Raw genomic sequence first — 71,670 nt, 5'->3', positions numbered from 1 at the left:
GGGACACCATCCCTGCCCATCCTGACTAATAGCCATTGATGGACCTGTCCTCCATGAACTTACCTTGTTCTTTTTTCAACCCTGTTATAGTCTTGGCCTTCACAGCATCCTCTGGCAAGGAGTTCCACAGGTTGACTGTGCAGTTCTGTGTTTAAAAAGCCCCTACAGAAAACGTCCCTTTTCCAAGACGTCCCTCATTCTTATCACTGCAAACCCAGCCCAGAACCTGAGTCTTCTTCTCAAGGTCTGGTTCCCTCCCCTTTCCCCCAAGTGCTTGTCAGTCCATGCTCCTAAAACTGGCCTTCGCTCCCCATTAGATACCCCTAGGAGAGTCTCAGCGTCGGGGCATCCTTTCTCCTTATTGTCTCTGCCCACCGCAGTTTTAAGTATCCACTGCTGCGAAGTTTATTTTACAATCCTAGATAGGAAGCGGGGGTCTTACTGTCCCATCCCCCACACAGCGCTCCAGCCTCCTGGAAAATTTATCCACAGTCGGAGATACCCACATGCCTTGGAATGGTAGGGGTGATGCTCACAATTCCCTTGTGCCCTGTCCCGTCATTTCCAGGTTTCCTGGGGAGTTAAAGGGACTTTTAATTGTGAGCTCTGGGCAAAGAGGGCAAAGCCCTCCTTGCTATAACAAACCCTCTGTCATTGCCTTGATTGAAGCTCAAAGGAACCCCACTTTATACTCGCGAACACACAGTACCAAGATGCCACGGTGTTGGGCGCCAGTCTCAGCACCCGGACAGATGGAACCAGAGGAGTGATTATGAGGCGCCAACAATCAACACCAACAGCCTGGGAGAGACACCCAAAAAAAGGAGGCACTGGAAATCATATTTATCCTGGAACAAAATCCCATCTGCCTAGGAACTGCAGCAACCCAGAGCGAGCTGTGCAGGGGCCGAATTCATGATTCCTGGTGCGGGAGGGCATTTATCCTTAATAAAAAACCACTCCTGATGGAACAGTCTTGGGGTTTCTTTTCCCTCTCCAGGCTGCCTTTAGGTGAGAATTTAGAGGAGACCCAGACAGAGAGATGGAAATTATGTATTTTAGGTGTTAAGTGACAGAGATTAGGGGTATGTTTTCGGTTAGGTCAAAGAATAATTGAGGACTGGAGTTAGGGGATAAATATCGGGTTCTGTTTGGGGCAAGGGTTCAATAGGCAAATTAAAATTAGGATCGGGACCAGAGCTGGAGATAGAGGACAGAGTTAGGATTAGGGGTAAGGTTAGAAATCAATGTGTGATTATGGTTATGATTAAATTTAGGGGAAGGGTAAAATGAAAAAAATTAAAAGAGGGTGTTGAATAGCAGAGTTAAAGTGATTCTTTATCTTGATAGGAATAAAGTCCACAAAACAGAATCAAAATAAGGAGAACACTAATCCCCTTCGGACCAGATTTTTAATCTTATCTAATTGCCTAACGCGCACTGAAATCAAGGGGAGGGAGGAGCTTCAACCCCTTTACAAACCCTCTGGCCAATTCAAATTTAGAAACCTCCTTGCCCATGCTCCCATATCGCCCACCCCCTTCCCCAGCCACGCAGGATGTTCCCTGGTACCCACAGGGACACACACATAGAAATTCTCTCCAGGTAGATGGCGTTGGGGTGAACTCGGGACATTTTATGACACTTTCCATGAGTCAATCGGTTCAAAGGCTTCCTCAGAGCGCGAACCCACCGGTAACTCAGGGGTAACTCAGGGGGAAACTTCCCCTCTCCGCGGGATATTCCACAATATCCCACTAGGGGGCAGCCTGGCGCCACCCGCCGCAGCTTCTATCCCTGGCCGCGGACACAGACAGCCAGACTCCGGGTCAGCCCAGCCCCGGCAATTCCCCGTCTCCTTCCGTGCGGGGAGGGGAAATACGCAGAGATCCGGGGGAGAGGGGAGATGGGCTCCCGCCCTGCTTTATACTCCGGGGCGCTGTGACTCCCAACCAAGTTTTCACTCTAGAAGAGAAGCATTTAGGGCCAGCTCCGAACCCCCTGGCAGTGAAGGCAGCGATGGTCTCTGGTGAGGCCCTGGGAGCCCTGCCCGGTCTCACTGACTCTCCCCGGGGGAACGTGCAGCGAGCTGGAGGCTCCCTCTCGCCCTGGCAAATGCAGCCACGGCCCCTTTCCATCCAACCAGAGCCCGTCCCGCCGGCCCCTTTCATTTCCATCCCTGCTGGGTGAAACCCACATGCAAATCCCTGCCCCGGGGGGCGGGGGGGCACCTGTTTAAATACAGACCCCTGGTTATAGCAGCCTCAGTCTCTCCCCAGACACCAAGCCGCTCGCTTCTGCCTGTTGGGAAGTTTCCCTCATTGCATGAAAACGAGAATGAAATCTCTGTTACTTTTCCTTGTCCTGCTCTCTGCCCCCACCAGTGAGTGTCTATGGGGCAGTGGGGGGTATTGGTGACAGATCTGTGGGGTGTCTCTGTGACTAATGCCTTTCTTGCTTTCTTTCCCTTTCCCCAGGTGTCCTCTCCCAGGTGCAGCTGGTCCAGTCCGGCCCGGAAACGGTGAAGCCCGGAGAGACCCTCACCCTGACCTGCGCTGTCTCCGGGTTCTCCATCTCTACTCAGTATTACACCTGGAACTGGATCCGGCAGCCCCCCGGGAAAGGGCTGGAGTGGATGGGGATGTTTACCCGTATAGTAGCGGGAGCACAGGCTACGCCCCGTCTCTCCAAGGCCGAGTCACCATCTCTGGAGACACCGCCAAGAACCAGGTCTCCCTGCAGCTCCGCTCGCTGACAGCCGCGGACACCGCCACCTATTACTGCGCCCGGAGAGACACGGTGACACGGGGCAGAGCGGGGCTGGTACAAGAAGGGGAAGCGGTTTCTACACAGCCCGGGGAGGCCAGAGTTACAGAGTGGAGCCCCGCAGAGAAAGAGGCACACAGGGTGAACTCACTGTGAAAAACATCCAAATAGCCGGGGGCGGGGTTGGTTGGTTGGTTGGTTTAAACCATGAAGAAAGTACCCAGTTCCTCCGGACACGCCTCGCCTTTGAGCTGCCAGCGAAATCATGGCAAACGCACGGACAAAACACAGGTGTTCCCTCCCTTTCCAACGGCTGTCGGAGCGGGCAGGGAAAGACTCACGGAATTCAGAGCCACAAAATAATCGCACCGCGTGTCCGTTCCCCGTGTGTGTGTCACGGTGCGTGTTAGGTGTGCACCGGGAAGGCCACGGTCTTTGCCTTGGGAAGAGAGTGAGGGGCGCGCGCACAGACACACACAGGGAGGGAGGGAAGGAGGGAGGGAGAAAAAGTCCGATTTTCTCCAGTAGGTGGCAGCAGTCCGACACACCCACACAGGGGGCGACAGAGAGAGCGCAAATCCCAGGCTGCCCAGTAGGCGGCAGCAGTCCGACACACCCACACAGGGGGCGACAGAGAGAGCGCAAATCCCAGGCTGCCCAGTAGGTGGCAGCGGTCCGACACACCCACACAGGGGGCGACAGAGAGCGCAAATCCCAGGCTGCCCAGTAGGCGGCAGCAGTCCGACCCCCTCCCCCCCGGCGGGGCTGCCCCGTGTGAAAGGCGCCGCAGACGAAGGTGCAGCGTCCTCCCCAGCGTGGGCAGCAGCCGCTGCCCCGAGTCCCGCCAACACCGCCCTTGGTGTGCACAGCCCGGAAGCTGCTCCGGCTCCCCACACCCCATTCCCTCCACTTCCCTGCAGCCGTCGGTCAGTCTCCGGGGCGGAACCAGCCTTCCTCTCCCTGCAGCGGCGGTTCCGTCCTCATCCGGCCCTCCCGGGAGAGACCCACAGCTCGGGACAGCTCCTGGGCATGGTCTGGATCCATGGCAGGTGCCCGGCGCGTGCTGCAGTAGCCCGTGTTCCAAGGGAGAGACACGCAGTGATTTCCCGGGGCTTTCACCCTCACACGTCGCGGGGGAGAGTCTGACTCTCCGATCCATCACACAGCGCTCCCTGCCTAGCATCCCTCCCCCTGGTAGTTTATCTCCGTCGGAATAACCCGCATTCAAATCCCTGTCCTGGAGGGATCCTGTTAAATACAAACTGTGAGGGGTTGGATCACAGAAGCCCCTTTGGGTCGGCCAACTGACCTGCCAAGGCTACTTCTGCTTTCCTACCCTGGCAGCTTGAGACTTCAGCGCCCTGCCTGGTTTGAGCCAGACCCGCTAGCCAGCTGCAAACCCAGACCAGGTCCAAGTCCCCTGGCAGCTGTAGGCTCAATTGACAGTAGTTTAAGAAGTGTTCCTGTCTTTAACAGTTGCCCAACTCCCAATGGGGTCCAAATAAATCTGTTTTACCCAGTATAAAGCTTATACAGGGTAAACTCATAAATTGTTCTCCCTCTACAACACTGATAGAGAGATATACACAGCTGTCCCCCCCTCCCCGTTTTAATGCTTATTCTGCATTAAATAATCAGTAAAAAGTGATTTTATTAAATACAGAAAGTAGGATTTAAGTGGTTCCAAGTAGTAACAGACAGAACAAAGTGAATTACCAAGTAAAATAAAATAAAACCTGCAAGTCTATGCCTAATACAGTAAGAAAACTGAATACAGATAGAACCTCACCCTCAGAGGAGTTCCAGTAAGCTTCCTTTTACAGACTAAGCTCCTTCTGGTCTGGGCCCAGCAATCACTCACACCCCCTGTAGTTACTGTCCTTTCTTCCAGTTTCCTTCAGGTATCCTTGGGGGTGGAGAGGATATCACTTGAGCCAGCTGAAGACCAAATGGAGGGGTCTCCCAGGGGTTTAAATAGACTTTCTCTTGTGGGTGGAGACCCCTCCCTTCCCCTGTGTAGAATTCCAGCTACAAGATGGAGTTTTGGAGTCATATGGGCAAGTCACATGCCCATGCATAACTCAGAACTTACAGGTAGCAGCCATGGTTCACATGCTACCTTGAACATCCTCATATAGACTTCTTATGTGGATTGGAGCCTTCCAAGATCCATTGTCCATTAAGTGCTTCTTGACTGGGCACTTAACTTGCAAATTCCTTTCTAAAGAAGCTGACCAAATGCCTTATTAAGGTTATTTAAAATCAAACAAGTATAGAGCCAATATTCATAACTTCGAATACAACAATGACACGTGCATATAAATAGGATGAATATATTCAGTAAACCATAATCTTTACATAGATATGTTGCATGGCATATGTAGCATAAAACATGTTCCAGTTAAGTCATATATACATTCATAAGCATATTTCCATAAAGCCTTACGGGGTGCACCGTCACACAAACCTCTGGTTCTAGGAGCCACAGTCTCTCCCCAGACACAGAACTACCGGGTCCTGTCCACTGGTGAGTTTCCCTCCTTGAATAAAAACGAGAATGAAATCTCTACTGCTTTTCCTTTCCCTGTTCTTCTCCCCCAGGAGTGAGTGTCTATGGGGCAGTGGGGGAATTAGGGGGACACACACACATGGAGACACACCAGTATTCAGTGGCTAATTCTCTCCTTGCTTTATTTTTTTCCCCCAGGTGTCCTGTGTCAAGTGCAGTGGGTCCACTCCAGCCTGGGAGCGGCGAAGCCCGGAGAGACCCTCATCCTGACCTGCGCTGACTCTGGGGTCTCCATCACTGACAGCAGTTACATCTGAGACTGGGTCTGGCAGCCTCTCAGGAAAGGGCTGGGGCGGACGGGATGGGTGTATCCATATATCAGCAGCAACACACACCGCACCCCGTCTCTCCAGGGCCGAATCACCATCCCTGGAGACACCACCAAGAACCAGGTCTCCCTGCAGCTCCACCCACTGACACTGTGCCAGGAGAGCACCACAGTGACACGGAGCAGAGCAGGGACTGGTACAAAAAGAGGAAGCAGTTTCCATGCAGGGCGTTTAACATCTCACAACTTCCATTACCTGTAGGCTTGGACGGATTGGATTTTTACTGATAAAAGCTGGTAAACGTAAATTTCAGCAAATACACACACAGCCCCTGCCCTGCCTCCAAAGACCTATTTCCATCCATCATCACTGAAATCTACAAATTTTCAAAGTAAAGAAAAGCTTAAAACTCATAATTTGGTGCAACTATGTAACCCTTAAAAATGTTTTCAAATAAACCTCAATATTGGCTGTCACAACAATGATTTTTAAGAACCCAAATTCTGCCATCCCAAATTTTCTCCCATTTCGCTAGGCTACAGGCCAGTAATTTTCACAGGATCCAGAATATTACTTCCAGCCCAGACACATGTCAGAGACAGTCCTTCCATCAACTCGCTGTGGGTGGAGCTGATCTGGCTGTTAACCCAAGGGGAGAGTCTCAATGAGAAACGTGGGACTGGAATTATCAAAGAGCTCAAAGCACCAACAACCTCGGTGAGACACCCACAAAAACGGAGGCACTGGAAGTCATATTTATCTTCCTGGCACAAAATCGCACAGGTCTCGGAATTGCAGCAACCCAGTGAGTTGTGCAGGGGCCGAACTGGTGATTCCTGGGTGCCAGGGGCCATTTGTCCCTAATAAACAAACACTTGGGATGGAATAGACTTGGGGTTTCTCTTCCCTCTCCTGGCTGTCTGTTAGCTGAGAATTTAGAGAAGACCCAGAGAGAGGGCAATAATATATTTTAGGTCTTAAGTGAAAGGGATTATGAGTACAGTTAAAGTTAGTTTAAAGAAAAATGTCGGTCTGGGGTTAGGGGATAAATACAGGCTTATGGTTAGGGTGAGGGCTCAGGATTCCAATTTGAATTAGAACAGGGAGTAGAGTTTGAGATAGAGGACAGAGTTAGGATTAGAAGGTTAGAAATAAATGTAGGCTTAGGTTATGGTTAGAGGAAGGGTATGATGACAATATGGAGTCAAAATAAGTAGAACTCTAAAGCAACAAGGACGAGATTTTCAACGTTATTCAATGGCCTAACACACTAAATCAACCAGAGGTGGGAGCTTCAACAACTTTAAATGCAAACAAACATGGCTGTGGCATCATACTTTCTATTTAAGCAAGAGATCATAGAACATCAGGGTTGGAAGGGACCTCAGGAGGTCATCTAGTCCAACCCCCTGCTCAAAGCAGGACCAATCCCCAATTTTTGCCCCAGATCCCTAAATGGCCCCCTCAAGGATTGAACTCACAACCCTGGGTTTAGCAAGCCAATGCTCAAACCACCGAGCTATCCCTCCCCCCATGCCATACATTGCAAACTGGAGGCCAATGTTAAGTGCATTGTCACTTGTTCATCCTGAAGTTGAACACTGGTTCTGAACAAGACCAGCAAATGCTCACTGACTTTCTGCAAGAAACTCAACTGACTGGCTAGAAGCATGCGGTGCAACAGTGAAAGACTCAACAGTTGAAAAAGTGAAGAAATCTCTCTGTACATTCAAAAAAATTGCATACATGGCTGATGAATGCACCGATGCAAATAGGAATCAAGTATTAAGTCACTGTGTACGTTATCTTGATGTCAGTAGTAGACCAGTAGATGCATTTCTAGATGTTCAAGTTATAGAAGACACATCGGCTGCATCTGTGACAACCCACATCTTAGAAGAGTTAAATGCTTGTCAATTGGACCCCAGAGAGATGGCTGCTTGTGCATTTGATGGAGTTGCAAACTTTTCTGGAAGACATGGTGGAGCACAAACTTTGCTCAAAGAAAAGTGTAACCCTAATCTCTCCCATACACACTGCAGATCCCATCTACTCCAGCTAGCATTAGTACGAGCTGCAGACTCTTTAAAAGACATTAAAAAAGCTATAAATTTAATGTCTTCTTTATATTCTTTTTTCAGCAAGTGTCCAAAAAGACTGAATATCTTGGAAAATATAGAAGATACACTGGGACTGAAGTTCATATTCGTCCAACCTGGGAAAACCCGTTGGCTTTCTCATGAGCGATCCTTGGCTGTTGTCTTAAAATTACTCCAGCCATTATTACTGGCCATAAACCAGTCGGAGAACACTTCAATCTCTCTGGTCACGCGATCACAGACATGAAGGTCGCTATCTTAAAACAAAAAAACTTCAAATCCAGACTCCAGCGAGAAACTGCTGAATTGGAATTCATTTGCAAATTGGATACTATTAATTTAGGCTTAAATAGAGACTTGGAGTGGCTAAGTCATTATGCAAGGTAGCCTGTTTCCTCTTGTTTTTTCCTACCCCCCCCCCCCAGATGTTCTGGTTTAACTTGGATTTTAACTTGAAGAGTGGTCAGTTTGGATGAGCTATTACCAGCAGGAGAGTGAGTTTCTGTGTGTATGGGGGTGGGGGGATGTGAGAACCTGGATTTATGCAGGAAATAGCCCAGCTTGATTGTCATGCACATTGTGTAAAGAGTTGTCACTTTGGATGGGCTATCACCAGCAGGAGAGTGAATTTGTGTGGGGGGGTGGAGGGTGAGAAAACCTGGATTTGTGCTGGAAATCACTTTAGATAAGCTATTACCAGCAGGACAGTGGGGTGGGAATAGGTATTGTTTCATATTCTCTGTGTATATATAAAGCCTGCTGCAGTTTCCACGATATGCATCTGAGGAAGTGAGCTGTAGCTCACGAAAGCTTATGCTCTAATAAATTGGTTAGTCTCTAAGGTGCCACAAGTCCTCCTTTTCTTTTTGCGAATACAGACTAACACGGCTGCTACTCTGAAACCTACCAAGATGGGGTGGATCTAAGTAGTGAGGCTGGTGGATACTTTTGCTACTATGTTCAGAGAAGACTATTGCCATTCTCTCTCTTGTAAGTCTACTGTTGAAACCACTTGGGTCATTAAACAATGCCATCCAGGCATATGCTAGGACAGTATTAGATCTTTCTCCAGCAGTAGAAGCTACATTTGGATCAATCAGAGAGTTATCCATTGAAAAAGTACTGGAAGAAGAAAAGACTTCAGTCCAGAAGTTGACTAATGAAGGCATTTATATTGAATCCTTAAGTGAAGAGGACAAGAAGTGTTTGTTAAGACAACTGAAAAAGTACACAGACTTGATTCTTAAAAATCTACAACAGCGACTTCTGGATTCTACTGAACCTCTACTTAGCTTTTACAGATCCCTGTCCTATAAAACACTGATGGTTGAGTGGAGTGAGGCACGACCAGCAATGGGGCTACCCTGTGCTCAGGACAGAATAGGGAATTTGAACACAGAATACCATACGACGAATGAATTAAGATTTGACCTCATTTTCTTTTTTATCATCGCTAGTGGTTCGACCAGTTCTTTGTGCTCCGTTTCCTGGGCTGAAAGAAGTAGGAATTCATCTCTTGCCACTCCCAGTCACAACAGCTATGGGTGAGCGTTGTTTTTCATCACTGAATAGAATCTTGTGTTCTGAAAGAAGTCGACTTCTGCCTGATCATGTGAATGAACTAATGAGCATATCCATGGAAGGAATGGAAATACCGGACACACAAGAAGCCACCAAAGATGAACACATGGCATTCAAGAAGTTCATTAACAGAGTTGTGGAAAATTATAACAAGAAACCAAGAAGGATGTAGACGTAGTGCTTCATAGAAGGCTTGAGTAGCCAACTCTAATTTGTGTGATGATTTTAAAACATGAGTTAAATCTAATAAAATGGTCATGAAACATTTTTCAGTTTTTACTATGGTGCCATAGAGCCACCTTCACCCTCATGGTCTCACCCCCATCGGCCCTGACCCCTCCCTCCCGTAAATTCGAACCCCACTCCCCCATTTCAATTCCCAGGGGGGAAACTGTGAGTCACCATCTCTGCGGAGTCCTCCAAGAACCAGGTCTCCCTGCATCTCCGCTCACTGAAATCCGCAGGCACCACCGCGTGTTACTGTGCCTGGAGACACAGGGCACAGAGCAAAGCGGGGACTGGTAGAAATACCCATCCTGTGGTTCAGATTCTGCCCTGTGTCCTCCATCGCAGCCTGTGTTCTGGCAAAGCCCAGGAGCTGCATCTTCTCTCCATTCCCTTTTCCTTCCCTCTCAGCAGAGCTGATTTTCAGGCTCTGCGGCCTAAACCAGCCCTTCCCCCGCATTCAGCTGCTGCTCCTTCCCCATCTGGCATTCCCACGAGAGTGTCATTTCCCCGAGGACACTGTTTATACCTATTTCATATGCCCAACACATTTTCCGAATAGCCACCGCTCCAATACAGGGACACCTTTTCCTCAAATGTGGAGAAAGAAAGAAAGAAAGAAAGAAAGAAAGAAAGAAAGAAAGAAAGAAAGAAAGAAAGAAAGAAGGGGTCAGATCACCCAGCATTCGCTAATAGCTGGCTCATTGCCTTGCCCTGTTACACAGCTCTGAGAGAGCCACTGAACAAAGGAGCTCTGGTGGTTTCAGCTCCTTTTCAACCGTGATGCCGGAGTGTCCGATCTTTATGCAAATCTCCCAGCCAGGTTCCTCATTTAAATAACAGCTCCCGGGTTCTCAGGGGACCCGCCTGCTCAGGGGCTGAAGTGAATTTCATTATTTATCTTTTTTTTCCATCTTTTCAAGAAGATGGAAAAGGCGTTGTCACTTCTGGTTTTACTCGCTCTCTCGCCCTGTAAGTCAGGAGGAGAAATCCGGGGGGAAATGATTAAACCCTGAGGAAGAGCGGTCAGGATTTAACTGTAACATTTCCTGTCTTTGCAGGTGCCCGGTCCCAAATCCAGCTGGTCCAGTCCGGGCCGGGCGTGGTGAAGCCTGGAGAGCCCCTCACACTGACCTGAGCCGTGTCTGGTTACAACATTTCTTCTGGCTACTGCTGGGCTTGGATCAGGCAGGTTCCTGGGAAAGGCTTGGAATACATGGGGTATGTATATGCAGCTAGTGAGAGCACAAACTACGCACCGTCTCTCCAAGGCCGAGTCACCATCTCTGCAGACACCGCCAAGAACCAGGTCCCCCTGAAGCTCCGCCCGCTGACAGCCACAGACAGCGGCACCTGTTACTGCGCCAGGAGAGACACTATGAAATTAGGTTGAATTTACAGAAGTCGGTTTTGTAGAAAATGGTTTTATACAGTTGATTGTGTGTGTCCCCACACAAGTGCTCTAAGTGCATGTAGTCGGCGGAGTGTGTCCACAGTACCAAGGAAACCGTCGACTTCCGGAGTGTTGCACTGTGGGTGGCTATCCCACAGTTCCCGCAGTCTCCGCCACCCATCTGAATTCTGGGTAGAAATCCCAGTGCCTGATGGGGCTAAAACATTATTGCGGGTGGTTCTGGGTACATATCATCAGGCCCCCGTTCCCTCCCTCCCTCCGTGAAAGCCAGGGCAGACAATCGTTTTGCGCCTCTTTTCTTGAGTTACCTGTGCAGACGCCATACCATGGCAAGCATGGAGCCCACTCAGCTCACTGTCACTGTATGTCTCCTGGGTGCTGGCAGACGTGGTACTGCATTGCTACACAGCAGCAGTTTATTGCCTTTTGGCAGCAGACAGTGCAGTGTGACTGGTAGCCATCATCAACGTAATCCTGGGTGCTCTTTTAATCGGGCGCCTGGGCAAACATGGGAGTGACTCAGCCAGGTCATTTCCCTTGTTTCGTCTTGTGGCGATTCAGTCCTACCAACAGTGCACTGTCTTTTAACCTCCAGCCAGCAGAAGATGATGGCTAGTCGTCATACTGCACCGTCTTCTGCCGAGCACCCAGGAGATGCGATGGCTAGCGTTCGTACTGCACAGTCTGCTGCCAGCAAGATGTATAAAGATAGATGAAGTGGCTCAAAACAAGAAATAGACCAGATTTGTTTTGTATTCATTTTCTCCTCTCTCCCTCCTTCCCTCTGTGAAATCAACGGCCTGCCAAACCCAGTTTTGAGTTCTATCCTTGAGGTTTTGAGTTCTATCCTTGAGGGGGCCATTCAGTTTCTCGCAAAGCCACCCACTTTGTTGATTTTAATTCCCTGTAAGCAAACCCTGTAAGCCATGTTGTCAGTCACCCCTCCCTCCATCAGGGCAATGGCAGACAATCATTCTGCGCCTTTTTTCTGTGCAGAAGCCATACCACGGCAAGCATGGAGCCCGCTCAGATCACTTTGGCAATTAGGAGCACACTAAACACCACGCGCATTATCCAGCAGTATATGCAGCACCAGAACCTGGCAAAGCGATACCGGGCGAGTAGGCAACATCAGTGCGGTAACATGAGTGATGAGGACATGGACATAGACTTCTCTCAAAGCAGAGGCCCTGGCAATGTGGGCATTATGGTGCTAATGGGCCAGGTTCATGTGGTGGAACGCCGATTCTGGGCTCGGGAAACAAGCACAGACTGGTGGGACCGCATAGTGTTGCAGGTTTGGGACGATTCCCAGTCGTTGCGAAACTTTTGCATGCGTAAGGGCACTTTTATGGAACTTTGTGACTTGCTTTCCCCTGCCCTGAGGCGCAAGAATTCCAAGATGAGAGCAGCCCTCACAGCTGAGAAGTGAATGGCAATAGCCCTGTGGAAGCTTGCAATGCCAGACAGCTTCTGGTCAGTTGGGAATCAATTTGCAGTGGGCAAATCTACTGTGGGGGCTGCTGTGATGCAAGTAGCCAATGCAATCAAAGATCTGCTGATATCAAGGGTAGTGACCCTGAGAAATGTGCAGGTCATAGTGGATGGCTTTGCTGCAATGGGATTCCCTAACTGTGGTGGGGCTATAGACGGAACCCATATCCCTACCTTGGCACCGGAGCACCAAGCCGGAGAGTACATAAACCGCAAGGGGTACTTTTCGATAGTGCTGCAAGCTCTGGTGGATCACAAGGGATGTTTCACCAACATCAGCGTGGGATGGCCGGGAAAGGTACATGATGCTCGAATCTTCAGGAACTCTGGTCTGTTTCAAAAGCTGCAAGAAGGGACTTTATTCCCAGACCAGAAAATAACCGTTGGGGACATTGAAATGCCTGTATGTATCCTTGGGGACCCAGCCTACCCCTTAATGCCATGGCTCATGAAGCCGTACACAGGCAGCCTGGACAGTAGTCAGGAGCTGTTCAACTACAGGCTGAGCAAGTGCAGAATGGTGGTAGAATGTGCATTTGGACGTTTAAAAGCGTGCTGGCGCAGTTTACTGACTCGCTTAACCTCAGCGAAACCAATATTCCCACTGTTATTACTGCTTGCTGTGTGCTCCACAATATCTGTGAGAGTAAGGGGGAGACGTTTATGGCGGGGTGGGAGGTTGAGGCAAATTTCCCGGCTGCTGGTTTCGCACAGCCAGACACCAGGACGGTTAGAAGAGCACAGGAGGGCGCGGTACGCATCAGAGAAGCTTTGAAAACCAGTTTCATGACTGGACAGGCTACGGTGTGAAAGTTCTGTTTGTTTCTCCATGATGAAACCCACCGCCCCTTGGTTCACTCTACTTTCCTGTAAGCTAACCACCCTCCCCTCCTCCCTTCAATCACCGCTGTCAGAGGCAATAAAGTCATTGTTGCTTCACATTCATGCATTCTTTATTCATTCATCACACAAATAGGGGGATAACTACCAAGGTAGCCCAGGAGGGGTGGTGGAGGAGGGAATGACAAGGCCATACAGCACTTTAAAAGTTTAAAACTTTAAAACTTATTGAATGCCAGCCTTCTGTTGCTTGGGCAATCCTCTGGGGTGGAGTGGCCGGGTGGCCGGAGGCCCCCCCAATGCGTTCTTGGGCATCTGGGTGAGGAGGCTATGGAACCTGGGGAGGAGGGTGGTTGGTTACACAGGGGCTTTAGCAGTGGTCTGTGCTCCTGCTGCCTTTCCTGCAGCTCAACCATACGCTGGAGCATATTGGTTTGATCCTCCAGCAGCCTCAGCATTGAATCCTGCCTTCTCTCATCATGCTGCCGCCACATTTGAGCTTCAGCCCTCTCTTCAGCCTCCCGCTTACTCTCTTCAGCCCGCCACCTCTCCTCCCAGTCATATTGTGCTTTCCTGCACTCTGACATTGTCTGCCTCCACGCAGTCGTCTGTGCTATGTCAGTGTGGGAGGACACCATGAGCTCAGAGAACATTTTCATCACGACTGCATTTTTTTCGCCTTCTAATCTTCACTAGCCTCTGGGAAAGAAAAGATCCTGTGATCATTGAAACACATGCAACTGGTGGAGAAAAAAAAAGAGACAGAGGTATTTAAAAAGACACATTTTCTAGAACAATGGCTACACTCTTTCACGGTAAATCTTGCTGTTAACATTACATACACAGCACATGTGCTTTCGTTCCAAAGTCGCATTTTGCCTCCCGCCAGCACTTGGCTAGCCCCTCACCCCCGCCCCCGGCTAACAGCGGGGAACATTTCTGTTCAGCCACAGGCAAACAGCCCAGCAGGAACGGGCACCTCTGCATGTCCCCTTAAGAAAAGCACCCTATTTCAACCAGGTGACCATGAATGATATCACTCTCCTGAGAATAACACAGAGAGATAAAGAACGGATGTTGTTTGAACGCCAGCAAACATACACTGCAATGCTTTGTTATACAATGATTCCCGAGTACGTGCTACTGGCCTGGTGTGGTAAAGTGTCCTACCATGAAGGACGCAATAAGGCTGCCCTCCCCAGAAACCTTTTGCAAAGGCTTTGGGAGTACATCTGGGAGAGCTGCAAATGCCAGGGCAAATTAATCATTAAACATACTTGCTTTTAAACCATGTATAGTATTTTAAAAGGTACACTCACCAGAGGTCCCTTCTCCGCCTGGCGGGTCCGGGAGGCAGCCTTGGGTGGGTGCGGGGGGTACTGCCTCCAGGTCCAGGGTGAGAAACAGTTCCAGGCTGTCAGGAAAACTGGTTTCTCCACTTGCTTGCTGTGAGCTATCTACAACTCCATCATCATCATCTTCCTCGTCCCCAAAACCTGCTTCTGTGTTGCCTCCATCTCATTTGAAGGAGTCAAACAACACGGCTGGGGTAGTGGTGGCAGAACCCCCTAAAATGGCATGCAGCTCATCATAGAAGCGGCATGTTTGGGGCTCTGACCCAGAGCGGCCGTTTGCCTCTCTGGTTTTCTGGTAGGCTTGCCTCAGCTCCTTAAGTTTCACGCGGTACTGCTTCAGGTCCCTGTTATGGCCTCTGTCCTTCATGCCCTGGGAGATTTTGACAAATGTTTTGGCATTTTGAAAACTGGAATGGAGTTCTGATAGCACGGATTCCTCTCCCCATACAGCGATCAGATCCCATACCTCCCGTTCGGTCCATGCTGGAGCTCTTTTGCGATTCTGGGACTCCATCGTGGTCACCTCTGCTGATGAGCTCTGGCCAGCGTGGCAAGCTGCAGGTGACCATGCAAACAGGAAATTGAAATTCAAAAGTTCGCGGGCCTTTTCTTGTCTACCTGGCTAGTGCATCTAAGTTGAGAGTGCTGTCCAGAGCGGTCACAATAGAGCACTCTGGGATAGCTCCCGGAGGCCAATACCGTCTAGTTGCATCCACAGTACCCCAAATTCGACCCGGCAAGGCCGATTTAAGCGCTAATCCACTTGTCAGAGGTGGATTAAGGAAATTGATTTTAAGAGCCCTTTAAGTCGGAAAAAAGGGCTTCATCATGTGGACAGGTGCAGGTTTACATTGATTTAATGCTGCTAAATTCAACCTAAACTCCTAGTGTAGACCAGGGCTAAGGGTTAAACAAGGAAATCACACACAGGCAAACCCCAACTCTCACCATGTTCTCTCATCCCCAGCTGCTTCCCTCCTACTCACCTGCCATTTACACCTGAGGATTCACTGCTGAGCCTCGATCTTGCTTAGGCATAGCAGAAAGCCATTATCTAGAAAGCCATTATCTGTAGATAGGCATCTCTCATGGGCTGTCCTGAGTTCAGTGTCCTTTTGAGTGGCAACCAATTTGAATGGTCCCTCCAAGATATGCTGGCTAACTACCTTGTGGGCGTTACTCCAGGAGCAAACATTTGAAATCCAGACATAAAGCCAATATTCATAACTTTGAAAACAAAAATGATACATGCATGCGGAGAGTATAATCATAACCAGCAGATCATAACCTTTCCATAGACATCTTACATGCCACATTTTGTACAAGATTTGTTGCAAATATATAACAGTGGTTGCAAGAATGATCTATATGGCCATATTTTAATTGCATAATGTCACACCTTGTCTAGAGATTTGAGGTCAAAGAAGGCAACTGGTAATTGTTTTCCTTTCGGCAAAGGTATATTCAAGACCGCAGCACACTTTGTTAGGCGCTGCACAAACACAAAGACGGAGTCCCCTCTGAGCCTTAGTTACCATCATTCTGGTGATCAATGAAAGATGTTTGTACCACTTATAAAGGGGGAAATATGTAAATTACGGTGATAGCTTCCTGTTTAAATCTGTGTCCCTCTCTGCCCAGGCTGCACCTGGAAACACAATCCCCAGCCCCCTGTGTCGGTTTGGTTACCAGCTATTCACCCTGAGAATTTCCTCCTCCAACACCAGCGACAATTAGATTCTTGCTTTTTTTAATTTTCACTGTAGCGGCTCAGGAAGAAGTGGCAGAGCTAAACAAATAGTATATTGTGATTGGTTTTATACCAGTATTTGTAATGTGTCTTTATTCCCAGACAGAAATCCACTTTTACAGGTACACTCGGTGCCTCAGTTACACCGTCACTTCCAAACACAAGGCAGAGTTCACCCAGAGGAATTGCTCAATCCCACGCAGATGCTTAGAGATGAACAATCCGGATTCTCCCCTGCTCTGCACCTTGTGATCCGTTTTTAACCTCTGCGAAGTGGATGGGCTGTGGGCCTCTTCTGATGTACAGCCCATCCTACACTTTCAGAACAGGGGCAGTCTGTCTCAGCCTGAAGTTGTGGTTGCTTCCCCACCAGGCAACCTGTGGAACTCCTTGCCAGAGGATGTTGTGAAGGGCAAGACTACAACTGGGTTCAAAAAGGAGTTAGAAAAGTCCATGGAGGATAGGTCCATCAATGGCTATTAGCAGGGATGGTGTCCCTAGTCTCTGTTTCCCAGAAGCTGGGAATGGGTGACAGGGGATGGACCACTTAGAATCATAGAATCATAGAATATCAGGGTTGGAAGGGACCTCAGGAGGTATCTAGTCCAAACCCCTGCTCAAAGCAGGACCAATCCCCAACTAAATCATCCCAGCCAGGGCTTTGTCAAGCCTGACCTTAAAAATATCTAAGGAAGGAGACTCCACCACCTCCCTAGGTAACACATTCCAGTGCTTCACCACCCTCCTAGTGAAAAAGTTTTTCCTAATATCCAACCTAAACCTCCCCCACTGCAACTTGAGACCATTGCTACTTGTTCTGTCATCAGCTACCACTGAGAACAGTCTAGAGCCATCCTCTATGGAACCACCTCTCAGGTAGTTGAAAGCAGCTATCAAATCCCCCCTCATTCTTCTCTTCTCTGCAGACTAAACAATCCCAGTTCCCTCAGCCTCGCCTCATATGTCATGTGTTCCAGTCCCCTAATCATTTTTGTTGCCCTCCGCTGGGTGTTTTCCAATTTTTCCACATCCTTCTTGTAGTGTGGGGCCCAAAACTGGACACAGTACTCCAGATGAGGCCTCATTAATGTTGAATAGAGGGGAACGATCACGTCCCTCGATCTGCTGGCAATGCCCCTACATATACATCCCAAAATGCCATTGGCCTTCTTGGCAACAAGGGCACACTGTTGACTCATATCCAGCTTCTCGTCCACTGTAACCCCTAGGTCCTTTTCTGCAGAACTGCTGCCGAGCATTCAGTCCCTAGTTTGTAGCCATGCATGGGATTCTTCCGTCCTAAGTGCAGGACTCTGCACTTGTCCTTGTTGAACCTCATCAGATTTCTTTTGGCCCAATCCTCCAATTTGTCTAGGGCCCTCTGTATCCTATCCCTCCCCTCCAGCGTATCTACCTGTCCTCCCAATTTAGTGTCATCTGCAAACTTGCTGAGGGTGCAATCCACACCATCCTCCAGATCATTAATGAAGATATTGAACAAAACCGGCCCCAGGACCAAACCTTGGGGCACTCCGCTTGATACCATCTGCCAACTAGACATGGAGCTATTGATTACTACCCGTTGAGCCCGACAATCTAGCCAACTTTCTATCCACCTTATAGTCCATTCATCCAGTCCATACTTCTTTAACTTGCTGGCAAGAATACTGTGGGAGACCGTGTCAAAAGCTTTGCTAAAGTCAAGGAACAACATGACCACCACTTTCCCCTCATCCACAGAGCCAGTTATCTCGTCATAGAAGGCAATTAGATTAGTCAGGCATGACTTGCCCTTGGTGAATCCATGCTGACTGTTCCTGATCACTTTCCTCTCATGCAAGTGCTTCAGAATTGATTCCTTGAGGACCTGCTCCATGATTTTTCCAGGGACTGAGGTGAGGCTGAGTGGCCTGTAGTTCCCAGGATCCTCCTTCTTCCCCTTTTTAAAGATGGACACTACATTAGCCTTTTTCCAGTCGTCCGGGACTTCCCCTGATCGCCAGGAGTTTTCAAAGATAATGGCCAATGGCTCTGCAATCACATCCGCCAACTCCTTTAGCACTCTCGCATCTGGCCCCATGGACTTGTGCTCATCCAGTTTTTCTAAATAGTCCCAAACCACTTTTTTCTCCACAGAGGGCTGGTCACCTCCTCCCCATGCTGTGCTGCCCAGTGCAGCAGTCTGGGAGCTGACCTTGTTCGTGAAGACAGAGGCAAAAAAAGCATTGAGTACATTAGCTTTTTTCACATCCTCTGTCACTAGGTTGCCTCCCTCATTCAGTAAGGGGTCCACACTTTGCTTGACTTTCTTCTTGTTGCTAACATACCTGAAGAAACCCTTCTTGTTACTCTTGACATCTCTTGCTAGCTGCAACTCCAGGTGTGATTTGGCCTTCCTCATTTCACTCCTGCATGCCTGAGCAATATTTTTATACTCTTCCCTGGTCATTTGTCCAATCTTCCACTTCCTGTAAGCTTCTTTTTTGTGTGTAAGATCAGCAAGGATTTCACTGTTAAGCCAAACTGCTCGCCTACCATATTTACTATTCTTTCTACACATCGGGATGGTTTGTCCCTGTAACCTCAATAAGGATTCTTTAAAATACAGCCAGCTCTCCTGGACTCCTTTCACCCTTATGTTATTCTCCCAGGGGATCTTGCCCATCAGTTCCCTGAGGGAGTCAAAGTCTGCTTTTCTGAAGTCCAGGGTCTGTATTCTGCTGCTCTCCTTTCTTCCTGTGTCAGGATCCTGAACTCAATTAAACTCTTGATGATTACCTGTTCTGTTCATTTCCTCTAGGGCACCTGGCACGGGCCACTGTCGGCAGACAGGATACTGGGCTAGATGGACCTTTGGTCTGACCCAGTATGGCCGTTCTTATGTTCTTATGTTCTTATGTTCACACATTCCCAGGAGAGTCTCATTTCTATTGACACTGTCTGTTCATTGTTTGTATTTTAGTCCATTATTTGTCCAGCTCATTTTGCAGTAGCCACTGCTCCAGTGCACAGACAACCATTGACTTCATTGGACTTTGGATCACAACTTAAGACATGAAGAACATGTAACTCTCTCTAACTCAACAGATAGGTCTGCCTAGCCGGAGGTATCTCTGCCAGCTTATCCCAATTGGGTGAAACCTCCATGCAAATCCCTTTTCCAGTGCGTTGTTCAGAGTCTCAGTCCGGGCCCTGTGGTCCCGCCATCCTACCCTCACATGGTGCCACGGACTGACATAGAGTCATAGAAGATTAAGATTGGAAGGGACCTTAGGAGGTCATCTACACCAACCAACGAAACTGCAGAAAAACCTGAGTGTCTCTGGATTAAGTTTAGAAGTGTGAGGAACAAGAGTGATGTAGTGGTGGGAGTCTGCTATAGACCACCGGACCAGGGGGATGAGGTGGATGAGGCTTTCTTCCGGCAGCTCACGGAAGCTACTAGATCGCATGCCCTGATTCTCATGGGTGACTTTAATTTTCCTGATATCTGCTGGGAGAGCAGTACAGCGGTGCATAGACAATCCAGGAAGTTTTTGGAAAGCGTAGGGGACAATTTCCTGGCGCAAGTGCTAGAGGAGCCAACTAGGGGGGGCGCTTTTCTTGACCTGCTGCTCACAAACCGGGTAGAATTAGTGGGGGAAGCAAAAGTGGATGGGAATCTGGGAGGCAGTGACCATGAGTTGGTTGAGTTCAGGATCCTGACGCAGGGAAGAAAGGTAAGCAGCAGGATACGGACCCTGGACTTCAGGAAAGCAGACTTCGACTCCCTCAGGGAACGGATGGCCAGGATCCCCTGGGGGACTAACTTGAAGGGGAAAGGAGTCCAGGAGAGCTGGCTGTATTTCAAGGAATCCCTGCTGAGGTTACAGGGACAAACCATCCCAATGAGTCGAAAGAATAGTAAATATGGCAGGCGACCAGCTTGGCTTAATGGTGAAATCCTAGCGGATCTTAAACATAAAAAAGAAGCTTACAAGAAGTGGAAGGTTGGACATATGACCAGGGAAGAGTATAAAAATATTGCTCGGGCATGTAGGAATGTTATCAGGAGGGCCAAATCGCACCTGGAGCTGCAGCTAGCCAGAGATGTCAAGAGTAACAAGAAGGGTTTCTTCAGGTATGTTGGCAACAAGAAGAAAGCCAAGGAAAGTGTGGGCCCCTTACTGAATGAGGGAGGCAACCTAGTGACAGAGGATGTGGAAAAAGCTAATGTACTCAATGCTTTTTTTGCCTCTGTTTTCACTAACAAGGTCAGCTCCCAGACTGCTGCGCTGGGCATCACAAAATGGGGATGAGATGGCCAGCCCTCTGTGGAGATAGAGGTGGTTAGGGACTATTTAGAAAAGCTGGACGTGCACAAGTCCATGGGGCCGGACGAGTTGCATCCGAGAGTGCTGAAGGAATTGGCGGTTGTGATTGCAGAGCCATTGGCCATTATCTTTGAAAACTCGTGGCGAACCGGGGAAGTCCCGGATGACTGGAAAAAGTCTAATGTAGTGCCAATCTTTAAAAAAGGGAAGAAGGAGGATCCTGGGAACTACAGGCCAGTCAGCCTCACCTCAGTCCCTGGAAAAATCATGGAGCAGGTCCTCAAAGAATCAATCCTGAAGCACTTGCATGAGAGGAAAGTGATCAGGAACAGCCAGCATGGATTCACCAAGGGAAGGTCATGCCTGACTAATCTAATCGCCTTTTATGATGAGATTACTGGTTCTGTGGATGAAGGGAAAGCAGTGGATGTATTGTTTCTTGACTTTAGCAAAGCTTTTGACACGGTCTCCCACAGTATTCTTGTCAGCAAGTTAAGGAAGTATGGGCTGGATGAATGCACTATAAGGTGGGTAGAAAGCTGGCTAGATTGTCGGGCTCAACGGGTAGTGATCAATGGCTCCATGTCTAGTTGGCAGCCGGTATCAAGTGGAGTGCCCCAAGGGTCGGTCCTGGGGCCGGTTTTGTTCAATATCTTCATAAATGATCTGGAGGATGGTGTGGATTGCACTCTCAGCAAATTTGCGGATGATACTAAACTGGGAGGAGTGGTAGATACGCTGGAGGGGAGGGATAGGATACAGAAGGACCTAGACAAATTGGAGGATTGGGCCAAAAGAAATCTGATGAGGTTCAATAAGGATAAGTGCAGGGTCCTGCACTTAGGACGGAAGAACCCAAAGCACAGCTACAGACTAGGGACCGAATGGCTAGGCAGCAGTTCTGCAGAAAAGGACCTAGGGGTGACAGTGGACGAGAAGCTGGATATGAGTCAGCAGTGTGCCCTTGTTGCCAAGAAGGCCAATTGCATTTTGGGATGTATAAGTAGGGGCATAGCGAGCAGATCGAGGGACGTGATCGTTCCCCTCTATTCGACATTGGTGAGGCCTCATCTGGAGTACTGTGTCCAGTTTTGGGCCCCACACTACAAGAAGGATGTGGAAAAATTGGAAAACATCCAGCGGAGGGCAACAAAAATGATTAGGGGACTGGAACACATGACATATGAGGCGAGGCTGAGGGAACTGGGATTGTTTAGTCTGCAGAGAAGAGAAGAATGAGGGGGGATTTGATAGCTGCTTTCAACTACCTGAGAGGTGGTTCCATAGAGGATGGCTCTAGACTGTTCTCAGTGGTAGCTGATGACAGAACAAGTAGCAATGGTCTCAAGTTGCAGTGGGGGAGGTTTAGGTTGGATATTAGGAAAAACTTTTTCACTAGGAGGGTGGTGAAGCACTGGAATGTGTTACCTAGGGAGGTGGTGGAGTCTCCTTCCTTAGATATTTTTAAGGTCAGGCTTGACAAAGCCCTGGCTGGGATGATTTAGTTGGGGATTGGTCCTGCTTTGAGCAGGGGTTTGGACTAGATACCTCCTGAGGTCCCTTCCAACCCTGATATTCTATGATTCTATGATTCTAAGTGGTCCATCCCCTGTCACCCATTCCCAGCTTCTGGGAAACAGAGACTAGGGACACCATCCCTGCTAATAGCCATTGATGGACCTATCCTCCATGGACTTTTCTAACTCCTTTTTGAACCCAGTTGTAGTCTTGCCCTTCACAACATCCTCTGGCAAGGAGTTCCACAGGTTGCCTGGTGGGGAAGCAGCCACAACTTCAGGCTGAGACAGACTGCCCCTGTTCTGAAAGTGTAGGATGGGCTGTACATCAGAAGAGGCCCACAGCCCATCCACTTCGCAGAGGTTAAAAACGGATCACAAGGTGCAGAGCAGGGGAGAATCCGGATTGTTCATCTCTAAGCATCTGCGTGGGATTGAGCAATTCCTCTGGGTGGGACTTTGGGACAGTGTCTCTATTGCAAGAGACTGCCCATTATGCACCAGCAGTGAGGGACCCCCATTAACAGCTGAAATCACTGAGAGATGTGTTAAGTGTGGGAGAGGGCCCTGAAGACATCTTGGTGAGTGAGCCGCTGGTGGTGAGGTGTGGCAAGTGGCCAGCAGGGCAGCTGGTGGAGAGGCACGACCAGCAGGGCGACTGGCGGAGAGGCGTGGCAAGTGGCTAGCAGGGTGGCTGGCAGAGATGGCCAGAGCAGAGCCCCGCAGAGGCGTGGGAGGCAGCCGTTGGGGTGATGAGTGAACGCCTGAGCAGTGTAGTGTGTAAGGTGCCTCCTTACCCCCACCCCTGCCTTCCACACAGAGTGGGAGGTGAACTCTGCAGATGAACCTCTGAACTCCAGGGCTGCACTGGCCAAGAACAGCAACAGTGAGTGCAGTACAGAGAAGGGTCGGGCACGTTAAAGGGACTTTTGGGTTGCTGGACTTAAGACCCTGAGGGGAAAAGGACACTGCCCAACTTACTTGGGGTGGGTCTTTAGCTCAAGGTTTGTGTTTATGAACCCTAGTTGCAGTGTTTTCCAAAATTAATACTGAGCCCTCCTTTTATTAAAAGTTTTTGCTACACTCAGACTTTGTGCTTGCGAGAAGGGAAGTATTGCGTCTTAGAGGTGCCCAGGGAATGTTGTGTAATTGTTCCTGGTCACTGCGTCCAATTCCTCCAGGTCTACAGTCCTTAGTGGGTGTTGCCATTGGTCATGGATCCAGCAGGGTTGGAGGGGTGGGACAGGCTGCCAAAAAACAGACATCCCTAACTCTAGAAGATAGAGTTAGGAATAGGGCCAGGGTTAGAGATAAATGCAGGGTTAGTGTTAGGGTTGTGACGTTGCACTCCATATGCTTTATGGAAATATGCTAATGAGTGTGAATATGTTGTAACTGGAATATGCTTCATGCAAAAGGTCTCTTGTAAGGTGTCATTACAAAGCTTATAATCTACTGTTTGTTTTCATCCTATTTGTATGCATGTATCATTCTTGTCTCTGAAGCTAGAAATATGAAGTATAACTCTGAGGTCCTCTTGTAACTATGCAAAGTGTGGGCCATTAATGGTGGTTTAGAATCTTCATGGCTCCCATTCACTAGGACAATTGGTTGTAGATGGTTTATTTACCTGCAAGCCTTCCTGTGGACCTGTAGGCCAGCCTATGGGTAATGAAGAATGAGGTCTTACAGTGATATGTGACCATGTCACATGATACTGGAATCCATCTTAAATCTGGTACTCTTCCATTTAGAAAGAGGGGTGGAGACCCAGAGAGTCAAAATATTCCCACCTTGTGCCAAAGCTATAAAAGGGTGTGGAACAGAACAAAGGAGGCAGCCAGTCATAAGAAAGCCCCTGCTTTCCATCTAAGATGTCTGCTGGAACTAACAAGGACTGTACCAGGGGAAAGGATTGGGCCCACACTATGAAGGAGTCTAGTCTGTGAAAGGTTTCAGAGTAGTAGCTGTGTTCGTCTGTATCTGCAAAAAGAAAAAGAGGACTTGTGGCACCTTAGAGACTAACAAATTTATTTGAGCATAAGCTTTCATGAGCTACAGCTCACTTCATTGGATGCATTCATTGGAATGCATCTGATGAAGTGAGCTGTAGCTCACGAAAGCTTATTGCTCAAATAAATTTGTTAGTCTCTAAGGTGCCACAAGTCCTCCTTTTCTTTTTGTAGTCTGTAAAAGAAACTTGCAACATCTCTGAGGGTGAGATTTTACCTGTAAACAGTTTCTTAATGTGTTAGGCTTAGACTGGCGTGTTTTTGCTTTCTTTTGCTTGGTATCTTACTTTCTTCTGTCTGTTTTTACTTGGAACCACTTGAATCCTACTTTTTATACTTAATAAAATCACTTTTGTTTATTAGTGAACCCAGAGTAAGTGATTAATACCTGGGGGAGCAAACAGCTGTGTATATCTCTCTATCAGTGTTATAGAGGGCAGACAATTTATGAGTTTACCCTGTATAAGCTTTATACAGAGTAAAACGGATTTATTTGGGGTTTGGATTCCATTGGGAACTCGGTGCCTGGGTGCTGGAGATAGGTGACCTGCTGAGCAGTTTTTGGTTAAAGCCTGTGGCTTTGGGGGTGTGGACCAGACCCAGGTCTGTGTTTGCAGCAGGCTAGCGTGTCTGGGTCAACAAGGCAGGGTTCTGGAGTCCCAAGCTGGCAGGGAAAACAGGCTCAGAGATAACTTCAGCACATTAGGTGACAGTCCCAAGGGGGTCTCTGTGACTGAACCAGTCACAAGGGTTATGGCTATGGTTAGGGTTATGGTTAGGGGAAAGGTATAATGGAAAAAAAATAAAATGATGGTTTTGGACAGCTGAAGTAAAGTGATTCTTTATCTTGACAGGAAGAACGTTGACAATATAGAATCAAAATAAGTGGAACTGTAATGTTCTTAGGACCAGATTTTTAACATTATTTAATTATCTAACTCCTTAAAAGGGGGGACCAGATTCTATGCAGTGCAGTGAGACCCCTTTTAGATGGATATCGTATCCTGGTTGTGACACGCACGTTCACATGAACACGAACTCATGCACAGCGATCCCCCTGCACACACACACACACACAGACTGACGCAGTAAATCGAATTTGAACACCAGATACCAAAAATAAAATCTTCTCTCTCTCTCTTTCTGACACTCACACACACACTTATAGACTAACCCAAAGTGAATCGAATATGAACACAATACATAAACGGTTGTATTAAACAAAAGAAGCTTTAGGTAATTTCTTTCTACGCGTGCCCCATCCAGAGCAACGTCTGCCTGATGTCCCACAAAACACTGTCCCAAAGTTCTGTTGTGAGACACAACTTCAGTGAAAATGTGGATCGGCATAACCCGACGTGCCAGGAGAATTATGTGAAACAGAAAAAAAATAATGTAAGGGCACAGACAGGGAAAGATGGAAAGTTTAGCGCCCTCTCCATCCCAGCCAAGACGGGATGAAGACGTGTTTCCCTTGATTCCACCAGACAATACTCACCTAGATGGCTCCCTGTCGCCTTATATCCGCTGGGTGCAACTCGCATGCAAATCCCTCCCCACGGGGTTGCTGTTTAAATACAAACCACTGACTCTATGAGCTTCAGTCTCTCCCCAGACACAGAACTGCCCGGTCCTGCCCGCTGGGGAGTTTCCCTCATTGCGTGAAAACTAGAATGAAGTCTCTGTTGCTTTTCCTTTCCCTGTTCTCCACCCCCACATGTAAGTGTCTATGGGGCAGTGGGGGAATTAGGGGCAGAACCATAGATTTGTTCGGTGCTAATACTTTCCGCACTTTGTTTCCTTTTCCCAGGTGTCCTCTCTCAGGTGCAGCTGGTCCAGTGGGGCCCGGGAACGGTGAAGCCCGGAGAGACCCTCACCCTGACCTGCGCTGTCTGGGGTGTTTCCATCACTGACAGCAGCTACACCTGGAACTGGATCCGGCAGCCCCCCGGGAAGGGGCTGGAGTGGATGGGATATGTGTACCCATATAACAGCGGGGAGACAGGCTACGCCCCGTCTCTCCGGGGCCGAGTCACCATCTCTGGGGACACCTCCAAGAACCAGGTCTTCCTGCAGCTCCGCTCGCTGACAGCCGCGGACACCGCCAGATATTCCTGCGCCCGGAGAGACACGGTGACACGGGGCAGAGCGGGGCTGGTACAAAAAGGGGAAGCGGCTCGAAGCGGCCTCCTGAGGCCCGAGAAGCAGGGCTCGCTGAGCCCCTCGGAGATGAAGACACACACAGCCGACTGAGTATGAACAAGCCGCACGCTAAGAGACGTCTTGTAAAAATGCCTCCAGCGGCCACCCTGTTTCTCCGGACCCCGTTTACCTTTCCGCTGCCACAGGAAGCGTTGCAGACTTCCCGGGAAATGGGTCATTTGTTACATTACATTTATTAGAGTAACAAGCAGAGAGAGATTCATGGCAATACAGTTAGTTACACAAACATCAGGCAGGAGCCCTGTGTCGGTCGGTTTGCCTGTGTGTGAGTCTCACTCTGTCCAGTAGGGGGCAGCAGTTCTCCCCCTAGCGGTACTTCTGGACTAGGAAAGCCCCGAAGCGAAGGGGCCGCGTCCCCGCCGTGTGGGGTCCCAGACCAGGCCTCCCCGCAGCTCCGCTCCCAGGTAGGGCCAGAGAGCAGAGCGGGGACGGGGGAGGCTAATACAACCATTCCTGTTCACCGCCGCGGCTCATGAAATACTGCGTGATCAGCCCCCTGCGCCCCCGGCCCTTACGCCCAGACTGGAGAGCGGGCTGGGGCCACGACTCCAGGCAGAGACGGCGGGTCCCCACTTCACAGCGGCACAAGACGCGGTGGGAAGCCCAGGGCATGATGGGAGAGAGAACACGCACCAGGTGAGAGTGAGCCAGCGCCCATGATGCACTGCGATGCATTCCCCATTCCCACAATTCCTAGCAGCGGCTGGTGGTGGGTTGTGCCGTGGGATATACCCAGGGTGCACTGCTCTCTCTGTCCCGGCGGGAGAGCCAAGTGTGGACCTGCTCCGCCCGCACAGGGAGCCGCGTGTGAACCTGCACGAGCGATGCAACTGTAGCAGGGAGCAAGACGCTGGCCACGTCTCTCGAGAGGGTGGCGCCTGCAAACAAAACCGTTCCTCCCCCTCGATTGTGCGTCTCCCTTCAGGGCTCCTGCAGTCCCAGCTCTCAGGATGGGACGCCCCAGAAGATGCATCTTCTCTCCATGCCCAGTTCCTCCCTTTCAGCTACAGCTGTTTGTCAGCCTCTGGAGCCTGAAACCAGCCTTTCGCTCCCCCTGCGGCTGCCACTCCGTCCCCCTCAGATGTTCCCAGGAGCTTCGTTTCCGTTGGCAGAGTCTGGACATGCCTTGTATTTATTTCATTTGCCCAGCACATTCTGCAGTAGCCACGGCTCCAATGGAGAGAAACCCATTGACTTCCCTGGCCTGTGGGTCACACCCTAAGAGATGAAGGGGGCTGTGTCTCTCCTACCCAGCAGACAGACTGGCCTACCTAGAGGTCTCCCCGCTAGTTTATTCTCACTGGATGAAATCTGCATGGAAATGCCTGGCCTAGGGGGTTCTCCTGAGTCCCAGCCCTGGCGACTGTCCTCTGGACCCACTTTCCTACCCTCAAACAGGCATCACTTGTCCTTATTTGCGTGCTGAGCTGAGTGCATGGTCTCTCTGGGGTGTAAAGGGGACACCTATCCCCGAGGGGACATCGCCATGTACTGAGCGAGTGCCCTGGGGGGTTCTGTTTAAATACAACCCCCTGGTTCTAGGAGCCTAGTCTCTCCCCAGACACAGAACTGCCCATTCCTCCCTGCTGGGGAGTTTCCCTCCTTGCCTGAAAATGAGAATGAAATTTCTGTGGCTTTTCCTTTCCCTGTTCTCTGCCCCCACTTTTGAGTGTCTATGGGGCAGTGGGGGAATTAGGGACAAATTCATAGATACATTCCGTGGCTAATTCTCTCCTTGCTTTGCTTTTCCCAGGTGTCTTCTCTCAGGTGCACCTGGTCCAGTCCGGCCCGGGAGCGGTGAAGCCCAGAGAGACCCTCACCCTGACCTGCGCTGTCTTCAGGGTCTCCATCCCTGACAGCAGCTAGGTCTAGGCCTGGATCCGGCAGCCTCTTGGAAAAGGGCTGCAGTGGGCGGGAGGGATTTTTCCACATGGCGGGAGCACAGCCTACACCCCGTCCCTCCAAGGCCGACCCATGGTGTCTGCAGACACCGCCAAGAACCGGGTCTCCCTGCAGCGCCGCTCCCTGACAGCTGTGGAAACCACCATGTCTTCCTGTGCTAGGAGCTACCCAGTGACATGGAGCAAAGCAGAGACTGGTACAAAGGGGGGAGCATTTTCCAGGGCCCTTTGAAAGCTATTTTTCCAACAGTGGCTGACACTGAATATATTTACAGGGCTGGGGGGGGGGGGTGAATACAGTCCTGTCCCTGTGCCCTGCTACGACAAACACAGATCAGGATTCGTTCCCTGCAGCTGGGACAGGAGTGACACAAACACCCATGTGCACCATGTCTCCTTCTCTCTGCAACGAAGCAGGAATCACCCACCCCTCTATTCTGCATGAAAAGGGGCTACATTTCTCCAGGGTCCATCTCACTCCTGTGGCCCTGCCCTCACTGGCCTTGCTCTCACCAGGCCCAGAAGTTGCCTCTTCTCTCCACGGCCCGTTCCCTCCCTTTTCACCAAGGCAGTGCCACTCGCTGGTGCCTAAAACCAGCCTTTCCCTCCCAGCAGCTGCGGCTGCTTCTCCGTCCCACGTTCCCAGGAGAGTCTCTTTGGTGCCGACAGTGGCTGTACCTGGATTATGTTTTTTATTTTCTTTGCCAAGCACATTCTGTAGCAGCCCCTGCTCCAGGGGAGGGAAGGCCCGTGGTTGGGTCACACCCTAAGACAAGAAGGGGGGGTGTGACTCTGTCACCCACCAGACAGCCCTGCCTGGCTAGGGGGTCTCCCTGCTACTTCATCCCCACTGGGCAAAACCAGCAGTCAAATCCCTGTCCTAGCGAGTTCTCCTGGGTCTCAGCCCACAGCTCTGTCCTTGGCACCCTCTTTCCTCCCCTCCCAGCCACCTCCTGCCATTCCATGTGGGCTGAGCTGAGCACACAGTCTGTCTGGGGTGGAAAGGGGACCCCTGTCCCCTAGGGGACATTGCCATGTCCTGAGCGCTCACCCCCTGGAATCTCTTATAGCCACCCTGGAGAACCCGCATGCAAATCCCAGCCAGGGGGGGTTCCTGTATAAACACAACCCCCTGGCTCTGGGAGCCCCAGTCCCTCCGCAGACACAGAACTGCCCAGTCCTGCCCTCTGGGGAATATCCCTTATAGGAAAACAAGAATGAAATCTCTGTTGCTTTTCCTTTCCCTGCTCTCTGCCCTCTCCTGTGAGTGTCTATGGGACAATGGGGGAATCAGGGACAGATCTGTAGATTTGTTTGGTTGCTAATTCTCTCTTTGCTCTGCTTTGCTTTCCCCAGGTGTCCTCTCTCAGATGCAGCTGGTCCAGTCCAGCCCGGGAGCGGCGAAGCCTGGAGAGACCCTCACCCTGACCTGCGCTGTCTCCGGGATCTCCATCTCTGCTCAGAATTCCCTTTGGCACTGGATCCGGCAGCCCCCCAGAAAGGAGCTGGAGTGGATGGGATATGTGTACACATATAAGGGGCTACCTCGTCTCTCCAAGGCCGAGCCACCATCTCTGGAGACACCGCCAAGAACCAGGTCTCCCTGCAGCTCCGCTCGCTGACAGCTGCAGACCCCGCCACCTATTACTGCACCAGAGAGCCCCACAGTGACACAGAGCAAAGCAGGGACTGGTACAAAAAGGGGGAACGGTTTCTAAGCAGCCCAGTGAGGCCAGGGTTACAGGGAGAGTTGAGCCCCTCACAGAGAGAGAGAGATGCAGTGGGGAGACTGTGAAAAACACAGGTACAAACATCTATTTCTGAAAATGAAGCCACCCAGTTCCTCTGTACACGATTTACCTGGGAGCTGCCACGGGAATCATGTCAAAGTCACCAACCAAACTCAGTGATTTGTTCACATTGACATGCTCATAGGAATGGGGCGGGGTGGGGGGGGAGTTGTGGAAGTACAGAGTGAAACAAAGTCACTTGGCACCTAGTATCAGTGCCTGCATGGGGCTGTTTGCCTGGGGCCGTGGGAGTGAGTGTGCTTGGTTTGTGTACGCTCAGATATCTCCTCGCCTTAAGCACACAACAGGAACACCACCCATGCAAAGAGGAACAAGCAACTTTCAAGTCTTCCAGCAGGGGGCAGTATCTCTCACTCGCTCACTCACACCCCCCCCCCTACTGTCAGGGCTTCCCTTCACCAGACCGAAAGCAGAAGGCCAGAGTCCAGAGTGCCGGCAATGCCATGTTTATTGAGGTTACCAAGCAAGCATAATCCACAGCTCTGTACACCAGCCGAGCTGTTCCCCACAGCTGTCCCCCTCCACTTTCTTAGCAGGCTTATTTACACCTGTAGAGCACGCCCCTGCTCCCACCCCTTACAGTTTAGGGTCATGTTCCCTTCTGGACGGTCCTGAGTCTGGGGCACCACCTCTGTTGTACCCCATGGGAGGGGTAGGGAGTGAGGTTGTGTTTCCGCCAGGGTCACCGTTTCTTTGGCTTTTAGTGTTTCTTATACCTGCCCCCATCCCCTTCGCCCCTCCCCACTGGTTGCTTGACCTTGGCTTGGGAGAGGAGTGGGGCAGCCTTCAGTGTAGCTCGGATATTAAATTCCCACCACGGCCAGCAACACTAACTCTATTCCTTATCTGTTCTCATTGTGCGATAAACCCCACCTGGCCGTGGGCAGACCCAACGCACAATGTCTTTGGTCTTTGTTCCCACCTGTTCCTAAGGATCTACGAATATCAAAAGTCAAACGAAAAGGAGGACGTGTGGCACCTGAGAGACTAACCAATTTATCTGAGCATGAGCTTTCGTGAGCTACAGCTCACTTCCTCAGATGCACCCAAAGTTCTAGCCCAGGCTAATACACAGGCCCAAATACTATATTACCATCACTAAACCGACCTCTTCTCCTTCCAGCCACCCTCAGTCAGATGCTGAGTTTTGTCCCCTGCATGTGGCTGAGCCTCTCCCCGGTGCCCCTGTCATCACAGCCTTTGTTCTGACAAAACCCAGGAGCTGCATCTTCTCGCCAGGCCCCAATTCACTGAAGCTGTCTCTCATGCTCTGGTGCCCCAGCCAAGCCTTTCTCTCCCCGCAGCTCTGGCGCCTTCCCCCTCCGACGCTCCCAGGAGAGTGTCACTCGTCTGGGCATCTCCTCTCTGTTGCTCTTATTTCTCAGCTATGCCCAGGGCTTTCTGCAGACAGCCCTGCTGGAAGGTCCCGCAAACCCCACTTGGGTGCCCGATCCAAAGCCCATTGATTCCCTATGAAAGACTCCTGTGACTTCAATACGGTTTGTGTTACATCCTAAGACATGAGGGGGGGGTGTGATTCCCCCATCCGCCAGCTACCACTGCCTAGCTAGAGATCTCCCTTTTAATTTATAGCCTCTGTCTGAAACCCGCATGCAGCTCCCTGCCCCGGGGGTTCCTGTTAAATACAAACCCTGGTTCTAGGAGCCTCAGTCTCCCCCTCCCTCCCACCCAGAACTGCCCGGTCCTGCCCGCTGGGGAGTTTCCCTCATTGCATGAAAACAAGACTGCAATCTCTCTTGCTTTTCCTTTCCCTGTTCTGCGCCCCCAGCTGTGAGTTTCTCTGGGGCGGGGGGTGTGTGTGTCAGGGGAGGGGGATTACGGGCAGCTCCACAGAGGTGTTCAGTGGCTGATTCTGTGCTCGCTTTCTTTCCCTTTCCACAGGTGTCCTCGCTCAGGTGCAGCCGGTCCAGTCGGGCCCGGGAACGGTGAAGCCCGGAGAGACCCTCACCCTGACCTGCGCTGTCTCGGGTGTAGCCATCACTGACAGCAGCTACGGCTGGGACTGGATCCGGCAGCCCCCTGGAACAGGGCTGGAGTGGGTGGGAGGGATTTATCCACATGGCGGGAGCACAAGCTAGGCCCCATCCCTCCAAAGCCGAGTCACCAGCTCTGGAGACACCGCCAAGAACCGGGTCTCCCTGCAGCTCCGCTCGCTGACAGCTGCAGACCCCGCTGCCTGTCCCCGCGCCAGAGACCCCGGGACACGGAGCAGAGAAGGGACTGGCACAGAAACGGGAAGCGGGTTCTCAACAGCCTCGTGAGGCCTGAGACGCGCAGAGGGGAGAATGCGGTGAACAGATTCTTCTAAAAATGCCTCCAGCTGCCACCAAGTTTCTCTGGTTACCTCGGAGCTGCCACAGGAATCACGTCAACCTCACCGACAACCAACATGCAGATCCCGGTCCCTGCGGGGTCTCCTGAGTCCCAGTCTAGTGCCCTGCCCCCTGGGCCCTCCTCCCAACCTCCTCCCTGCATAGGCTTAAAGGAAGGGAAGCGAGTCAAGTCCTGAACCCTGCCCCATGCAAAGATACACAGGGACCAAGACGCATGCCATGCACCAGGGCAGTGGTTCTCAACCAAGGGGACGTGTATTCCTGGGGTACGCAGAGCTCTTCCAGGGGCTACATCAGCTCATCTAGATACTTGCTGTGACGATGTGACGCAGCAGGGAGGGGGGAGTGTTGACCTGGGAATGTGCCCTGGGGATGGGAGACCTGAGAGCCTGTCACCTGAGCCAGGAGGGGGAGGGGGAGGTAACACCTCTGCCCAGGAATGTGAACAGAGGCTGCAGCAGGGAACCTGCTGAGGGAGTTTAGTTTCAGTTTGGGGCTGGGTGGAGGAACACAGGGAACCCCAGGGCTGGGGTCTAAGCTCCCTGCTCCCCCAGAAGGACGTGATTGAGGGGTCCTGGTTGTACCCACAAGCTCTGTTGTGGACTGTGTTCCTGTTGTCCAATAAACCTTCTGTTTTACTGGCTGGCTGAGAGTCTCAGTGGATCCCAGGAAGAGGGGTGCAGGGCCTGGACTCCCCCACACTCCGTGACAACTGGTGGTAGCGGTGGGATCTACTGCACCCCGTGAACGGCGCTTCCTGCAGTAAGTGACTGGGGAACAGTAAAACGAAGGGGAATTGACGGGGACCAGGTGTGCTGAAGATTCAGAGAGAGACGGTCTCGGGGGGCGGTTAACCCCTGGGAGTGTGTGACCAGACAGAAGGACTTTTGCAGTAACAGGGTCCCCCGGGGGATCGCAGCGAGCGGTCCCAGGGGCGGAGGAGTTTGCAGCTCGACCCTGGCAAAGAGGTGGTGACCTCAAGAAGGACTGGCACACTAAGGGCTTTTCCTGGAAACCGTAGAAAGCTGCCCGGCTTGCGAGTGGCCAGCAGGGAGATGTACGCTAAACGCCTGAAGAGCGACCTGGTGGAGCTGTGCAGGCAGAGGGGGCTGCGCATCGGGAGGTCCACCAAGGAACAGCTGATTGCCCAGTTGGAGGAGAGGGATCGCTTGGATGACCCGATCCCTGTCCCTGAGGGAAGCCACCCGGCAGACGCAGCGTGGGCCCTGGGAGGGGCTGGGAGGGGTCAGACTGCTGCTGAGGACATCCCGAGACCCTTCCTACCTATGTCTGGGGGAGGGGTTGGGGGAAGCCCAGCGAATACCGAGGGCACCCTGACCCCAGCAGCCAGCAGGGGATCCTCCCGGCGGAGCTCCCCATCCCTGGAGCGGAGGCGGCTGGAATGGGAGAGGGAGATGAAAATGAGGGAGCTGGAGGATCATGAAAAACAGCGTCAACATGAGGAGAAACAACGTCAACATGAGCAGGAGGAGAAGGAGAGGGAGCGTCAGGAGAAGGAGAAACAAAGACAGCATGAACTGGAGCTGGCCAGGCTGAGGAGCAGTGGGGCCCCAGCTGTGGTGAGTGCGGGGGGACCCAAGACTGCAAGGAACTTTGATATGTGCTTCCTGGCCCAGCGTAAGGAGGGGGAGGACATAGATAGCTTCCTGACGGCCTTTGAGAATGCCTGTGAGCTGCACAGGGTTGACCCTGCAGACAGGCTCCAGTTCCTCACCCCCTTACTGGACCCCAAAGCCGTGGAGGTGTACAGCCGGATGACAGGGGCGGAGGCAGGGGACTATGAACTGTTCAAACAGGCCCTGCTCCGTGAGTTTGGGCTGACCCCCGAGATGTACCGGGGAAGGTTCCGGAGTCAGCGTAAAACGCCTGAGGTCACCTACCTACAACTGGCCAACCGGATGCAGGGGTATGCCCGCAAGTGGACAGCTGGGGCCCAAGCTAAAGAGGACCTGCTGGACCTAATCGTACTGGAGCAGCTGTATGATCAGTGCCCTTCCGACCTGAGGCTGTGGTTGGTGGACAAAAAGCTCAAGAACCCCCAGCACGCAGGGCAGCTGGCCGACGAGTTTGTGAACAGTCGGTCAGGGGGTAGCAGGGAGGAGCCCCAAAAGAACAGCCCCCCCCCCCGATGCAGAGAGAGAGTCACCAGGGGGCCTCCCAGCGGGGAAATAGGGAGAACCCCCTCCCAAGGGGAACGCCTGGCTTCGGGCCCCTCCGACCTGCTCGAGGGGACCAACGTGACCTGAGCTGCTATCACTGTGGCCAGAGAGGCCACGTACGGTCCCAGTGCCCCGGGCTCAGGGACAGACTGAGCAGACCCAACCTACCCAGGGTTAACTGGGTAGGGACCCAGCTGGACGAGGGGCAGACGACCCAGGAACGGGGGGCTGCCAGTTTACCACCTGCTCAGGAGGGAAGAGTACCCCAGGCCAACTCCGCCAGAGGGCTGGAGGCTCTGGACTCAGGGTGCTCGGTTTACAGGTTGTCCCTCCGGAGAGAGTGCCTTGTTCCCCTGGAGGTGGATGGGAGGAAGGTCAATGGATACTGGGATACGGGCGCGGAGGTGACGCTGGCCCGGCCCGAGGTGGTGGCCCCAGATCGGGTGGTGCCCAACACCTACCTGACCCTGACAGGGGTGGGCAGGACCCCATTTAAGGTGCCCATGGCAAGGGTACACCTGAAATGGGGGGCCAAGGAGGGCCACAAGGATGTGGGGGTACACCACCATTTGCCCACTGAAGTTTTGATGGGGGGAGACCTAGAGGACTGGCCAAGCAAGCCCCAGGCCGCCCTGGTTGTGACGCGTAGCCAGAGCCGGCGAGGGGCACTGCTCCCTGACCTCGGGGAGGGTACCGCACCGGAGGCGCAGGACCCTACCCTGGTGGGGAGGGAGGGCCGAGGGGCACGGCTCAGAGAGGCGGAGGCCTCAGACCTGGCCACTGAGGGGGAACCGGTCCCCATCCCTTCCCCAGCCGCTGAGTTCCAGGCCGAGTTGAGGAAAGATCCCTCCTTGCGGAAGCTCAGGGACCTGGCCAACCTTGGTGTGGTACGGACCATGAGGAGAGGCTGCCAGGAGAGGTTCCTGTGGGAGAAGGGGTTCCTGTACCGAGAATGGGCTCCCCCAGGGGAAGTGGAGTCCTGTGGGATCAGGAGGCAGCTGGTGGTCCCCCAGAAGTATCGCCGCAAGCTCCTGTACCTGGCCCATGACACCCCCCTCGCAGGGCACCAGGGAATCCGGCGCACCCGGCAGAGGTTGCTACAGAACTTTTACTGGCCCGGGGTCTTTACCACGGTCCGGCAGTATTGCCGATCCTGTGACCCCTGTCAGAGGGTGGGGAAGGCCCGGGACAAGGGGAAAGCGGCTTTGAGACCTTTGCCCATCATAGAGGAGCCTTTCCAGGAGGTGGCCATGGACATCGTGGGGCCTCTCAGCAGGACGACCCGGTCGGGGAAGAAATACATTCTGGTGGTGGTAGATTTTGCCACCCGCTACCCCGAGGCAGTGCCCTTAGCTTCCATTGAAGCAGACACCGTGGCCGACGCGCTCCTGACCATTTTCAGCCGAGTGGGGTTCCCCAAGGAAGTCTTGACAGACCAAGGCTCCAACTTCATGTCGGCCCTGCTCCGGTGCTTGTGGGAGAAATGTGGGGTCCAGCACCACTGGGCCTCAGCTTATCACCCCCAGTCCAATGGGCTGGTGGAGAGGTTCAACGGGACGCTAAAGATGATGCTGAAAACCTTTATGAACCAGCACCCACAGGATTGGAACAAGTACTTACCTCACCTGCTGTTCGCGTACAGGGAGGTGCCCCAGGAGTCGACCGGATTTTCGCCTTTCGAACTGTTATATGGAAGGAGGGTGAGGGGCCCCCTGGACCTGATGAGAGACGAGTGGGAGGGGAAGGCCACTCCTGATGGAGAGTCAGTGGTGGAGTATGTCCTGATCTTCCGAGAGAGACTGGCTGAACTCATGGGCCTGGCCAGGGAGAATCTGGCCAGAGCCCAGAGGAAGCAGAAGGTCTGGTATGACCGCACGGCGCGGGCCCGCGCCTACGCCACCGGGGATCAGGTGATGGTTCTCATCCCAGTGAGAAAGAACAAACTACAGGCCACCTGGGAGGGCCCTTTCAAGGTCGTCAAGCAGCTCAATGAGGTAAACTATGTGGTGGAGCTGTCGAACCGGGCGCACCACCGCCGGGTGTACCATGTGAATATGATGAAGCCATATTATGGCAGGGGGAATGTGGTGTTGGCTGTCTGTGGACAGTGGGAGGAGCAGGGAGATGACCCTTTAGTAGATCTATTCCCTGGGACCAGAGCTGGTTCCCCCCTGGAAACAATTCCCCTCTCGGATCAGCTAACCCCTGCCCAGCATGCTGAGGTCAGGGAGGTGCTGCATCCGTACCGACAGCTGTTTTCCAACCAGCCTGGACGCACTAATCTGACTGTCCACCGGGTGCAGACAGGGTCGCACCCGCCGATAAGATGCTCCCCCTTCCGAGTCACAGGGAAAACTGCTCAGGACCTGGAAAGAGAGGTCCGGGACATGCTGGCTTTGGGGGTGATCCAGCCATCTGCCAGCCCTTGGGCCTCGCCGGTGGTGCTGGTCCCCAAAAAGGACGGGTCGGTCCGGTTCTGTGTGGACTATCGGAAGCTCAATGCCATCACTGTATCTGATGCCTACCCCATGCCCAGGCCGGACGAGCTCCTAGACAAGCTGGGAGGAGCTCGGTACCTTACCACCATGGACCTTACAAAGGGCTACTGGCAAGTGCCGCTGGATGCAGATGCCCGACTGAAATCGGCCTTTATCACCCCTCTGGGGCTCTATGAGTTCCTGACCCTGCCTTTTGGCCTCAAGGGAGCGCCGGCCACCTTCCAGCGCCTGGTGGACAAGCTACTGAGGGGGATGGAGAGTTTTGCTGTGGCGTATATTGATGACATCTGTGTCTTTAGCCAGACCTGGGAGGACCACGTGTCCCAGGTTACACAAGTGCTGGACCGACTCCAGGGGGCTGGGCTGACTGTAAAAGCGGAGAAGTGCAAGGTGGGGATGGCGGAAGTATCTTACCTGGGCCATCGGGTGGGGAGCGGCCGCCTAAAGCCGGAACCAGCCAAGGTGGAGGTGATCAGAGACTGGCCCGCTCCCCACACCAAAAAGCAGGTCCAAGCCTTTATTGGGATGGCAGGATACTACCGAAGATTTGTGCCCCACTTTAGCGCCATAGCCACCCCCATCACTGAGCTATGCAAGAAGGGGAAGCCAGACAAGGTGGTCTGGACCGAGCAGTGCCAGGTGGCTTTCTGGGCGCTGAAGGAGGCTCTGGTCAGTGGCCCAGTTCTGGCAAACCCAGACTTTGACAAGCCCTTTGTGGTGTTCACCGACGCCTCCGACACGGGACTGGGGGCGGTGTTAATGCAGGAGGATGAAAAGGGGGAGAGAAACCCCATCGTGTACCTGAGCAAGAAGTTGCTACCCCGGGAGCAACACTACGCAGCCATCGAGAAGGAGTGCCTGGCCATGGTGTGGGCCCTCAAGAAACTAGAGCCCTATCTCTTCGGGCGGCACTTCACCGTCTACACCGACCACTCTCCCCTGACCTGGCTGCACCAGATGAAAGGAGCCAACGCCAAACTCCTGAGATGGAGCCTGCTCCTGCAGGATTACGACATGGACGTGGTCCACGTGAAGGGAAGTGCCAACCTGATAGCGGATGCGCTGTCCCGGAGAGGGGGCCCCGAACTTCCCCAGGTCACAGATCAGAGTGACCCCGCTCAGTTCAGTCTCGAAGGGGGGAGAGATGTGACGATGTGACTCAGCAGGGAGGGGGGAGGGTTGACCTGGGAATGTGCCCTGGGGATGGGAGACCTGAGAGCCTGTCACCTGAGCCAGGAGGGGGAGGGGGAGGTAACACCTCTGCCCAGGAATGTGAACAGAGGCTGCAGCAGGGAACCTGCTGGGTGGGTTTAGTTTCAGTTTGGGGCTGGGGAGAGGAACACAGGGAACCCCAGGGCTGGGGTCTAAGCTCCCTGCTCCCCCAGAAGGATGTGAATGAGGGGTCCTGGTTGTACCCACAAGCTCTGTTGTGGACTGTGTTCCTGTTGTCCAATAAACCTTCTGTTTTACTGGCTGGCTGAGAGTCTCAGTGGATCCCAGGAAGAGGGGTGCAGGGCCTGGACTCCCCCACACTCCGTGACACTTGCCTAGTTTTAGGACAGGCTGCATAAAAGGCACTAGTCAAGTCAATACCAGCTTAACTTCCAACTGCCGTGCTCCGTAGTTCTTTGGGGAAGTCTCATTCCGGCATGGCTGCCATGACCGCCCTTGTTCAGGCAAAGCCCAGAATTTGCTTCTCCTCTCTCTGCCCCATCCCCTCCCTTTCCATTAAAGTTGGTTCTCAGACTGAGAACTCGGGTCCCAATTCTCTGATCCCACAAAGGAAGTTTCTGTCCCTGCAGCTCTGGCTCCTTCCACATCGGACATTCCCAGGAGAGCGTCGCTCCACTTCCTGGCCCCTGGGCGTTGTTTATATTTTTTTATATTCGGCAGCAGGTACTTCTCCAGTGGAGAGACAAGCATGGCCTGCACTGGGCTTTGCCTCCCACCCTGGCTCTCCTGCCCACCAGACAGCACGGCCTAGTCAGAGCTCTCCCTGTTAGAGTATCTCCGCCGGGTGAAACCAAGAGTCAAATCCTGGTCCCAGTGGGTTCCCCTGAGTCCCAGCCCTGGCGACTGTCCTCTGGACCCTCCAACCCACCCTTCCGCAGCCACCTCCTCCCACATGTGGGCTGAGCTGAGCACCCGGGCTCTCGGGGGGGTAGAGGGGACCCCTGTCCCCGAGGGGACAGCGTCGTGTGCTGAGCGCTCACCCCTGTCATCTCTTACACCCACCCTGGGGAACCCGCATGCAAATCCCTGCCCCCGGGGTTCCTGGTTAAATACCAACCCCTGGTTCTAGGAGCCTCTGTCTCTCCCCGGACACAGAACTGCCCGGTCCTGCCTGGTCCTGCCTGCTGGGGAGTTTCCCTCATTGCATGACAATGAGAATGACATGTCTGCTGCTTTTCCTTTCCCTGCTCTCTGCCCCCAACCTGTGAGTCTCTCTGGGGCAGTGGGGGAACTAGGGACACACACACAGTCAGTGGCTAATTCCTTCCTTGCTTCGTTTTGCTTTCCCCAAGTGTCCTCTCCCAGCTGCGGCTGGTCCAGTTCAGCCCGGGGGCGGCAAAGCCTGGAGAGACCCTCACCCTGACCTGCGCTGTCTCCGGGTTCTCCATCACTAGCAGCGGTTATGGTTGGGACTGGTCCAGCAGCCCCCCGCGCAAAGGGCTGGAGTGGCTCGGGTATATAAACTCTGCTGGGGGCACAGGCTACATCCCATCTCTCCAGAGCTGCCTGAGCTTCTCCAGGGACACGGCTAAACATGCGCTCTCCCTGGCCTTCACAGTATCCTCTGGCAAGGAGTTCCACAGATTGACTGTGCCTTGTGTGTCTGTTTAAAAAGGCCCCCAGGGAAAGCTTTCCATTTCCCGTGTTCCTCATTCCTGTCACTACAACCCCTGGCCAAAGACTGCATCTATTCTCAGGGCCCAGTTCCCTCCCCTTTCCCCAGAGCTATTCCTCAGTCTGTGCTCCTAACCCGGACCTTTCCTCGCCCATTAGCTACTCCGAGGAGAGTCTCAGCATCGGGACATCCATTCCCCTTATTGTCTCTGCCCACCCACGGGTGCAGCACCCGCTGCTGAGATGTTTATTTTACAATCCCAGACGCGGGGGGCGGGTCTGACTCTTCCATCCCCCACACAACACTCCAGCCTCCCGGGAAGTTTATCCCCACTCGGGGATACCCACATGCTAGTCCCTGGCGGGTGGGGGGGATGCTCGCGGTGATGGGCGCCAGCCTCAGACCCTGGACAGATGGAACCCGGCCGTGCTGATGAGCCGGTCGCTAATGCTTGGTTCACCCCCCGCCCTGTCACACAGCTAATGAGGGGAGACTGGCCAATGGGCGCCGGAGATTGCTCCTTCTTCCAGCTCCTTTTCAAGAGGGAAGGGGGAGGTTGGGGTGTTTTATGCAAATCTCAGGCCTGTGTTCCCTGTGTAACACACACACACACACATTTTCCCCGTTCCCCATGTAACACACACACACAGATTTTCCCCGTTCCCCGTGTAAAGAGCAGCTCCTGGGTTCTCACCAGGACCTGCCTGCTCAGGGCCTGACCCACATCTTCATTGGTTTGCGTCTTACTTGAAGACCAACATGAAATCTTTGCTCCCCCTCGTGCTGTCACTGGCCGCTGCCCCGGGTGCGTGTCCAGGGGAGATTTGGGAGACAGGATCAACGCCTGGAAGCAGAATTGGGGCCTTAACGCTCTGTTTTCCTTTCCCCAGATGTCTTCTCCCAGGTGCAGCTGGTCCAGTCCGGCCCGAGCGTGGTGAAGAGACCCTCACCCTGACCTGCGCTGTCTCGGGTGTCTCCACCACTGACCGCAGCTGTGCCTGGCTCTAGGACTGGCAGCCCCCGGCGAAGGGCTGGACTGGTCAGATGTATAGGCTCTGCCGGGGGCACAGGCTACGCCCCATCTCTCCAGAGCCGCCTGAGCTTCTCCAGAGACACGGCTAAACATGCGCTCTCCCTGCCGCTCTCCTCGCTGACAGCCGCCGACAGGTCCTGCGCCGGACACACAGAGCAATGCAGGGACCGGTACAAAAACCGGGGCGGCCTCTACTCAGCCCGGCGAGGCGAGGTTAGCAGGGATCGCTCAGCCCCAGACAGAGCCACACACCGCGAGCAGAGTAGGAAAAACCAGGCAGATCCCCAGCTCTTTCCAAAATGCACCCAGCCGCTGCCCGGTTCTCCACCCACGATTCACCTTCGAGGACTCGAGCGGAACTTAGCCGGGAAATAAAATTCTTTGCTCGTAGCCAAATGGGTCCAGGCACAGACACGGGGAGACACCGGGACATACAGAGTTACACCAAGCAGCAAAGGCAGCTTGGGGTGATGTGGGGGGCACTGTACAAAGGTCTCCCTGCAGAAGACGTGATTAACGACACACATTTCTATAGTAATACCCCCCAACTCACCGCCTCCCTGAGGGGGCGGCAGTCGGTCCCTCTCCCTGGCTCAGAGAGCACCTGCCCTGCTGTACTCAGCACCCTAACACACTGAGCGGCCCATCCCCCTCTAGTGTCTCTTTCTGTCTGGGTCCCTGCACTCACAGCCCTTGCTCTGACCAAGCCCGGGGCTGCCCCATCCCCTCCCCATTCATTGCAGGGGCATGTTGGGTTCTGCTACCTAAAACCACCCTTTTCCTGAAGCTCCGTCTCCTCCCGATCTCACATTCCTAGGAGCGTCTCATCTCACTTGGCCTTTCCCAGGGACTATTTGTATTTATTTTATTTAACCAGCACATTTGGCAATAGCCACTTCTGTGTTGGCGAGTCACCTATTGACTTGAGACAGTCACTTGCTCAGAGACGAAAGCGATGTAGGACTCTCCTCCCCAGCACTGCCTGGAGACTTGTCTCCCTGGGAGTTTATCCTCCCTGGGTGACACCCACATGCCAATCTTTAGCCTATGGAGTTCTCTTCAGTTCCAGTCCAGGGCCCTGGACCCTCCTTCCTACCCTCCCAGCCACCTTCTGTCACTACAGGTGGGCTGAGCGCCTGGTCTCTCTGGGGTGTAAAGGGGACCCTTGTCCCCGAGGGGACAGCGCCATGTGCTGAGCGCTCACCCCCCTCATCTCTTAGACCCACTCTAAGAAATACACATGCAAATCTCTGCCGGCGGGGGGTCCTCTTTAAACACAAACCTCTCGTTGTAGGCGCCTCAGTCTCCCCCCAGACACAGACCTGCTCGTTCCTACCCGCTGGGGAGTTTCCCTCTTTCCATGGAAACGAGACTGCAATCTCTGTTGCTTTTCGTTTCCCTGTTCTCTGCCCTCACCTGTGAGTGTCTATGGGACAGTGGGGAAACTAGGGACAGACCCACGGATTTGTTCACTGGCTAATATTATCTTTGCCTTTTTCTCCTTTTCCCAGGTGTCCTCTCTCGGGTGCAGCTGGTCCAGTCCGGCCCGAGGGCGGTGAAGCCTGGAGAGACCCTCACCCTGACCTGCGTTGTCTCCGGGGTCTCCAGCTCTGCTCAGTATTGTTTCTGGCACTGGATCTGGCAGTCCACAAGGGCAGGAGTGGACGGGACGGGCATATCCATAGAGCAGGGGGGCAAACTACGCCCCGTCTCTCCAGGGCCGAGTCACCATCTCTGCAGACCCCGCCAAGAACCAGGTCCCCCTGCAGCTCTGCTCGCTGACAGCCGGGGACCCCGCCGCCTGTTCCTGCGCCCGGAGAGACATGGCATCGCAGAGCAAGGAGTGGCAGAAAGAGGGGAAGCTGCTTCTCAGGGGCTTTAATGCCTCTTGCCTCCCATCCGCTCCTCGCTCTGTAGGATGGTGAGACAGGATTTCATCCCAGCTCGCCAGGGCATGGCCTTCAGCTCTGATACATTTCACACGGAGGCCCCGGTCCAGCCTCAGGCTATGGAACCGCTCGGAGAGGGCCGCTTTGGCGAGTGACGGGTATTTCCCATGTACTGCCACAAAACTCTTCTTTAAAAGTCATTTAAGTTTTCCGTAAGTGCCGCACCCAACCACGCGAACCTTAAAGGGAAGTAGACACACAACTGCATAGGCACTTGGCTTCCAACTCACTTCCAACTCAGGCTTCTTTGAAATTCAACAGTTTGGAAACAAAGACATGAAAAGTAAGGCACTCCTCCCTCCTGGAGCGTCACACCCACTCCCTGCACTAACTTCTCTTTGTGGCAGACTCCAAACTCTCACAAGGAACACCCTTTCTATCTCCAACAGACCGTGAAACACAGCGCACTCCCCACTTTCATCAAGCTCTTCCGGTAACGCCAACGCTTGGCTGATAATGTCAACCACAGTCAACGAAGTTTCCGCACACACACACATAAAAACACAAACATGCACTCATGTACAAACACACAAATACACATATAAGCAAACACACACATATGCATAAACACACACACACACACAGAGCACATACAAACACAGATTTTCTCCTTCACCATTTAGAAAGCTATCTAGCATTAATTTAAAGACTGAAAGTGACAGAAAATCCACTGTCTCCCCAGGAAAATTATTTCCCATGGTTAATTCGCCTCATTGTTAAAAATTTTCACCGTATGTCTCGTCTCCATTTGTCTAGCTTCATCCTCTAGCCTTTGAATGGTGTCCTGCCTTTGTCCGCTGGATAAAAATGCCATGGACGATCAGAAATCTTTGAAATGGAAAAGAAGAACTGAGTAGAAACAGGAAGGTGAATTTCCCTTAAAGTCACTATTTTAAGGTCAATATAATTTACTCTGAACGGTTTATCAAGCTGAAAGCTCAGAGATGAAACATTTGAGACACTCAGATACCGGAACAGAAGACAATCACTGTGTCTTGCTGAATACAAAGATCACTGAGGAGACATCATATAATAATTATACTGATGCATAGGGACAAAGGAGCTACCGGGCCAGTCTTGTCTAGTAATTCATCACCAGCAACAGCTAGCGCCAGCTGCTTCTGAGAGGTGCAAGAGTGACCTCCAGTGGACGACTATGGAATGACGCCCCCATGGAGGCTATTTCTCCCTAAAGTTTTCAGGGTTGTGGGCTCAGAAATAGTGGAGAAAGAAAGAAAGAAAGAAAGAAAGAAAGAAAGAAAGAAAGAAAGAAAGAAAGAAAGAAAGAAAGAAAGAAAGAAAGAAAGAAAGAAAGAAAGAAAGAAAGAAAGAAAGACGGATTCTATCTATAGCTTGAATTCTTTGCATCCGTCTCTAAAAAGTAGAGACGTTGCGGTGCCCAGCTAGAGATGAGGTAAAGGACATTTGGTACGGTTGTGTATCAGTGTGTTACTGGATATCTGGGGCTCCACAATGACACACTTCCTATCAAAAACCTAAGCACACTGGCACTCCTGTGAGAAAAGACAGACTCAGGACAACTTCTCATTAGGCTCAACATTTTATTGAAATGCATTGGGCCTCAGCTGGTCATTCCATGCACTTCCATGAAGTTATATCATTTTATACCCCTGGGGGACCATTTTCTTGATATTATTAAAGCAGAGCCTAGTTATTATACTGGTAGCACCCATAGGTCCCAACCTAGATCATGGTCCTATAGTACTTGGCACTGTATATAAACATAGGAAGAGATAGTCCCTGCCCCAAAATTCATTGCAATCTAAACCCAGGTTTTCAAAGGAGCCTGAAATTCCAGAGCCATCTGGGAGTTACCTAGGGAGGTGGTAGAATCTCCTTCCTTAGAGGTTTTTAAGGTCAGGCTTGACAAAGCCCTGGCTGGGATGATTTAACTGGGAATTGGTCCTGCTTTGAGCAGGGGGTTGGACTAGATGACCTTCTGGGGTCCCTTCCAACCCTGATATTCTATGATTTTATGATTCTTCACTCCACTCTATGTTCCCTTGAAAATTCCAGTCTAAATATGCAAGGGGAATGGAGGCACGGAAGGTGAAGTGATTTGCCCAAGATCATACAGGGTCAATGACAGATTGGGAAAAGAACCCAGGTGTCGCAAATCCAAATCCAGTGCTCTACCCAATCATTCCACTCCTCTCCAAAGAGTTAGAGATTTTAAGCAGACATACCTTCTGAAGTGCTGGTCTCACGTTGGTCCTAGTGTTCTAAAAGATCTCAGTTGAATTCAAATATAGGAATTGGCCTCACGGCTCCTACCACTGTTCTGTCTCCAGTCGCGGTGTAAATCTCCTGTCTCGGAGAGAGATTTAGTATGGGCATGCGTCACTGTGTACTACAGTGACAAAAGCCATTATAAAAACCTCGTTCTGCCGGCAGCTGTGCAAAGCAACCCGATTTCAGGTGGCTGCTAGGTTAGTATTCCATCAGATGGAGCTGAAGACTGAAATTTACAAATCCATCTAAGGCATTTTGATGCCAGGTTCTCAATGAAATGAACAGGAGCATCCAACGGGAGTCGGGCACCTAACCTCCTTATGCACTTTTGCAAATCCCACTAGATACCTCTCTGCACCTTTTGGTGCCTAAACATCTTTGTAAATGTGACCTCGAATCCTGCAGAGGGCTTTGAAAAATCTCAGACTATATTTCTAAGTAGAGTTGGTCCAGAAAAAAGGAAGGAAAAAAAGTTTTCAGAAAAAGTTTTGGGAAAAATATGTCCCTTTTTTATCAGAAATTTCAGATCTCTGTTTCAGGCAGGTCTTCACTACCCACGGAATCATGATAAATAGATCCCCGAACGCGCTCCCCGTCGACTCCGGCACTTGCGAGAGGTGGAAGCGGAGTCAACGGGGCAGCGGCAGCAGTCGACTGGCCGCCGTCCTCGTGGCCAGGTAAGTTGACCTAAGATACTTCAGAATGATCTTATTCCCCTTCTAATCTTCTTCCATGGAAATGAGAAATAAAGCTTCTCTCTCCTACTGAGATTTCCCTGTCCCAGACAAGAAATTTCTCCAATGATGTCTTGAAAATTGACCAGAATTTCACTCTTTATCCATACCAGTACTTCCCAGTTTACTACTTCTAGCTCCTGAGTAACTCAGCCATTCCAGAAATGGGTAGGACACATTCTAGACTGGATTGATTCTCATTAAGAATATCGGAACTGTGTTTTCCCAATTTTCACAATTTTGTAGATATTAAGGCCAGAAAATATAAATTAGATCACCGAGTCTGACCTGCATAAACATAGGCCATAGAATTTCAGCCAGCTACTTCTGTACTGAGGCCAATTACATGTGTTTCACTGAAGCATATTTTCTAGAAAGGCATTCAGGCTTGATCCGAAGACTTCAAGAGACAGAGAGTCTGTCACTTCCCTTGATAGTTTGTTCCAATGGTTAGTAAACTTGACTTTAAAAAACCCAATGCCTTATTCCCAGCTTGAATTTGTCTGGGTTTAACCTTGAGCCATTGGCTTTTCTTCTGCCTTTCTGTGTTAGATTAAAGAGCCCTTCATACCTGGTATCATTTTTTATAAGGTAAATATATTGGGCTCCTTAACAGCCTCCCTTTTGTCCTGAGAACAACAAACATGGGGGATGGGGATGCAGCATTTTTCTCTCTCCAATGGATTAAATCTACCTGTTTCGTCATGTTTCTAGCTTTGTATATCCTCCACCCGTCACTGTAGAATGTTAAGGCTCGTTGTGAAAATCCAAAAGAAAAGAAAATGATACAAACTCGAAGAAATTCTCCATTCACCTCTCCGACACCAGCAGCTCTTCACAGCTAGGTGGCTGAACAATCCAAAACTGCATTGGCCAAGTTAGATGAGATAGAAGAGATTTTTGTATGGCTCTGTACCATTGTGTCCTATGGAGTAGCAGCTACCATAGTGAAAAGTCCTCTATCAAAAACATGATAATCTTAGAAGCTGTGCAACAGAGCCCAACAGAGGGCGCACTCCTACATTTTCATATTCACTGCCATTGGATGGCCGAGGATTTTGTCTGACCGGATATCGCTGTGATGGGTGGATGGCTACCACAGTGACAACTCCCACCATAAAAAGCCTAGATCTTGTTAGAAGCAGCCCAAAGAATTCAGGCAAGGAAAGTTCTCATAGACTTTCCATCACAGCAAAAAAGGGGGGTGGGAAAGCTCCCAGGGGAGGAAATAAATGTTCAGGTGTGCACCTGTAACAATGAGCTGTGCTTCTTCCACACTGGGATTTTCCAAGGGGAGTCAGGCACAAACTTTGGGAGTTAGGTGCCGAACCTGATCACCTATCTGCACCTTTAGCTTCCTCCTTACCTTTGTGGATCTTGCCCTTCGAAATTCCCAGACCATATGGCTAGCGAGAACACTACATATTACTTTAAAGAGGACTGTGGCTGAAACTCACCCCTGTCATTCTGGGCCCTAAGACTTAGAATGCTAAGCTACCCAGGCATGAACTTTAGCTCTGTGAAATTCCTTAAATGCCCTTGAAAATCCCACCCAGACTCAAGGTAACTTCGGTACCTTCCCTGTGAGTTCCCATCCCATCAAAGGTTTGGGTTCTTTTAAGTTTCACCTTAACTCTGGATTTCTTGTGGGAGTTTCAACGGTGTTTTTCTTGTCAGAATATTTACATATAAGTCAGTTTCCCCTATCCACATCCCCCTTGGATTGAATCTCCGTCTTTCTCTCTCTGTCTCTATATCTTCCCCCCTCCCCATCCTCCACCCCCGGGTCTTATATCAACACCCATTGCTGCAATATCTACTTCTCATTGGGAATATCCACCAGAAAAGAAAACAATCTGATCTTGGGGACATTACTAATTGACTCCTCTCCCAGGTGCAACTCTTTGGAACTGAGTGGAAGAGCTCTGCAAAAAGGCATTGACGGGGTTGAACGGTTCCACTTCCAGTGGAGGAGGTTTTTGTACAGTTCTGTAACACTGTGATGATTGGGGTACCTCCCACAGTGACAAAACCCCAAACAAAAACGCATGTCCAGCAGCAACGACCAAAAGAAATCTCTCTAGCAGGGGTCCTGTCATCACAGAGTCTGGGCATCTGACAAACATGAATAGATTTAGACTCTCAGCACAGCTGCGAAGTAAGGACAGAAAGACACAGAGGAGAACATTGATCCCCCACTTCACAGGGAGATGCAGTTACATATCTATCTAAGCCACCTACATGGCCCTACTACCATAGTACCTATGGACCTCACAATCTTTAATGTGTTGATCCACATTATCCCCTTGTGAGACAGCTGGAGACCCAAGGAAGAGAGACTAAATGCCAAATATGTAAAGGAATTGGATGCCTACCTCTTTAGAAATCTAAATACCTTTAAAGGTCTGGCTGTAGGTGAACTTGCCCAAGGTCAGATATGCAGTCTGTGTGAGGACAGGGAATCAGACTGGGATCTCCCAAAGTCACAGGCTCAGGTCATAAGCACTGGACCATCCTTTCTGCAGATGGAGAAGCAGAGTCATAGAAAGATTGAGGATCAAATCTCAAAGCTCAGTGAAACTTCTCTGATGGATGGAATCTCTCTATTTATCCATCTTTCGGCCACCCTTCGCTGCAAAATGTAAGGCTCGCTGTGAATGTCCGACAGAGAAGAAAATGATTTGAGCTTGAAGAAATTCTCCATTCATCTTTCTGACATATGTAGCTCTTCACAACTAGAGGGATGAATGACCCAAAGCTGTATTTTCCACATGGATTCACTGACAAGACCAAAAAGATTTTTGTATGGCTCCGTAACACTGTGTCCTACTGGGCAGTGGCTACCACAGTGAAAAGTCCTCTATCAAAAACACAGTCATTTTAGCAGCTATGTGGAGCCCAACAAAGGGCATGCTCCAAAAATATTTGGTCACACCAACATTCATTGCTATTGGATGGCCAAGGATTTTGTACAGCTGAGTAACACGGTGCTAGATGGAGTAGCTACCACAGTGACAAATCACCTAGCAAAAATCTAGACCCTATTAGAAGCTGCACAAAAATACCAGGCAAGGAAAGTTCTCACACAAGTTTCCATCACCGCAACAATAGCTCCCAAGTGAGAAAATAAATATGTAAGCATACACCTCTGACTTCTTCTGAAATATCTCTATCCCCAGGATTTTTTGAGGGGACCTATGGGAATCAGATACTAACCCTAAATCAATGGGAGTTGGGCACCCAACTTGCTTAGGTGCCTTTGTAATTCCCACTGCACCAGTAGGCATCTACAAAACTTTTGTCAATCTGGCCTAAGGGATTAAGGACCTGAGCCAAAACCCATTGAAATCCAGCGGAGTGTTTCTATTAACTCCAGCTGGCTGGAGGTCAGGTCCTAGATGACTTATCTACAATCATGCAAGAAGTATGTAACAGAGCCACGACTTCAGCCCAGCTCACCTGGCTCCCACTCCAGTGCAGAGGCAAGGAAGCTGCCTTTGAAACTTTTTTCCATCACACCAACATCTGTTCCCACGAGACCAGGGTGGATTTGGTATGACTGTGTACCACAGTGATAACTGGTGGTACAGCTACCACAATGAAAAATCCCCTATCAAAAACCTGGAGCGCATCAGCGATGGTGATGAGCAGTCAGATGAAATGGAATCTGCTCAGATCTTCACCCCAGTTCCCATGAGGGGGACAGGGATTTCATACTGCTCGGTATCACAGTGCTAGGTGGAGCAGTAGCTCCCACAGTGTCTCCTGTCAAAAACCCAGACACACTCGCAACTCTGAAAACACAATACGTAATTCTGGACCCCAGAGCCTTAAACTTCCCCAACTTTGAGCTCTTGCCCGTGCCTCACGGAGTCCTGGAAACAGCTGGGTGGTAGATCTAGTCATCTGGTTAGAAGGTCCTGTCCCAGAGCCATTAGCTCATTTACTTTACACACAAGTTCCTCCGTTCTACGCCCAGTAAAACCAGGAGAGCCTCATCTTAAAGCCACGAGAATGATTCAAGGATTGGAAAACATGTCTGACAGTGAAAGACTCAAGGAGCTTAATTTATTTAGCTTAATGAAGAGAAGGTGAAGGGGTGACTTGATCGCCATCTATAAGTACCTACACAGTGAACAGAAATGCCCAAATATAGAGTTTTTCAATGTAGCAGACAAAGGTGGCTAGAAGTTGAAGCTGGGCAAGTTTTTCAGACTAGAAATCAGGTACAAACTTTTAACATGGAGGGTAATTAAACTTTGGAACAATTTACGATACTCCATCACTGGCCATTTTAAAATCCCCCTGAAACATCTGCTCTAGTTCAAATAGGAATTAATTCAGGGAAGTCCTATGGCCTGTGTTATGCAAGAGGTCAGATTAGATAATCACATGGGTCTGATACTCTATGAATCTCTGACCTATTCCACCATACAAAGAGCCACAATTTCATCCAGGTTACGTGGAAAGAGAAAAATGCTTCACGTCTCTCTCCTTCAACTGCATCTTCGCCTCTCCCGCCGCCCCCCCCAAAAAAAATCTCACATGGGAAAACCTTGATCCATTTCATACAAAGGGGATTTTGTACATCTCCATACCACTGATTTTGTACCACTCCATACCACATTCAAACACTGGAATGCGTTACCTAGGGAGGTGGTAGAATCTCCTTCCTTAGAGGTTTTTAAGGTCAGGCTTGACAAAGCCCTGGCTGGGATGATTTAACTGGGAATTGGTCCTGCTTTGAGCAGGGGGTTGGACTAGATGACCTTCTGGGGTCCCTTCCAACCCTGATATTCTATGATTCTATGATTCACTGTGCTGATTGGAGTAGCTACCACAGTGAGACACTCCTGCATCTCTTAGCAATGACTGTGCGAAAGAAATCTGGCACCTGTGCATTTACGTGGCCCCATCACTGCAGCATCTGAGTGCTTCCCGGTGCAGAGGGGAAACAGATTGTCGAAGGAGATTTAGACACACAATCACAATTGAAATTAATGGGAGATGTGCTTCTAAATCCCCTAGCCCAAATCCCCATTTTACAGCTAGGGAAACTGAGGTATGGAGTGATATAAGGACCTGAATCAAAGGAATGCCGTGGATCCGGTCCTAAGTAACTTACCAGAAAACACACCAGGAATCGAGGAGATGAACCCAAGAGTCCAAAGTCCCATCCAGCCCCTCTTCTTCCACATTATTCCAGCAGGAGAGCTTTCCAGAGACTTTCTCATCACCCCAATGTTCATTCGCAAGAGATGGGCAAGGATCTTGTATGAGTCTGTATCACTGTGGTGGGTGGGTAGCTGGTACCACAGTGATACGGCCCCTATCAAAAACATAGACCCTGGAGCTGGCTGGAATTTTACTTGGTGGTTTGCCTAGCAGAAGAATGTGAAGGATCTCCAACAACTTCTTAAATGTTAAGGCCAGAGGGACCATTGGAAAGATCATCTAATCTGACCTCCTGTGTGTCACATGTTGTAGAATTTCACCCAGTTACCCTGTATTGAGCCCGATAACTTGTGTTTGACTGAAGCAGAAAGGCATCCAGTCATGATCTAAGACATCAAGTTGGAGAATCCACTACTTTCCTTGGGACTGGTTAATTGCTTTCACTGTTAAAAAAAAGTGTGTCTTATTTCTAAGTTTAATTTGTTCGGGTTTAAATTCCAGCCATTGGTTCCCATTCTACCTTTCGCTGGTAGATTCAAGACCCCTTTAGTACCCCGGATGTTTACTTTATTCCAAAACATTCAGCTTTGGTTTGGGGAACTGGTTGGGGGAAGCTTGATGGGGGAAAAAAACATTGAAACAAGCATTTTGTTTCACTTTGAAAGTGGCATTCTTTCCTTCTTCCTCTCACTTTTCATTTCCCTCTTTTTCCCCACTGATAATTCAGAGAACTTAAGAGTTTCTCTCTATTTTGAAAGGAGACATTTTGAAAATTAAAAAAAAATCAGATTTTTAAAAATTACAATGTCAACATTTTACTGGAAAAAATCCATTTTTGACCCAAAAAACCTCATTTTTTGCCCACAACTTTCCCAATGAGAAATTTTTTACCACCCCTGCCATGCCCGATGAAGAACTCTGACCAAGAAGCAACTCCAAAATCTTCCCACCACACCAATACTCACGTACTCATGAGAGAATTGTTATTCATGATCCCCTGAGGATAAGAAAGGACAGATGGCCCAGTGGTTACAGTAATAGCTGGGCACTTGGGAGACCTCTGTTTGATTCCTTGCGCTTCCGCAGACTTCCATGAGCAAGTCATTCATGGCCAGATTTTCAAAGCCATTTAGGTACCAAATGGGATTTTCAAAAGCACGTAGGACCCAAAACTCATTGCTTTTAATGGGATTTGGGCACCTAGATGCTTTTGAAAATCCCACTAGGTGCCTAAAGACCTTTACCAATCTGTCCCTTAGCATCGCTATGCTTCACTTCCCCCTCTCTGAAATGGGGGATAAATAGCAATCCCCCACCTCACAGGGGAGTCACAAGGGTAAATAAGGACTGTGAGATAGGTTGATATTGTCCTAATGGGAGGGTGATCATATCAGTACCTAAAATAGATAGATATCTTCTGCAATGTTACTTATGGATATTGGAACTAGTCTCTCTTTCCCCACCACACACCCCAGCCTTCTCAGACAAGAAGATACTCTCCTCTAGTCAGGTTATTCCATCATTGGAAGCTAGCGGTCATCTGCACCTTTCTCTGAACATACAAAACGACCAGGCCGGGTCAGACCACAGGTCCATCTAGCCAAGTATCCTGTCTTCCAACAGTGGCCAGTGCCAGGTGCCCCAGAGGGAATGAACAGAACTGGTGATCGTCAAGTGATCCACCCCCTGTCGCCCATTCCCAGCTTCTGGCAAACAGAGGCTAGGGAGACCATCCCTGCCCATCCTGGCTAGTACCCATTGATGGACCTGTCCGCCATGAATTTATGAAGAAGCTGGCACTGGCCACTGAGCGGGCCAGAAGTCTGATCCTGGACCCTTTATGTAAATACCCTCTACAGGCTCACTATTAAAATAGCACCCCCATTATCTGCCCCCTTTCATTCCCCCCCCCCACCCCCAGGCTCCATGGGCAACTCTGTATCTCTGCAGCACCACAAAATCTTTGCTGTTTCTGCACTGGGCGCTGGCTCTCACGCAAGGTGGGTGCTTCTGGGGGAGAGCGCTGGGCTCCGCCTGAGGTTATTCCCTTTTATAACCTTCATTCTCCCTCTTTCCAAGTGGTCTGTCCCAAACTCAACCGGTTCCATCCACCCCTGGAGCAGTGAAGTCTGGAGACACTCAACTGGGCTACGATAGCAAACCCCACTGACACTCTGATTCCGCCTCTGGCTTCTGCCATTGGACAGCCCTGGCCAGGGACCCTCTCAAGAACCAGCTGCAGACACCACCACATAATACTACCTGGGGGGAAGGGAGTAGCCACCACCATGACAGATCCCACAGCAAAGTTCTGGATGTCCTAGCCCTCACCTCAGTAAGCCAGACCCAGGGGGCTGAGGAAGACATTTTTCTGTCTCACCAATATTCATTCCGAAGGGCCAGATATTGAGAATTTCAAAGCCTCCCAAGGCAGTCAGAGGCACAGTCCTCACTGAAGGTGAAGACAACAAATTTCAATGGAATTTAACCACCAAACTGCTTTGCAAATCCCTTAAATCCTCTGAAAGACTGAAATCCTTTGGACACCCTACAGTCAACTGACTTGACTTCTCTACCCAGTTCCTACTCTGTGTTCCTTTCCCCCTAAAATCTATCTACTTGTCTGTCTGTTCTTAGACTCAGATAACACTGTGAAGGGCGTGAAGACTTGAAGAGGTTAGAGTAGACAACTCTAGACTCAACTAGAATACAACAGACTAGACTAGAATATGTTAGAATAAACTAGAATATACTAGACTTATAATTCAGTAGAACCTTGATTTTACAAAAAAAGTCTCACAAATGATCAGTTATATGAGCTATTTTTTCTGATGTGTGTGGGTGGGTGGGGATCACACAATGAAAGAAGTTGATGACAAACAAGTCGACATCCCTTCACATTCAGATGCCTTCGATTCACTGGAAATCGCTTCACAGTGGCTTGAAGAAGAAGAAAGCAATGCAGTGCAACATACTGCAACTGATGCACCGTACCTACCATCATTTTGAGATGTTCAATGTTATGATGTCCTCAGTCCCTAATTAAAAAAAATAGGGACTCTACTGTAGGCTGGACTAGAGTAGACTAGGCTACAATAAAATTGACTATATTAAAGCAGACTATAATAGATTAGAGTAGAATATAATACCCTACACTAAGGTAAACCATAATAGACTAGGCTAGAATAAAATAGACAAGATTAGAATACACTGGACAAGACCACAATAGAATAGCATTTGAGATCCTTCCTGAATGTCTGGAAAGATCTTAGCATGGTTTGGCTGCTCCCTAAGAGTAATAATATTCATCACCCTGAATTTTAGCATTAACACCCCAAAATAGGGGGCATACTTTAGAGAAGCTGTTAAGAGTTTCCACCTTTTTGAACATTTGCCCAAGCTGCTAAGACCGCTATGGAAGAATCTTGGCCCTAGACGATTTTGTGCGGGCGTGTATCACAGTGTAACTACTACGGGAGCTACCACAGTGACGCACTTCATGCCAAAAACCACACACGGCCAATGCAAATGCAACAGAAAACCACAGAACCAAGGAAAGCCATGTTAACCGGCATATCTATTTAGGGATATCTAGTTTCTGAAGGGGACCTAAGAGACTCTTCATGACACCTGGACGTTAAAACCTGGCTGGAAACTAGGATTAGGAGTTTCAGAGGAAAAACACCTTCATGGTCCTTTGAAAATACCAGCCCAGAGAACTGAGTACCTTGACTCAACCAGGATTTGAATCCACGCCTTTGAACACTAGATCTCTGAGATCCAATCTTTGGCTATCACCAGGGGAAGAGGAAGAATATAGGAATGTCATCCATTTCAGGACCGATTTTGATGTGACTAAATCTATCCACAATTTTCTAAAAAAAAAAAAAATGATTAGAAAAAGAAAAACAGACTGGGATTTTCAAAGTTCTTACAGGAGTGAGGTGCTCAACTCCCATTGGAAATTGGGTGCCTAAATACCGTAGGCTCTTTTAAAAATCCCAGCTGATAAAGATTAGGGGTGTGACTTTCAAAAATTGCAACATGGCATGCAGCACAAGTTTCCTAGAAAATCGGTGGGACTTACGATCCTAAGCAACTTTTCCCAGTGCTCCCTGGGGCTGTTTCCATTACAGAGAAGTTGAATCAGAATGGACTTCAGAGGGCTACAAACCAATAAACTCTAGAGAAAAGGCAGATGAAGCCCTTCTGTTCACACTGCCTCAAAGCACGAACAAGGGGATTTTCAAATCCAACTGAAATTCAGCAATTTGAAAACTGATTAAATAAGATGCCTTCTTCTGCACATTTGACCCGTGGAACTCATTGTCACAGAGTATCAATGAGGACAAGAGCTCATCAGGATTCAATAAGAGAAGGGATATTTGTAATGATAAGGAGAACACACCGAATTACAACAGTAAGTATGGAGGGGGAACGAATTTTGCAGAGGACGTAAACCCGTCTCTGTCAGGGCATGAGCCAACTTCTAACTGATGCAAGCCCATCTCAAGGTTATTCCATATTGCCCACTAGGGGGCAGTTCTTGCACCTCCCTCTGCATTGTCTGGAACTGGCCACAAGACAGGAGATTGTATGACAACAGAGTTTCTCAAACTGGAGATCCCAACCCAAAAGGAGATCACAAGACTATTGTGGGGGGAGGGGGTCATGAGAGCAGTGGCTGCTGGCAGGGCACCCAGCTCTGAAGGCAGCGCTGCCGCCAGCAGCAACGCAGAATTAAGGGTGTCATGGCATGGGGGGGTTGTCACTTGTTGGGGGGGTCATCGCAGCCTGAAATATTTTCAGAGGGTTACTAGATGGACCACTGGTCTGACCCATGCTAGCAATTCCTATATTCCTGTGTCTAAACATTCTAGACTAGTCCATTCTCCTTTCCAATATTTTATTCTATCCCACTCTGCTTTATTCTATTCCACTCTACTTTCCTCTATTCTGTTCTAGTTTTAAACATCCCATCATCCTGTATTCCTAATTCAATGTTTTTTAAAGGGATTGGCAATTTGTCTCCTGCCTGTTACACTGTTTTCAGGACTGGAAGGATGAGTTATCCTAATAAGTATCTGATTGCGGTTATTGGAAGAGATGAGGAAGATTTTGCAGAGCTGTATATCACTGTGTATACTACTATAGCTGGAGTGGTAGTTACTATCACAGTGATATACCCCCTAACAAAAACCATGGACGTATGAGTAACGACTAAAAGACACATACTTTCCATCATGGGAACAGGAAGATGAGAGTTTGAAAGCCGCTCAAGGAATCTTGACGTACAATTCCCGTTAGATGTGATCGCCTCCTACGTACCAGCGGTAACGAACATTTGGTATTGGCACACATCACTGTGTTAAGCGGTAGCTGGAGTTATCACAATGACAAACACCATATCAAAAACCTCCGTACGGTCACGGCTATGCCAGCAAGTCAGACCTAGAGAAACGGCATTTTGGAAACGTTTCGATCAGAAGCAACTTCTTTAAAAAAAAAAAAACTTTCTCCATTGGGTAAAAAAATATATCTTCTGAAATGCTCTTGTCAAATAACACATAAAACACAGAAACTGGGGAAGATAAATCAGAGATGCAAAGAATTCCAGAGAACCATGAGGACTGAGGGGCATTTATTGAGCTCAATGAGAGTTAGGTGCCTAACCCTGCTTAGGTCTTTTTGTGAATTCTCCTGGGCACCTCTTCACATCTTTGGGTGCCGAAAGACCTTGGCAATCTGGCCCCCAGTTTCCTGAGTGCGAAACAAAAACAAAAAGTGACCTCGTTTAAAAAAAAATAACTAATTCATGTTTCTTACCTGTTGGGCCACTTAGTACACTAATTACTCTCGAGCTCATTAGCTTGGGCAAACATTCCAATTCACTGGAGGTTTTGGCATCGGCTTGGATCACTGTGTTGCAGCTGCTGTAGTAATAGGTGGTAGACGTATACCGATGAGACCGCAGGGAAAGGTACCCTGACGATAACCTGTACGCACTGGCAACTCTGCAAAAAGCACAGACGCACTCAGACTTTTCGAAAGGCCGCCAGCGCCCACGAAAGAAACTCCCGGCCCAAGGCACCATTCAACACAAGGAAAGGCCTCGGAATCTAAACTCTGGTCTTCAGATGGTAGAAACTGAGCTTGATGGAGCTCAGCAATCACACATCATTATTTGTATCCCACGGGGATGCGCTGTGCTAGACAGAGATTGTGCCTGCCCATAGTGAGGGGGGAGGGGCGAGTGAGGGCAGCTGGTTTCAGCGGTGTTATTGAGCATGGCCATGTGAGCATGCTCAGTACAAGCCAAGCAGCAAATCTGCGGGGGGGGGAGGGGAGGGACATGTGACCCACATGCCCTGATGCTAGGTGCTGTACAAACAGGCAGCAAGACACAGTCTCTGTCCTGACACGCTTGCAGTTTTACAAGACAAGACAGACTAGAGCAGGAAGGGGAAAGAGAAGTGAAGTGATTTGCTCAAGGTCACAAGGAAAGATCACTTGCAGAGTTAGACCTGGCTACAACCCAAGTCCCAGAGCAGTAAGAACATAAGAACGGCCAGACTGGGTCAGACCAAAGGTCTGTCTAGTCCAGTGTCCTGTCTTCGGACAGTGGCCAAAGCCAGGTGCTCTGGAGGGAATGAACAGAGCAGGGAAACATCCAGTGATCCAGACCAGTGCTCTGTCCACTACACCAGCTCTAGTGTAGGCTCCAAGGTCTTGCTTATGCCTCCGGGTATCAGAATCTGGCCCTGAGGGGCAGTAGAATATTGTGGGGCTGTCTTCGTATCCTGGTCATCTTGGAATTAATCTCCTCAGACAGAACATGAATTTTGAATAAAATCATACAGAACCAGGACCAACCCCCCCGCAAAAACAACCCAGGCTCAAGGCAAATATTAAAGATCAACATCTCTTAGGACACCTTGACCAGGCTTCCCTGAGGAGCTGATGAGATTTGGTGCGGGGTTGTATCACCGTGAGCTGGTAGCGGCTGGGGTTCCCACAGTAATTAATTCAATAGCAGAAACCTCCCTGAAGTGACGATTATGCACAGAGAATGTGGATCTAGCTATTTCTCTTTGTCTGCTTATCCTGTTCATACTTAGCCATCTACCTCCTTCTCTACCCGTTCACGTGGAATCTGTTCCTGACCTGCTAGGGACATCCTGAATATTTTCACCGCCTTTGGAGAGCAAGGGAGATCCAGTGATAAGGGCGGTTGGCTGGGCCTTGGGAGACCAGGATTCCCTTTCCTGCTTATCTACAAATACCCTCGGTGACCTGAGACATGTCATTTAATCTCTCAGTGACTTGGTTCCCAGTCTATAAAATGGGGATAATACATGGTCCTACCTCATTGGGGTCCTGTGAGTGGGAGATGCTCAAATACTGTGGTGGGGTGGAGAGGTCAGATATAAACATAAGATATCATTACAGATACACGCAGACTCAAGTGAACCTCACTTCCAACAGCTTCAATGGAAGAAGATAACTATGAATAACTCTCAAGTCTCTTCCTCCAAAGGTATAACCCATGTAGTGGATATTTTAAGGTTTTCCTCTTAAGGCTGTTTCCATTACAGAGAAGTTGAATCAGAATGGACTTCAGAGGACTACAAACCAATAACCTCTAGAGAAAAGAGTCACTTAAGCTCACTGCAGCAAAAATGCACCTGAATTGGTAATGGGATTTTTCAATATACCAATTCTATTGTCTCTCTATCCCAATTCACGTCCATCCATCTTCACACACATATCCATCCATCCATCCATCCCTATGCACGCACCTATCTATTCATCCGTCCACAGATGTAGATAAAAACACAATTATGATATATTATCTCACACACTTATATTTATCTATCTTCTTTTCATACCCCCTTCATCTATCCATCCACCTGGAGTACGTACCTTATCTATCTAGCCGTTCTTCCACAACATAGTTCTGTTTATCTGTCCTCAAAAACATCTATCAATCCATCTGCACACACACCCCTCTGTCTATCCATCCATCCATCCATCCATCCATCCATCCATCCCCATCCACACCCATCCATCCATCTATCCATCCATCCATCCATCCCCATACTCACCCCTCTGTCAATCCAGCCAGCCAGCCAGCCAGCCCCATACTCACCCCTCTGTCTATCCATCCATACATCCCCATCCACACCCCTCTGTCCATCCATCCATCCATCCATCCATCCATCCATCCCCATACGCACCCCTCTGTCGATCCAGCCAGCCAGCTAGCCAGCCCCATGCTCACCCCCCTGTCTATCCATCCATTCATCCCCATACACACCCTCTGTCTATCTATCCATCCATCCATCCATTCATCCATCCATTCCCATACTCACCCCCCTGTCTATCCATCCATCCATCCCCATCCACACCCCTCTGTCCATCCATCCATCCATCCATCCATCCATCCATCCATCCCCATATGCACCCCTCTGTCGATCCAGCCAGCCAGCCAGTCAGCCCCATACTCACCCCCCTGTCTATCCATCCATTCATCCCCATACACACCCTCTGTCTATCCATCCATCCATCCATCCATTCATCCATCCATTCCCATACTCACCCCTGTCTATCCATCCATCCATCCATCCATCCCCATACATACCCCTCTATCTATCCATCCATCCATCTACTCACCCCTCTGTCTATCCATCCGTCTGTGCCCATCCACCACCACATCTCTCTCTTTCTTATCTATCCACTCAAGGATGACAAATATTGCAATAACATTTAACTGTTACCCTTGCACCCATTTTCCCAATGAGTTTCTGTGTCCCCTCCCACACTCTAGCCACCTCTCAACAGTTTCCAACTTACCCCCCCCCCCCGCCCTGGTTTGTGTAGAGGCATGTAACACTGTGACAACCTGGGATCCCACTGTGACTAAGGCTGTTACAAAATCTCACTGTCCTTAGTCTCCGTCAAAAGCGGGTGGAGTTAAAACCCTAAAGGTCTGGTTTGCCTGGGGAAGATGGAGCCATTAAAGGAGGAAGATGATAGGATTGCTACCAGACACTGAAAGAATAATGCTTTGAACACAGGTAGGCGAGCTCTGAGCGGAGATCATTCTATGCCAGAATCCACTGGACGTTTTTAGATGCACCTTAATGGCACAAGCACTTTGTATTTTATCGTTATATTGCAATCAAGTCGTACATGGCAGACCCTGCATGATCTATCCATCCATCCATCCTCATACACACCCCTCTGTCTCTCCATCCATCCATCCCTCTACCTCTGTATGAACCTACCTCCCTTTGAATTTTGTAAAGAACACTTCAGATGCCTCGCAAAGACAATGGAAGGTTGAAACATTCGAAGCTGTCTCTGTCCCTTTCTCCACAGTTCTTACTTTCCCTCTGGGGTGCAGGTTTGTGGTATGAAACTGAAGCAGACGTTCTGGTCTGGGGATGTACCACTGTGGGCACTACGGGGGCACAGTGATTTACATCCATTCAAATACCAGTGGGGGGAGGGACACCTTAACTAATTAGGTTGCTGCTGACATTGGGAATCAGAGGTCTGAGATCCCAAAGCTTGGCTGTTTCTTGCCAAGGGATTGAGGAGATCTTCAGTGTTATTGGAAATGTCACACTGACGCATCTCACCCAGTCTCATTTCTTTTCACAGTCACTGGCACAGCTAGGACGCTGATTCTCCTTCAAGATCACTTAACTAATCAAAAAATATGCACATGTCCTCATTAGCATCCTCTGCAACAAAAATAATCAGTGGGATTTTCAAAGCTGTCTAGGGGATTGCAACACCCAGCTCCCATGGGAACATAGTTCATTATTCATGTTGAAAAGAATTTTCCTTGCGGGTAGAGTTTCTCTTTCCAGAGGCCACATTATTATTATATTTCTACCAACCAAACCATTTCAAAGTCTGTTTCTGAAAAATCTATGACAATGCACCTTTCCTTGCTGGTATAATTTCTGTTTAGAGAAGACTAATTGGGAGTTATTTCAAGGAACCAGAGGCAGTTAGAAGACCAACTTCAATTGAATTTCAGTGGGGTTTAGGTACCTAAGGTTCTTTATCTACTTTTGGAATCCCCAGACCACTAGGAGGGTGCTTTATCTAAGCTACAAAAACATGGGGTAGCAACTTCTAGCAAAGTTATGGTTGGAGTCAACAATTAAGGCTGAGGTTTCCCATTAGTCTCTTACAACAATCCCCACTTAAGCCCTCCCAGTGTTGGCTTCAGAAGGGAAATACAGAAGGGAGAGACACAGCGAATTCCATGTTGTGAAGTACTTAATGTAACATGGACTGATTGGGAATGGGGCATGGAATCTGGTTTATTCCACTTATTTAGGGCACTTTTACTAACGTTTACTCTAGTACCTTATTCCTCAAGTGAGGGAGGAAGAAGGAGTACAGAGAGAGACAGATTTATGGGAGGATGGATGGAGAGAAAGACAGACAAGTGTTTGTGGAGACAGACAGATCTACCTTGTAAGAGTTGTAGACTCAGACCTCAGGTGTCTATTAATACAATCCAGAAAGGCACCCACCTAACACCCTACCTACTTCTGACATATGTTTTCAGCATGCTTATAAAGCTCCGTTGACTAGCCCAGCCTTATTCATAGTAAAACCACCACTGCAGCTAGTCCAGCATACGAACAACTGGAACAAGCACTAGGTGGCCATTGCAGGGCTAGTTAAATGTCTTTTGCTGCCTATTACACTGCTCAAAAAATCTACAGTCATCCCCACACAGAGGAGAGCAAAGCGACAGAACCACCCACAGCTGGGAGCCACCAGATCCATGAAGAGAGGACACGGTTGTCTCTGGGATTCACTCTAGATGCCCACGTAGCTGGGAATACAGACCTGAAATCCATGAGCCATAAGCAGCAACCGGTGGCATCGTCTCCCAGCCAAAATGGCTTTAAATCCAAAATGTTGGTCCTCAGTGAGCAAGTCCACAGGGAGAAGCTGTTTGTAAAATAACCTAGTGTGAAAACTTCTGCTGGTATCTCCTCCATTCATTAAGTCTATCAACCTATCTATATCTAGCCGTCCATCCATCCCCATCCACCCTCTGCATCCATCTATCTATCCCCACACACATCCTCTATCATCTATCTATCTGTCTATTCCATCCCTAAACACTCCCACTATCTATCTGTCTCCATCCACTCCCTCTATCTATATATCGATCCCCTTACACCCCTGCATCTATCTACCTATCCGCATACGCCCCCTCTATCTATCTATCTATTTATCTACCTATCTATCTATCCAACCCCATCTACCCCTCTATTTATCTATCTACATTCACCCCCTCTATCTATCTATCCATCCCCATATACCCCCTCTATCTATCCCCATCCACCCCCTCTATCTATCCATCCCCATATACCCCCTCTATCTATCTATCTATCTATCTATCCCCATACACCCCCTCTATCTATCTAATCTATCTATTCATCCCTGTTCACCCCCTCTATCTAATCTATCCATCCCCATACAGTCCCTCTATCTATATATCCCCATACATCACCTCTATCTATCCATCCATCCATCCCCATACACCCCTCTATCTATCTATCTATCTATCTATCTATCTATCTATCTATCTATCTATCTATCTATCCCCGTACACCCCCTCTATCTGTCTATCCATCCCATACACAAAGCCTCTCAATATTTTTCTATGCATCTATCCCCATACACTCCCCCCTGTCACTCACTCGCTATCTATCCTTCCCCAAACACACACTGCTCTCACTGTCCATCCATCCACACGCTGCTCTGTATCACTGTACTTTGAGGAGCTCAGCTTCTGGAGTTATTGAGCACCATGCAGCCAGTTAAGCATCACAAATGCCGTTTCCGGGCAGCAAGAGGAGTTGGAACCGGTGTCTTTGTTTCTTGGTGTGTAAATTCTCTAAGACAGGAAGTCTGTTCCCCTTCTGTTTCCCCCAGCGTGCAAAGGATGCTGACAAGTGGATTTGTGGCTGGGGGTAAGTTTCCAGGAAGCAGCCTAGAGAGAAATGATAAAGGGTTTGAAAAACATGTTCCACCCTTACCCCACCTTTTCCAAACAGAGGTGAATTCACACCAAGCCCCGAGAGGTTTCAAAGGAGCCCTATGGCAATTATGCAGCCATATCCCATGGACTTTCTGTGGGAGGTGAACCCCTGGCACCCTTGGGCATGTTTGCAAACCCCAACCTAAGGGTGACATCTTGGCCCCTTTGAAGTGAATGGGAGTCTTGCCATTGACTTCAGAGGTTCCCGGATTTCACCCTGTGTGTGTGTTGTGTGTACTATGGCAAACCCTACAGAGCAGAGCCCCATTGTGCTGGGCACGTCAGAGACGCACAGTGAGAGACAGTCCCCGCCCCACAGACCTTACGGACACAGGGCAGGAGAGGGGTCAGCTTGTAAGGCCAGAAAGATCATCTGTCATATGCAGTAGGTTAGATAGGAAACAGAGCATAGCTGAGCCATAAGATCATAAGAATGGCCATACTGGGTCAGACCAAAGGTCCATCCAGCCCAGTATCCTGTCTACCGACAGTGGCCAATGACAGGTGCCACAGAGGGAGTGAACCTAACAGGTAATGATCTAGTGATCTCTTTCCTGCCATCCATCTCCACCTTCTGACAAACAGGGGCTAGAGACACCATCTCTTACCCATCCTGGCTAATAGCTATGAATGGACTTAACCTCCATGAATGTATCCAGTTCTCTTTTAAACCCTGTTATAGTCCTAGCCTTCACAACCTCCTCAGGCAAGGAGTTCCACAGGTTGATTGTGCGCTGCGTGGAGAAGAAGAAGACCTGATGTGATCTGAGTAATTAACACATGAAGGGAAGCCTCATGGTTTGGAAGATAGAATTAAGGAGGTAGATGAATCATCAGGTTGAAAACAGCAGGTTTGTGCTAAATAAGAGACATCAGTAGGTCAGTAGGCTAAGACAGACTGGCTGAGCCAGCTAATTTCCTATTTCCCCATTTCCTATTAACTAGATAACCAGGACAAAATAACTTCGGAATAAAGAGGAACTGGAAACATGGACAGCGCGGGGACAGTGCATGCTGCACAGGGATTGGCTCCAGCAAAGTAACCGAGCCATCCGAACGCGTGATGCACCATATAGTGAATGCAATGAGATGTGTCATGTGTATAAGGGAGAGGGTTTAGATGAACCTTTTGAGCTGTGATACACCCAGCATCCACCCCCCCACCCCCCCGCGTCTAAGTCGGATCAACGGTGTGTGGCACTGTTGTATGCCAAGCAAAGAAACCTGAGTGACCAAGGCTGGAGTCAAACTGAGTTATTGGGATGCCGAGTGGAAAGAGGTCTCGGAGGAATCCCAACACCAAGACAAGGAGAGACTGAAGGTGGGATTTTTATTGAAGGAACAATGCATCAAAACCCTGTAGGCTTTCAAAGATACAAGCCTATGTAACTTTCCCAAGGGCTCAAGTGGAGTCTATGGAGCAGTCAGGAATTGTACCCCCATCTCTCGAGACAGTGCTGAGCCCACTGCTTGTCACGCTGACCAATATTGTCTCAGGGTTTAAGGCCAGAAGGAACCATCACACCCCATTACATTTCACCCACATGTCCCTAGATTAGACATTAGTTAAACCAAAGCATTTCAGTTCTCAGGAGACTTAACTAGGAGTCACAGGCAGAGAACACAAGACCCCCAGCTGCCACAGTGCCCGAGTCTCCTCCAGCCGCAGGAAATTCATGATGATGTGACCAGGTGAGCTAAGCAGGCAAATCATCCCCCACACTGCAGAGGAAAGCGAAAACCTTGTGCTCCTGTCTGTTTGCATCTATTGTCTCTTGCCTCAGACTTCTGTTTAAACTTGGCAGAAAAAGATTTGTGTTTATAATTTCAATGGATGCTTAGTTTTACGCAATTTTCCAGATTTTTATTGATTTCCATTTTGATGGTTGTGCAAAATTATGGGGTTGAAGCCCTGTTATTTTTATCCTTGAAATGTTCACACAGGGGCAGGAAATTGTGGGGCTGGTCAGACAAAGGGGGGAACCAGAAATCATTTAATGACAGCAGATGCTTAGATTGAAAAAGTGAGAGCTCTGTTGTTGTTCAAACACAAATTGTCAGCATCGCATGTCAAACTGTGCAAAGGAAATACCCTTCAATCATAGAATATCAGAGTTGGAAGGGACCTCTACTAAATTCTCAAGCAGCCTTTTTCCTACTTGGCCTGTCTGTAAATTCCAATGATCATCGATGGAGATTTTTTTCCTCGGTTTTTGGGCCCGGATTTTTTTACCAACAAAAATCAAACCCTTCCAAACCTATTTACATTGTGACCTCTTTGGGGAGGGGGCTGTCTGTGATCTGTGTTTGTACAGTACCTTGCACAATGGAGTCCTGTCTCATGAGTGGGGCTCTGAGGCACGATGGTAACAGGAATAATAAATTAAGGCTGTCTTTTTTTCACTCCTACCTTCTCCTCAATCTGCTGCTATTTTTAGAGACAGATGGACCAGTGCAGCGGTCCCTGTCTGCGAACATTGCACTAGATGTCACTGTATCTAGCAGAAAGCCCACCTCGGTGCTGAGTTAAGTTTTAGCTCTGGTGTTTAGCACCGTGGGGACAATATAGCAGCACAGTGATGCACTCCCGTACAAAAACTTCCTGCAGGGTCTGAGCACAACCCATGTAGCGAGACAGCATGCCGCCGCGGTTTATCAAAGTCCGACGAAAGCAGGCCAGATGCCCTGGGATAGAAATCAATGGTTTAACACCCTTATTTAAGGGCTACCACAAACACCACTGCTTACCACCAATGCTTAGTTCCTGCCTCAGCCAATCACAAAGCAGTTTTTAAAGTGGGTCGCCATCATTACTCCTATGTCACAGGTGGGGAAACCGAGGCATGAAGAAAAGAAGTGACTTGGCCAAGGTCATCCAGAGCTGGGAACAGAACCCTAGTCGCCTACTGCAATGATCTACCCACTAGGCTAAACTGTCTCCTTTCAATAGGAGCTGTACATGGGTGTCTTTCATTAACCCACCACTTGTTCATTTTGGCTGGGCTTGGCAAGAGGACCTAAGACAATGAGGCTTTGTTTGTATGGGGAAATTGAGCAGAATAGCTATTCCAATATAATTTAGTTATTCATAATAGCTCCCCGCTCTATTTCAGAATATTTCCTCTTCTCACACAGTCACTTTTACTCCAGACTAGAGTACCCCCATGGAAGAGTTTTTCCAGAATAACTAAATTACACCTGGATAGCTATTTCCAGGCCATTTCACCAGTAAAGACAAGCCCCTGGGCACCCAACCCCCATGGAAATTTGAGCATCAAGCCATGGGAAATCCCCACTGAGTACACTCACCTCATTGTTACATATATTCTAGCAACATCTAGAAACTAGAAGCAAAATTAAGGCTACCCCCGGTACTAGATATAGCAGACCTCCTAAAAAATAGACCTTTCCCTCTTCTCCCCATGCCAAAAAAGCTTACAGATTGCAATGGGCTTGCAACGCTGATACAACCAGGAGTGCGGGAAAGAGAGCAGATTGGCTAGACAAACTGTCAATCACCCAGAGAGAACAGGAGGGACTTCACTTCTCTGCAAAGGAGTCTGGGTAGGGAAGCCCTCAATAGACCCCCTGGCTCCTGCCCAGCTAGGGGTCAGATGGAAGAACCATCACCTGGGGCCTGGAGTTCTTTAGCTGGGTAACTAGAGCAAAGTTGTTGTTTGCAAAGATTGTCTGTCTGTCCCTCCATCTCCTTCCTTGTGGTTTCAAGTAAATCTTTGGTGCTGTTATTTTTACAGACGGAGAAGCTGAAAGGCAGCCAGGATGAAGAGACCTGTCTCTTGAACCCGTATCTCTGGAGCCCTCGCCCAATTTCCTAACCAAAAGACCATCTTCTCTCACCTTCGCCGCTCGTTCCTTCAGCAGTGGAGAGCAGCCACTGCTGGCAACAGGCTACTGAGCTCAGATGGGCCCTGGCAGCCATTCCTGTGCCTGGTACGAAGAGGGCAGCAGGTGCTGGCCTTTCCAGAGCAGACTCGCCTCTTGTCCCTGAGCGAAGTTTTTGCTGTGGTGTTTATCACTGTGGGGGATACTTTAGCAGCAGAGTGATACGCTCCCGTGCAAAAACTCTCTTCACAGCGTGAAACAGAGCACCAGCAGCCTCCCCCTCCCCGCCCTCTCGATGGCTTAGCAAGGTCTGACCGAGGCAGTCCGGCCGACAGCAGGCATGGTTTTATGGATGTAGGAAATGTGCTTTATTTGCCGGGTTCTCACATTAATCCACTGCTTGATCATTTGGGAGGCGGGTTTCCAAAGAGATTGTTTCAGAGCAGCGGCCGTGTTAGTCTGTATCCGCAAAAAGAACAGGAGGACTTATGGCACTTTAGAGACTAACCAATTTATCTGAGCATAAGCTTTCGTGAGCTACAGCTCACTTCATCGGATGCATGCAGTGGAAAATACAGTGGGGAGATTTATATACACAGAGAACATGAAACAATGGGTGTTCCCATACACACTGTAACCAGAGCGATCAGGTAAGGTGAGCTATTACCAGCAGGAGAGAAAAAAAACCTTCTGTAGTGATAATCAAGGTGGGCCATTTCCAGCAGTTGACAAGAACGTCTGAGGGAACAGTCGGGGGTGGGGTGGGGAAATAAACATGGGGAAATAGTTTTACTTTGTGTAATGACCCATCCACTCCCAGTCTCTATTCAAGCCTAAATTAATTGTATCCAGTTTGCAAATTAATTCCAATTCAGCAGTCTCTGGTTGGAGTCTGTTTTTGAAGGTTTTTTGTTGAAGAATTGCCACTTTTAGGTCTATGCTTGGTGAAATGTGAGTGCCTAATTCCCTTGGGATCCTTGAAAATATACACACAATAGTTATTTGTATTCCAGAAATCCTGCCAGGGGCTGTCTGAGAGTGAGACTAGACAGAAAAATCAAAGGGTGGGAGAAAGGAGGGATTACCCTCTCTGATTTACAGATGTGTGTTTAGGGGGGAAATGGCAGAGTGACAGAGGCCCTGATTTTTCAGGAAATTCTATAAAATACTTAAGAATTCAGCAGAGCAGAAACTGGATTCCTGGGTGACTTCACTAACCACTAGGCTACACAGCCTCTCTCTCAGTCTTAATGACAATTTAAGCATTTCATACAAAGTGGGACAACTTCTGCAGAGGAAGATACACCCTCCACCCCCAGAATACCCCATAACCTGGTGGGTAGGGCGCTGCCCTGGGAGGTGGGAGACCTGGCTGCAAGTCCCTGCTTTGCATCAGGCAGAATGGGGATTTGAACCCAGGTCTCTCACATTCTGGGCGAACGCTCTAACTAAGGGGTTTGGGGATAAAGGGGAGGGGTGGCACCTGGCCGCTGTGTTTTGTGAGGGCCTGTTGTGGCATTCTCTGAGTACGTCTCCCAGACGAGGCCCCACAGGCTGGATGGGCAGGAGAAGGCCCAGTTTGAATATCTTCCCCAGGCCTTTGGCGTAACTGGGGTGTCAGGACAGAGGCAGGTTTCTCCAGGCATCCCAGAAGCTCGGTAGGTGTCTACGGATACGTCCACACTGCTCTGTTAACCTGGGTTGTGGACTCGAGTGGCCCCCCTGCATTGTAAACCTGGCCTTACCCAACGGCTGGACCCAGCTCTTCCAGGCTGAGTAGCCATGTCCAGACAGTGCTACGCAGCCCTTGATTCGGGCCTGCGGCACGAGCTACATCCCAGCTGCAACGTGATGGTGTACGCCGACTCCTGTTTGCTTCCCTCTGCGTTCGCCTCCCTGGCAGCCAGCCGTGGAAATGCCCGCTTGAATTACGACCTCAGTTCCACGTCTCCTGAAAGGAAGTGACTAGGAGGGAACAGGGCAGATGTTTCCTGCCGAGGCTAGAGGGATATAATGGACACTGATTTATCAATGGTGAAAGGAAACAAGAACTGGCTGATCCATAGTTAGTAGCAGTTAATAACCACAGAGCCGGCAGAACCCTTCATATTTCACTTGTCTTATGTGGCTAACAACTCCTCCAAATAAATGTCCATGCTGGGTGTATTTAACTGTGGGCTTCCACAAAGGATTTCTGCCTTAAATTTGACATCTACAGAAGGAGTATATTACAAAATCCTCCTGCAGGAAGGTTAATTTGATTGTAAGTCTATATTAGACTGTTTTTTAAACTTATCATTCCAGCAAGTGCAAGTACCCCCCAGTGCAAGACTGTGTCTCGCCCCCACATGTTACTTGGCCAGTTAAACCCAATCCTGAGCAGGTTTAGGACTAGAGTCCTGACTTCTAGCCCCAACTGCCCTAACCACTAGACCCTACTCCCCTCCCAGAACCCAGGAGTCCTGACTTTCAGCCCCAACTGCTTTAACCACTGGACCATACTCCTCTCCCAGAGCCAGGGACAGAACCCAGGCATCCTGGCTCCCAGCCCCCAACTTGACCCCACTCCCCTCCCAGAGCCTGGGGTAGAACCCAGGAGTCCTGACTCCCAGTCCTCTAGACCCCACTCCTTTCCCAGAGCCACAAATAGAATGCAAGAGTCCTGACTCCCAGCAACTCCCGCACTAACCCACTAGACCCACTCCCCACCCTGAGCCAGGGATAGAACCCAGGCGTCCTGGCTCCTGCCCCCCCTCCCCAACCACTAGCTCCCCACTTCCCTCAGTTGGCAAGAAACGGAGCCTAGGGTTCCTTTACTAGACAATAGAAAATGCTCCCTTCTCATCTGATGCGGTCTGTACTCAACATTACCGGGCATTACTTAAAGCCTAATCCAAGATTCATAAGTGTGGAAGGGCCCATTATAATCAGATGGTTTCACCAAATACCTGCTGCTCTCACGGAGACAGGGATGAGCAGCGGCGCACAGAAGGAAATGTTTATTACTATTTGTATTGCACTAGACCACGGGCCCGCTGTGGTAGGCACTGTACATTCACGTCACAAGAAACTCTCCTCGCCATGAGGAGTTTGCAATCTAAATAGACACAACAGACAAAGGAAAGGCCATTCCTGTTTTGCACGTGCAGAGCTGAGGTGCAGGGAGATGAAATGGGTTGTCTGCCACCACCCAAGGAATCTCTGCCCGTGGCAGGCTGGTGCTGACCACAAGGCCAACCTTGTGCTACAGATGTGGTGCTTTGTGCTCAAATAGGTGGCGCACCGATTGCAGCCTAGACCACAGCACGGTTCCATCTCTTCTGAAGTGGTCGACCGAGCAGAAACGTTGGAGATCCACCATCCCAAACCGCTTCCTTCAGCACTGGCGTTCGCTCTGTTTCATCCGTCTGGCCTGACGCCCAGGTGGCATGTTAAACACCCGCCCTGATGGTGCGGCCGGCGTGCTGAATGTGGAGAAAAAGAAGAACAGAGGCAATACTGGAGAAACGACCACCCAGGTAAGAAAAAAATTAAAGTCAGCCTAGATGTTAGGGGATGGGCCGCCATGTAAAACACCCTAGGAACACAGAAGTAAAGTATTGGGGTTGGGGGAAGAAATGACCAAACTGCATCAGAAGAGGGGTGGAGGAGCCATTCTCCGAGACGGTTGGGCACCAGGTGCTTGAGAAGAGCCTCTGTCGCTTTGTTTTTGTGGTTTAATCGTGTTGAACTCCGAGCCTGGAAAAGAACATGTAGCTGTGAGATCCACACAGACTATTGTGTTTTGCACACAAATTGTTTCCTCTGAACCCTTTCAAACTGGCTGCCTTTCAGTTCAGTATGAGATACATCACCTGCCACTGGTACAGAGACCCTTTCAGGCAAAACCTTAGCTCCGTAGATTCCTTGCCAGGAGGAACTGTTGTGATGTGGTTTGAGCATTGGCCTGCTAAACCCAGGGTTGTGAGTTCAATCCTTGAGGGGGCCATTTAGGGATCTGGGGCAAAAATTGGGGATTGGTCCTGCTTTGAGCAGGGGGTTGGACTAGATGACCTCCTGAGGTCCCTTCCAACCCTGAGATTCTAGGATTCTATGATAATCGAGTGGGACCTTCAGCACAACGCAGGCCAGAACTTCCCTGAATTAATTCCAATCTTTAGTTGACCCCAAAAGAAATGTTTTGAGTTTTTTTTCATTTTGGTGAGGAAAGTCAAAACGGCGCCACTGCAGGTCAACCCCCAAACAGATTTTTCCGTTCAGCCGCTGAACCAAACAAATCAGTTATTTCCCCAGCTCTCTTCCAATGTTTGTGGCCCTGGGAGATTAACTGAGTTGTCTGCAGCACACAAGGAATCTCTGCCTAGGGGAGGAATTGAATCTACAACTTAGGTGGAAATTCAATATTTCGTGCAGGCGATTTAGTGTGGGTGGAGGAGGTGCATTTCCGGCCTTGGAGCTAGATTTGATGCTCATATTTATAACAAGGAAGGCAGAGAGGTGGCTGGAGTTTTTGTCATGGTGTTCATCATGGTGTGGGCTGGGGGGCTCACAGTGATGCAGCACTGTATTAAAACCCTGTGCA

The 71,670-nt window shown here is 49.9% G+C and overlaps 1 protein-coding gene across 2 annotated transcripts; it reads right to left on the bottom strand.

The window, feature by feature from the left end:
• Positions 1-13,351: 13,351 nt before the first annotated feature.
• LOC311529603 (uncharacterized protein) lies at positions 13,352-62,978 on the bottom strand. Of its 2 annotated transcripts, XM_084645660.1 has the most exons (5): positions 62,943-62,978; positions 62,042-62,146; positions 56,990-57,177; positions 14,577-15,167; positions 13,352-13,997 (listed from the first exon to the last, which is right to left on the bottom strand). In XM_084645660.1, the coding sequence occupies exons 1-4, from the start codon at positions 62,951-62,953 to the stop codon at positions 14,776-14,778; spliced, it is 696 nt and encodes a 231-aa protein (XP_084501786.1). In that variant the 5' UTR covers positions 62,954-62,978; the 3' UTR covers positions 13,352-13,997; positions 14,577-14,775. The 2 variants fall into 2 exon arrangements, 1 of the variants encoding a protein (XP_084501786.1); XR_014713848.1 differs by lacking the exons at positions 56,990-57,177; positions 62,943-62,978 and having other exon boundaries at positions 62,042-62,420.
• Between the last annotated feature and the right edge of the window lie 8,692 nt (positions 62,979-71,670).

The sequence above is a fragment of the Lepidochelys olivacea genome (genome assembly GCF_965140295.1).
Source record: "Lepidochelys olivacea isolate rLepOli2 genome assembly, chromosome: 13".
NCBI lineage: Eukaryota > Metazoa > Chordata > Testudines > Cheloniidae > Lepidochelys > Lepidochelys olivacea.
This window is presented reverse-complemented; position numbering and strand designations above follow the sequence as displayed.

What these genes read in the sequence shown, in the direction of transcription:
- LOC311529603 (XM_084645660.1), bottom strand. An exon ending in TTATGGCTCATGGATTTCAG is followed by an intron (nt 57,178 to 62,041) that starts GTCTGTATTCCC and finishes TGCTTTTTGCAG; the next exon opens with AGTTGCCAGTGCGTACAGGT. An exon ending in TGTACTAAGTGGCCCAACAG is followed by an intron (nt 15,168 to 56,989) that starts GTAAGAAACATG and finishes GGTCACCTGCAG; the next exon opens with CTTGCCACGCTGGCCAGAGC.